The sequence below is a fragment of the Sinohyriopsis cumingii genome, unplaced genomic scaffold, assembly GCF_028554795.1.
Source record: "Sinohyriopsis cumingii isolate HCF-2022 unplaced genomic scaffold, ASM2855479v2 utg000305l, whole genome shotgun sequence".
Classification (NCBI taxonomy): Eukaryota; Metazoa; Mollusca; class Bivalvia; order Unionida; family Unionidae; genus Sinohyriopsis; species Sinohyriopsis cumingii.
This window is the reverse complement of record NW_028315886.1, coordinates 771,688-843,776: the sequence shown is the minus strand read 5'-3', so window position 1 is coordinate 843,776 and position 72,089 is coordinate 771,688.

Genomic DNA, 72,089 nt, shown 5'->3' with positions numbered 1-72,089 from the left:
ACGTCCAAAGGCGTGATTCGCTGTCGTGACTTGGCTGGAGTCACCGACGCAGATGTCATTGAAGGAATGAAAAGTGAAGGTATCACTGCAGTCCGTCGAATACGTATCAAAAGTAATAATAACCTGCAGGACACAACACCATTGTACTCACCTTCAACAAACCAACTGTACCCAAAGTGGTCAAAGTTGGCTTCTTGCAAGCGAAGGCTGAGATCTACATTCCAAACCCCCTTCGATGCTAAAAGTGTCAAAAATACGGCCATCACGAAGATCGGTGCTCAAAAAGCCAAATATGTGGCCGATGCGAAGACAATTCTCATAAGGAATCTGATTGTAGAGCAACTCCGCATTGTGTCAACGTTGGAGAAGAGCACCACCCCAGTTCCAAGGATTGCGATACCTCGAAACAGGAGAAGGAAATACAGAGGGTAAAATACACAAATAATATTCCCTATCCAGAAGCCAGAAAACTTGTACAGGCGAAAACAGCCCATCCTGGCCCATCCTTCTCCACTGTAGTGAAGAGCAATCCCAAAACAACGAAGGACGCTCAAACACAAACAGAAGCACCCGATTCAACACCAAGCTCAAACACCCCTCATTATCAATCACAGAAAAACACGGCATCTTCACAAACTACTTTCAGCAATAACCAACAACCGAAATCACCAAAAACAAAAACAAATATCATGGAAACTGGCGAAAAAAGGGGTCAGATGACCCCATAAAATTCTATAACATGTTTGGAGACTTAGACGACATGGATGCAGAAGAATCTGCTCCATGTCCTCAAAGGAGCTCCAAACCAATCAACAAAAAATACACCCCCGTACTTCCTCCAGATAAATAACCAAGCAGATTGCCTCCGCGAAATGTCTAAACTAGCTCCAGAAGATTCAATATAAAGTTGTAATGAAGAACACCATTTTACAATGGAAATGTAGAGGACTTAAAGCCAACTACCACTATATTCTTCTGCTTTTAAATGAACATGATGCTGCAGTACTATGTCTTCAGGAAACATTTTTGAAAAATACAGATAACATCACACTTAAAAACTACTCCCTGCTTAACAACTACTCTCAAAATGTTGACAGGGCCTCAGGAGAAGTCTCTGTTATTGTGAACAACAGAGCCCCTCATAGCGTCATCCCTTTAAAGACAAATTTACAAACCATTGCTGTAAGCGTCACTCTTCATCGAGTGATTACATTTTTCTCTATTTACTTACCACCAAACACTAACCTAGTTCCAAAGGAATTAGACACCCTTGTTCAACAGCGTCCCGCGCCATTTATTTTACTCGGGGATTTTAATGCCCATAACATTTTATGGGGATCAAATCATATAAGTGACAGAGGTCACAAAGTTGAAGACTTTATTTCTAGACACGATCTGTGTCTATATAACACCAAAACACCGACATATTTACACCCAGGCACGGGTACATACACATGCATCGATTTGACAATTTGTTCTCCTTCGCTGCTTTTGGACTATGAATGGAAGGTCGCTGATGACCTTCACAGCAGCGATCACTTCCCAATATCCCTGGTAAATCTTAACTCTACAATTGATGAAGTAATTCCACAATGGAATTTAAAGAAGGCCGACTGGGCCAAGTTTGAAACACTCTGTAAAACTAGGCTGAATGAGGATACAGTTTTCAATGTTAACGATCCCAGTCAGCATTTTACATCTACTTTAACCGACTTTGCAGAAGAATCTATCCCCATGTCCTCAACAAACTGAAAAAGAACCCTAAAACCTTGGCTCACTAAGTAATGTAAGGAAGCCATACGGCAACGCCAAGAAGCCTTGAAAAAAATGTAACAATCACCCGACGCCCGAGAATTTAAGTAAATATCGTATTCTCCGGGCCAAAGCTCGCCGCACAATCAAAGAGAGTAAACGAGCATCATGGAAGAAATATGTTTTCTCTTTAAACTCTCGTTCCTCAATTAAGAAAGTTTGGGACACGATCCGCAAAATAAACGGAAAAAGAAAACACAATTCTTTCCGACATCTGAAACTGAACAATAACAATTTTAGATCAAAACGTGACATAGCATATGTTCTTGCTGATTCATTCTCTAAAAATTCCTCATCATCTAATTATTCCGAAGCTTTCAAAAATTGAAAACTCAAAAAGAAAAGTCACGTTTAAAATTCACATCCATCAACTCGGAAAGTTACAACCAACTGTTTTCACTATTAGAACTTATGGAGGCTTTAAACAAGGCCCATGATACTTCCCCTGGGGCTGACGAAATACATTACCAGTTTTTAAAACATCTTCCAGAATCATCTTTAACATCTCTTTTGAAACTCTTCAATGATTGATGGATTACTGGTAATCTACCTAAGATATGGAAAGAAGCAACAGTAATACCAGTCCCCAAACCCGGTAAAGATAGCGAAGATCCTACGAACTATCGACCTATTGCACTCACAAGCTGGATGTGCAAAACAATGGAACGAATGATCAATTATCGGCTTGTATGGTACCTGGAACCAGACAATTTAATATCTCCTTTCCAAAGTGGCTTTCGTTTTGGACGCAGGACCAACGATCATCTGGTTAGACTAGAAACATTCATTCGCGATGCATTTATCAAGAACGAACATTTAGTAGCGGTTTTCTTTGATTTAGAAAAAGCCTATGACACAATATGGAAGTGTGGGATACTAAAAGACCTGCACGATCTAGGTCTAAAAGGCCGTCTGCCCTCTTTCATATCCAACTTCCTCTCAGACAGAGAATTCAAGGTAGGAGTGGGCTCTACTCTCTCAGATTTGCACGAGCAAGAGATGGGTGTGCCCCAGGGCAGTATTTTATCTGTGACACTTTTCAATATCAAAACTAATAATATCACCAAGTGTTTGACACCTGGTGTGGATTGCTCACTAGATGTTGATGATTTTCTCATATGTTATCGATCAAAGCACATGCATACAATTGAAAGACAACTACAGCAAAATATAAATAAGATTCAACATTGGGCTAGTACGAACGGCTTCAAATTCTCAAAATCAAAAACGGTATGCATGCATTTCTGTCAGCTACGACGACACCACGAAGAACCTCACCTCACGCTGGACGGAACACCTATTCCAGTTGTTGAGGAAACAAAATTTTGGGGTATTATCTTTGACAGAAAACTGACTTGTATTCCACACCTAAAGAACTTGAAAGGTAAATGCTTAAAAGCACTTGACCTACGTAAAGTAGTAGCGCACACTGACTGGGGTGCTGATAGAAAAACCATACTCAGTTTATATACGACATTTATACGGTCCAAACTGGACTATGGTTGCGTTGTGTATGGTTCAGCCAGAAAATCATATCTGAAAATGCTTGACCCAATTCATCATCAGGGAATAAGCCTGGCTCTGGGAGCATTTAAAACATCCACTTGTGAAAGCCTACTGGCTGAAGCGAATGAACCACCGTTATCGCATCGTAAAAAATGCTTTCCCCACAGTATGCTCTCAAATTAAAATCAAACCCTCTGAATCCTGCTTTTTCGGCTGTCTTTCAACCCAAATACAAAACCTTATACGAAAATAAACCAAACGCCATTAGAATATCATCCAGCCTTGACAGTACAAAAATTGATCTTTCAACAATTTATAAAACGTTCATCTCCGAAACACCACCCTGGCAACTTAAACAACCAAAAGTACTTTTTTCGCTACACGATGGAAAAAATCTGAGAAAACCCTTCCGTCTTCCACAACTGTTATCAAGAACTCCTCAGCGAATTTAAAAACTACACAAGAATTTATACCGACGGATCAAAGGATGAGGAAAAGGCTGCTGCAGCCTTCGTTTGTGGAAATAACACAACGCAAGTTCGCTTACCAAATGGAACATCATTTTTTTCAGCCGAAATCAGAGCAATATAACTTGTCTGCAACATATTAAAAGCAAACGTATTTTAAAAAGTATTATCTTCTCTGACTCACAATCAGTACTTCAGTCACTGCACAATAGAAAACTGTAGAATCCATTATTGAAAAACATACTCGTCAAAAATACCGAGTTTAGTGTCTCCCACGAGATAATATATTGCTGGTTACCTAGCCATATTGGTATTAAAGGTAACGAAAAAGCTGATCGCGCTGCTAAAATGGCCCTTACTTTAGTACCATCTGATTTTAAAATACCGTATACTGATTTTAAACCTTGTATCAGAAAGTTCTTACGCCAGAAGTGGCAGGCATCATGGAATGATGCTTTAAATAACAAACTTCATGCAATCAAGCCAACTCTAGGAGAATGGACTCCTTCCTACAGAACCATTCGTAGGGAGGAGATAGTCATTGCAAGAATCCGAATTGGTCATACTCATATCACCCACTCCCACATACTAAAAGGTGAAGACCCACCAGAGTGCGTTTCTTGTAATGAACCATTTACTGTCAAGCACTTTATGATAGAGTGCTTTGACCTGCAACCTACGCGCGATCGTTATTACATTGTGCATGACATGAAAGAACTTTTTGATACTATAAACATCACTCGTATTGAAGAGTTCCTGAAAGCCGTAAATATTTACTCTAAACTCTAACTTTTATGCTATCACCTTGTGCAGTTTTATGCAATATATATACCGTCCCGTTTTAATACCTTTTCATTTTTTTTTAATTAACATAGAACATTTACATCTCCCGTTGATCGAGAAGATTTATTTTGCACCGTTACCATGTTACCGTTTTTAATTTCAACCATTTGTTCTTTTATATCGCTGGTCGAAATAGGATATTTTATAATTTTTCAAAAGATTATACAAATAACATTTTGTTTGGGCTATATAGCCTAACAGTGCTGAAGCGCCGTTAAAAATAAAATCAATCAATCAATCAAATCGTTGCGCCCGTATTCTATTCTTTATCTTTCGCTTTTCCAAGTATTAGAAGACTTCCTAGAAGGCGGTGGCTTAACGGGTCAATCAAAGGTAATTTATCAACTGAGTATGGCATCTATGTATCCCTGTCATTTGAAAAGTGTCCCCTAGTTGGGCTCCTTGGCGGGCAGGGAGCTCGGGTGCTGAATTTACAATCTAGCCAAAATGGATATTTCCAAAAAAATCAAAATAAACGTACGAAAACTTTATCTGACTCGGATGAAGAACCATGTAGTTTGGAGTCATTTCCACGCTTCATGGTAATACAATCTAAAGATGCCGCAAAATCCCTTGCTTCACTCTCTCCGTTTGTGATAGAGAAAACAATTACAGGATTGATTGGTACGCCAAAGAGCATCAAAGAATGAAATCGGGTTGCCTTCTCGTGGAATGTGAGCGACGAGGTCAGACAGACAATATCAAGAAACTTAAAACTTTCTTTGATATTCCAGTGACCTCATTCGCTCACACCACACTGAATACGTCCAAAGGCGTGATTCGCTGTCGTGACTTGGCTGGAGTCACCGACGCAGATGTCATTGAAGGAATGAAAAGTGAAGGTATCACTGCAGTCCGTCGAATACGTATCAAAAGTAATAATAACCTGCAGGACACAACACCATTGTACTCACCTTCAACAAACCAACTGTACCCAAAGTGGTCAAAGTTGGCTTCTTGCAAGCGAAGGCTGAGATCTACATTCCAAACCCCCTTCGATGCTAAAAGTGTCAAAAATACGGCCATCACGAAGATCGGTGCTCAAAAAGCCAAATATGTGGCCGATGCGAAGACAATTCTCATAAGGAATCTGATTGTAGAGCAACTCCGCATTGTGTCAACGTTGGAGAAGAGCACCACCCCAGTTCCAAGGATTGCGATACCTCGAAACAGGAGAAGGAAATACAGAGGGTAAAATACACAAATAATATTCCCTATCCAGAAGCCAGAAAACTTGTACAGGCGAAAACAGCCCATCCTGGCCCATCCTTCTCCACTGTAGTGAAGAGCAATCCCAAAACAACGAAGGACGCTCAAACACAAACAGAAGCACCCGATTCAACACCAAGCTCAAACACCCCTCATTATCAATCACAGAAAAACACGGCATCTTCACAAACTACTTTCAGCAATAACCAACAACCGAAATCACCAAAAACAAAAACAAATATCATGGAAACTGGCGAAAAAAGGGGTCAGATGACCCCATAAAATTCTATAACATGTTTGGAGACTTAGACGACATGGATGCAGAAGAATCTGCTCCATGTCCTCAAAGGAGCTCCAAACCAATCAACAAAAAATACACCCCCGTACTTCCTCCAGATAAATAACCAAGCAGATTGCCTCCGCGAAATGTCTAAACTAGCTCCAGAACCTTCAATATAAAGTTGTAATGAAGAACACCATTTTACAATGGAAATGTAGAGGACTTAAAGCCAACTACCACTATATTCTTCTGCTTTTAAATGAACATGATGCTGCAGTACTATGTCTTCAGGAAACATTTTTGAAAAATACAGATAACATCACACTTAAAAACTACTCCCTGCTTAACAACTACTCTCAAAATGTTGACAGGGCCTCAGGAGAAGTCTCTGTTATTGTGAACAACAGAGCCCCTCATAGCGTCATCCCTTTAAAGACAAATTTACAAACCATTGCTGTAAGCGTCACTCTTCATCGAGTGATTACATTTTTCTCTATTTACTTACCACCAAACACTAACCTAGTTCCAAAGGAATTAGACACCCTTGTTCAACAGCGTCCCGCGCCATTTATTTTACTCGGGGATTTTAATGCCCATAACATTTTATGGGGATCAAATCATATAAGTGACAGAGGTCACAAAGTTGAAGACTTTATTTCTAGACACGATCTGTGTCTATATAACACCAAAACACCGACATATTTACACCCAGGCACGGGTACATACACATGCATCGATTTGACAATTTGTTCTCCTTCGCTGCTTTTGGACTATGAATGGAAGGTCGCTGATGACCTTCACAGCAGCGATCACTTCCCAATATCCCTGGTAAATCTTAACTCTACAATTGATGAAGTAATTCCACAATGGAATTTAAAGAAGGCCGACTGGGCCAAGTTTGAAACACTCTGTAAAACTAGGCTGAATGAGGATACAGTTTTCAATGTTAACGATCCCAGTCAGCATTTTACATCTACTTTAACCGACTTTGCAGAAGAATCTATCCCCATGTCCTCAACAAACTGAAAAAGAACCCTAAAACCTTGGCTCACTAAGTAATGTAAGGAAGCCATACGGCAACGCCAAGAAGCCTTGAAAAAATGTAACAATCACCCGACGCCCGAGAATTTAAGTAAATATCGTATTCTCCGGGCCAAAGCTCGCCGCACAATCAAAGAGAGTAAACGAGCATCATGGAAGAAATATGTTTTCTCTTTAAACTCTCGTTCCTCAATTAAGAAAGTTTGGGACACGATCCGCAAAATAAACGGAAAAAGAAAACACAATTCTTTCCGACATCTGAAACTGAACAATAACAATTTTAGATCAAAACGTGACATAGCATATGTTCTTGCTGATTCATTCTCTAAAAATTCCTCATCATCTAATTATTCCGAAGCTTTCAAAAATTGAAAACTCAAAAAGAAAAGTCACGTTTAAAATTCACATCCATCAACTCGGAAAGTTACAACCAACTGTTTTCACTATTAGAACTTATGGAGGCTTTAAACAAGGCCCATGATACTTCCCCTGGGGCTGACGAAATACATTACCAGTTTTTAAAACATCTTCCAGAATCATCTTTAACATCTCTTTTGAAACTCTTCAATGATTGATGGATTACTGGTAATCTACCTAAGATATGGAAAGAAGCAACAGTAATACCAGTCCCCAAACCCGGTAAAGATAGCGAAGATCCTACGAACTATCGACCTATTGCACTCACAAGCTGGATGTGCAAAACAATGGAACGAATGATCAATTATCGGCTTGTATGGTACCTGGAACCAGACAATTTAATATCTCCTTTCCAAAGTGGCTTTCGTTTTGGACGCAGGACCAACGATCATCTGGTTAGACTAGAAACATTCATTCGCGATGCATTTATCAAGAACGAACATTTAGTAGCGGTTTTCTTTGATTTAGAAAAAGCCTATGACACAATATGGAAGTGTGGGATACTAAAAGACCTGCACGATCTAGGTCTAAAAGGCCGTCTGCCCTCTTTCATATCCAACTTCCTCTCAGACAGAGAATTCAAGGTAGGAGTGGGCTCTACTCTCTCAGATTTGCACGAGCAAGAGATGGGTGTGCCCCAGGGCAGTATTTTATCTGTGACACTTTTCAATATCAAAACTAATAATATCACCAAGTGTTTGACACCTGGTGTGGATTGCTCACTAGATGTTGATGATTTTCTCATATGTTATCGATCAAAGCACATGCATACAATTGAAAGACAACTACAGCAAAATATAAATAAGATTCAACATTGGGCTAGTACGAACGGCTTCAAATTCTCAAAATCAAAAACGGTATGCATGCATTTCTGTCAGCTACGACGACACCACGAAGAACCTCACCTCACGCTGGACGGAACACCTATTCCAGTTGTTGAGGAAACAAAATTTTGGGGTATTATCTTTGACAGAAAACTGACTTGTATTCCACACCTAAAGAACTTGAAAGGTAAATGCTTAAAAGCACTTGACCTACGTAAAGTAGTAGCGCACACTGACTGGGGTGCTGATAGAAAAACCATACTCAGTTTATATACGACATTTATACGGTCCAAACTGGACTATGGTTGCGTTGTGTATGGTTCAGCCAGAAAATCATATCTGAAAATGCTTGACCCAATTCATCATCAGGGAATAAGCCTGGCTCTGGGAGCATTTAAAACATCCACTTGTGAAAGCCTACTGGCTGAAGCGAATGAACCACCGTTATCGCATCGTAAAAAATGCTTTCCCCACAGTATGCTCTCAAATTAAAATCAAACCCTCTGAATCCTGCTTTTTCGGCTGTCTTTCAACCCAAATACAAAACCTTATACGAAAATAAACCAAACGCCATTAGAATATCATCCAGCCTTGACAGTACAAAAATTGATCTTTCAACAATTTATAAAACGTTCATCTCCGAAACACCACCCTGGCAACTTAAACAACCAAAAGTACTTTTTTCGCTACACGATGGAAAAAATCTGAGAAAACCCTTCCGTCTTCCACAACTGTTATCAAGAACTCCTCAGCGAATTTAAAAACTACACAAGAATTTATACCGACGGATCAAAGGATGAGGAAAAGGCTGCTGCAGCCTTCGTTTGTGGAAATAACACAACGCAAGTTCGCTTACCAAATGGAACATCATTTTTTTCAGCCGAAATCAGAGCAATATAACTTGTCTGCAACATATTAAAAGCAAACGTATTTTAAAAAGTATTATCTTCTCTGACTCACAATCAGTACTTCAGTCACTGCACAATAGAAAACTGTAGAATCCATTATTGAAAAACATACTCGTCAAAAATACCGAGTTTAGTGTCTCCCACGAGATAATATATTGCTGGTTACCTAGCCATATTGGTATTAAAGGTAACGAAAAAGCTGATCGCGCTGCTAAAATGGCCCTTACTTTAGTACCATCTGATTTTAAAATACCGTATACTGATTTTAAACCTTGTATCAGAAAGTTCTTACGCCAGAAGTGGCAGGCATCATGGAATGATGCTTTAAATAACAAACTTCATGCAATCAAGCCAACTCTAGGAGAATGGACTCCTTCCTACAGAACCATTCGTAGGGAGGAGATAGTCATTGCAAGAATCCGAATTGGTCATACTCATATCACCCACTCCCACATACTAAAAGGTGAAGACCCACCAGAGTGCGTTTCTTGTAATGAACCATTTACTGTCAAGCACTTTATGATAGAGTGCTTTGACCTGCAACCTACGCGCGATCGTTATTACATTGTGCATGACATGAAAGAACTTTTTGATACTATAAACATCACTCGTATTGAAGAGTTCCTGAAAGCCGTAAATATTTACTCTAAACTCTAACTTTTATGCTATCACCTTGTGCAGTTTTATGCAATATATATACCGTCCCGTTTTAATACCTTTTCATTTTTTTTTAATTAACATAGAACATTTACATCTCCCGTTGATCGAGAAGATTTATTTTGCACCGTTACCATGTTACCGTTTTTAATTTCAACCATTTGTTCTTTTATATCGCTGGTCGAAATAGGATATTTTATAATTTTTCAAAAGATTATACAAATAACATTTTGTTTGGGCTATATAGCCTAACAGTGCTGAAGCGCCGTTAAAAATAAAATCAATCAATCAATCAAATCGTTGCGCCCGTATTCTATTCTTTATCTTTCGCTTTTCCAAGTATTAGAAGACTTCCTAGAAGGCGGTGGCTTAACGGGTCAATCAAAGGTAATTTATCAACTGAGTATGGCATCTATGTATCCCTGTCATTTGAAAAGTGTCCCCTAGTTGGGCTCCTTGGCGGGCAGGGAGCTCGGGTGCTGAATTTACAATCTAGCCAAAATGGATATTTCCAAAAAAATCAAAATAAACGTACGAAAACTTTATCTGACTCGGATGAAGAACCATGTAGTGTGGAGTCATTTCCACGCTTCATGGTAATACAATCTAAAGATGCCGCAAAATCCCTTGCTTCACTCTCTCCGTTTGTGATAGAGAAAACAATTACAGGATTGATTGGTACGCCAAAGAGCATCAAAGAATGAAATCGGGTTGCCTTCTCGTGGAATGTGAGCGACGAGGTCAGACAGACAATATCAAGAAACTTAAAACTTTCTTTGATATTCCAGTGACCTCATTCGCTCACACCACACTGAATACGTCCAAAGGCGTGATTCGCTGTCGTGACTTGGCTGGAGTCACCGACGCAGATGTCATTGAAGGAATGAAAAGTGAAGGTATCACTGCAGTCCGTCGAATACGTATCAAAAGTAATAATAACCTGCAGGACACAACACCATTGTACTCACCTTCAACAAACCAACTGTACCCAAAGTGGTCAAAGTTGGCTTCTTGCAAGCGAAGGCTGAGATCTACATTCCAAACCCCCTTCGATGCTAAAAGTGTCAAAAATACGGCCATCACGAAGATCGGTGCTCAAAAAGCCAAATATGTGGCCGATGCGAAGACAATTCTCATAAGGAATCTGATTGTAGAGCAACTCCGCATTGTGTCAACGTTGGAGAAGAGCACCACCCCAGTTCCAAGGATTGCGATACCTCGAAACAGGAGAAGGAAATACAGAGGGTAAAATACACAAATAATATTCCCTATCCAGAAGCCAGAAAACTTGTACAGGCGAAAACAGCCCATCCTGGCCCATCCTTCTCCACTGTAGTGAAGAGCAATCCCAAAACAACGAAGGACGCTCAAACACAAACAGAAGCACCCGATTCAACACCAAGCTCAAACACCCCTCATTATCAATCACAGAAAAACACGGCATCTTCACAAACTACTTTCAGCAATAACCAACAACCGAAATCACCAAAAACAAAAACAAATATCATGGAAACTGGCGAAAAAAGGGGTCAGATGACCCCATAAAATTCTATAACATGTTTGGAGACTTAGACGACATGGATGCAGAAGAATCTGCTCCATGTCCTCAAAGGAGCTCCAAACCAATCAACAAAAAATACACCCCCGTACTTCCTCCAGATAAATAACCAAGCAGATTGCCTCCGCGAAATGTCTAAACTAGCTCCAGAACCTTCAATATAAAGTTGTAATGAAGAACACCATTTTACAATGGAAATGTAGAGGACTTAAAGCCAACTACCACTATATTCTTCTGCTTTTAAATGAACATGATGCTGCAGTACTATGTCTTCAGGAAACATTTTTGAAAAATACAGATAACATCACACTTAAAAACTACTCCCTGCTTAACAACTACTCTCAAAATGTTGACAGGGCCTCAGGAGAAGTCTCTGTTATTGTGAACAACAGAGCCCCTCATAGCGTCATCCCTTTAAAGACAAATTTACAAACCATTGCTGTAAGCGTCACTCTTCATCGAGTGATTACATTTTTCTCTATTTACTTACCACCAAACACTAACCTAGTTCCAAAGGAATTAGACACCCTTGTTCAACAGCGTCCCGCGCCATTTATTTTACTCGGGGATTTTAATGCCCATAACATTTTATGGGGATCAAATCATATAAGTGACAGAGGTCACAAAGTTGAAGACTTTATTTCTAGACACGATCTGTGTCTATATAACACCAAAACACCGACATATTTACACCCAGGCACGGGTACATACACATGCATCGATTTGACAATTTGTTCTCCTTCGCTGCTTTTGGACTATGAATGGAAGGTCGCTGATGACCTTCACAGCAGCGATCACTTCCCAATATCCCTGGTAAATCTTAACTCTACAATTGATGAAGTAATTCCACAATGGAATTTAAAGAAGGCCGACTGGGCCAAGTTTGAAACACTCTGTAAAACTAGGCTGAATGAGGATACAGTTTTCAATGTTAACGATCCCAGTCAGCATTTTACATCTACTTTAACCGACTTTGCAGAAGAATCTATCCCCATGTCCTCAACAAACTGAAAAAGAACCCTAAAACCTTGGCTCACTAAGTAATGTAAGGAAGCCATACGGCAACGCCAAGAAGCCTTGAAAAAATGTAACAATCACCCGACGCCCGAGAATTTAAGTAAATATCGTATTCTCCGGGCCAAAGCTCGCCGCACAATCAAAGAGAGTAAACGAGCATCATGGAAGAAATATGTTTTCTCTTTAAACTCTCGTTCCTCAATTAAGAAAGTTTGGGACACGATCCGCAAAATAAACGGAAAAAGAAAACACAATTCTTTCCGACATCTGAAACTGAACAATAACAATTTTAGATCAAAACGTGACATAGCATATGTTCTTGCTGATTCATTCTCTAAAAATTCCTCATCATCTAATTATTCCGAAGCTTTCAAAAATTGAAAACTCAAAAAGAAAAGTCACGTTTAAAATTCACATCCATCAACTCGGAAAGTTACAACCAACTGTTTTCACTATTAGAACTTATGGAGGCTTTAAACAAGGCCCATGATACTTCCCCTGGGGCTGACGAAATACATTACCAGTTTTTAAAACATCTTCCAGAATCATCTTTAACATCTCTTTTGAAACTCTTCAATGATTGATGGATTACTGGTAATCTACCTAAGATATGGAAAGAAGCAACAGTAATACCAGTCCCCAAACCCGGTAAAGATAGCGAAGATCCTACGAACTATCGACCTATTGCACTCACAAGCTGGATGTGCAAAACAATGGAACGAATGATCAATTATCGGCTTGTATGGTACCTGGAACCAGACAATTTAATATCTCCTTTCCAAAGTGGCTTTCGTTTTGGACGCAGGACCAACGATCATCTGGTTAGACTAGAAACATTCATTCGCGATGCATTTATCAAGAACGAACATTTAGTAGCGGTTTTCTTTGATTTAGAAAAAGCCTATGACACAATATGGAAGTGTGGGATACTAAAAGACCTGCACGATCTAGGTCTAAAAGGCCGTCTGCCCTCTTTCATATCCAACTTCCTCTCAGACAGAGAATTCAAGGTAGGAGTGGGCTCTACTCTCTCAGATTTGCACGAGCAAGAGATGGGTGTGCCCCAGGGCAGTATTTTATCTGTGACACTTTTCAATATCAAAACTAATAATATCACCAAGTGTTTGACACCTGGTGTGGATTGCTCACTAGATGTTGATGATTTTCTCATATGTTATCGATCAAAGCACATGCATACAATTGAAAGACAACTACAGCAAAATATAAATAAGATTCAACATTGGGCTAGTACGAACGGCTTCAAATTCTCAAAATCAAAAACGGTATGCATGCATTTCTGTCAGCTACGACGACACCACGAAGAACCTCACCTCACGCTGGACGGAACACCTATTCCAGTTGTTGAGGAAACAAAATTTTGGGGTATTATCTTTGACAGAAAACTGACTTGTATTCCACACCTAAAGAACTTGAAAGGTAAATGCTTAAAAGCACTTGACCTACGTAAAGTAGTAGCGCACACTGACTGGGGTGCTGATAGAAAAACCATACTCAGTTTATATACGACATTTATACGGTCCAAACTGGACTATGGTTGCGTTGTGTATGGTTCAGCCAGAAAATCATATCTGAAAATGCTTGACCCAATTCATCATCAGGGAATAAGCCTGGCTCTGGGAGCATTTAAAACATCCACTTGTGAAAGCCTACTGGCTGAAGCGAATGAACCACCGTTATCGCATCGTAAAAAATGCTTTCCCCACAGTATGCTCTCAAATTAAAATCAAACCCTCTGAATCCTGCTTTTTCGGCTGTCTTTCAACCCAAATACAAAACCTTATACGAAAATAAACCAAACGCCATTAGAATATCATCCAGCCTTGACAGTACAAAAATTGATCTTTCAACAATTTATAAAACGTTCATCTCCGAAACACCACCCTGGCAACTTAAACAACCAAAAGTACTTTTTTCGCTACACGATGGAAAAAATCTGAGAAAACCCTTCCGTCTTCCACAACTGTTATCAAGAACTCCTCAGCGAATTTAAAAACTACACAAGAATTTATACCGACGGATCAAAGGATGAGGAAAAGGCTGCTGCAGCCTTCGTTTGTGGAAATAACACAACGCAAGTTCGCTTACCAAATGGAACATCATTTTTTTCAGCCGAAATCAGAGCAATATAACTTGTCTGCAACATATTAAAAGCAAACGTATTTTAAAAAGTATTATCTTCTCTGACTCACAATCAGTACTTCAGTCACTGCACAATAGAAAACTGTAGAATCCATTATTGAAAAACATACTCGTCAAAAATACCGAGTTTAGTGTCTCCCACGAGATAATATATTGCTGGTTACCTAGCCATATTGGTATTAAAGGTAACGAAAAAGCTGATCGCGCTGCTAAAATGGCCCTTACTTTAGTACCATCTGATTTTAAAATACCGTATACTGATTTTAAACCTTGTATCAGAAAGTTCTTACGCCAGAAGTGGCAGGCATCATGGAATGATGCTTTAAATAACAAACTTCATGCAATCAAGCCAACTCTAGGAGAATGGACTCCTTCCTACAGAACCATTCGTAGGGAGGAGATAGTCATTGCAAGAATCCGAATTGGTCATACTCATATCACCCACTCCCACATACTAAAAGGTGAAGACCCACCAGAGTGCGTTTCTTGTAATGAACCATTTACTGTCAAGCACTTTATGATAGAGTGCTTTGACCTGCAACCTACGCGCGATCGTTATTACATTGTGCATGACATGAAAGAACTTTTTGATACTATAAACATCACTCGTATTGAAGAGTTCCTGAAAGCCGTAAATATTTACTCTAAACTCTAACTTTTATGCTATCACCTTGTGCAGTTTTATGCAATATATATACCGTCCCGTTTTAATACCTTTTCATTTTTTTTTAATTAACATAGAACATTTACATCTCCCGTTGATCGAGAAGATTTATTTTGCACCGTTACCATGTTACCGTTTTTAATTTCAACCATTTGTTCTTTTATATCGCTGGTCGAAATAGGATATTTTATAATTTTTCAAAAGATTATACAAATAACATTTTGTTTGGGCTATATAGCCTAACAGTGCTGAAGCGCCGTTAAAAATAAAATCAATCAATCAATCAAATCGTTGCGCCCGTATTCTATTCTTTATCTTTCGCTTTTCCAAGTATTAGAAGACTTCCTAGAAGGCGGTGGCTTAACGGGTCAATCAAAGGTAATTTATCAACTGAGTATGGCATCTATGTATCCCTGTCATTTGAAAAGTGTCCCCTAGTTGGGCTCCTTGGCGGGCAGGGAGCTCGGGTGCTGAATTTACAATCTAGCCAAAATGGATATTTCCAAAAAAATCAAAATAAACGTACGAAAACTTTATCTGACTCGGATGAAGAACCATGTAGTGTGGAGTCATTTCCACGCTTCATGGTAATACAATCTAAAGATGCCGCAAAATCCCTTGCTTCACTCTCTCCGTTTGTGATAGAGAAAACAATTACAGGATTGATTGGTACGCCAAAGAGCATCAAAGAATGAAATCGGGTTGCCTTCTCGTGGAATGTGAGCGACGAGGTCAGACAGACAATATCAAGAAACTTAAAACTTTCTTTGATATTCCAGTGACCTCATTCGCTCACACCACACTGAATACGTCCAAAGGCGTGATTCGCTGTCGTGACTTGGCTGGAGTCACCGACGCAGATGTCATTGAAGGAATGAAAAGTGAAGGTATCACTGCAGTCCGTCGAATACGTATCAAAAGTAATAATAACCTGCAGGACACAACACCATTGTACTCACCTTCAACAAACCAACTGTACCCAAAGTGGTCAAAGTTGGCTTCTTGCAAGCGAAGGCTGAGATCTACATTCCAAACCCCCTTCGATGCTAAAAGTGTCAAAAATACGGCCATCACGAAGATCGGTGCTCAAAAAGCCAAATATGTGGCCGATGCGAAGACAATTCTCATAAGGAATCTGATTGTAGAGCAACTCCGCATTGTGTCAACGTTGGAGAAGAGCACCACCCCAGTTCCAAGGATTGCGATACCTCGAAACAGGAGAAGGAAATACAGAGGGTAAAATACACAAATAATATTCCCTATCCAGAAGCCAGAAAACTTGTACAGGCGAAAACAGCCCATCCTGGCCCATCCTTCTCCACTGTAGTGAAGAGCAATCCCAAAACAACGAAGGACGCTCAAACACAAACAGAAGCACCCGATTCAACACCAAGCTCAAACACCCCTCATTATCAATCACAGAAAAACACGGCATCTTCACAAACTACTTTCAGCAATAACCAACAACCGAAATCACCAAAAACAAAAACAAATATCATGGAAACTGGCGAAAAAAGGGGTCAGATGACCCCATAAAATTCTATAACATGTTTGGAGACTTAGACGACATGGATGCAGAAGAATCTGCTCCATGTCCTCAAAGGAGCTCCAAACCAATCAACAAAAAATACACCCCCGTACTTCCTCCAGATAAATAACCAAGCAGATTGCCTCCGCGAAATGTCTAAACTAGCTCCAGAACCTTCAATATAAAGTTGTAATGAAGAACACCATTTTACAATGGAAATGTAGAGGACTTAAAGCCAACTACCACTATATTCTTCTGCTTTTAAATGAACATGATGCTGCAGTACTATGTCTTCAGGAAACATTTTTGAAAAATACAGATAACATCACACTTAAAAACTACTCCCTGCTTAACAACTACTCTCAAAATGTTGACAGGGCCTCAGGAGAAGTCTCTGTTATTGTGAACAACAGAGCCCATCATAGCGTCATCCCTTTAAAGACAAATTTACAAACCATTGCTGTAAGCGTCACTCTTCATCGAGTGATTACATTTTTCTCTATTTACTTACCACCAAACACTAACCTAGTTCCAAAGGAATTAGACACCCTTGTTCAACAGCGTCCCGCGCCATTTATTTTACTCGGGGATTTTAATGCCCATAACATTTTATGGGGATCAAATCATATAAGTGACAGAGGTCACAAAGTTGAAGACTTTATTTCTAGACACGATCTGTGTCTATATAACACCAAAACACCGACATATTTACACCCAGGCACGGGTACATACACATGCATCGATTTGACAATTTGTTCTCCTTCGCTGCTTTTGGACTATGAATGGAAGGTCGCTGATGACCTTCACAGCAGCGATCACTTCCCAATATCCCTGGTAAATCTTAACTCTACAATTGATGAAGTAATTCCACAATGGAATTTAAAGAAGGCCGACTGGGCCAAGTTTGAAACACTCTGTAAAACTAGGCTGAATGAGGATACAGTTTTCAATGTTAACGATCCCAGTCAGCATTTTACATCTACTTTAACCGACTTTGCAGAAGAATCTATCCCCATGTCCTCAACAAACTGAAAAAGAACCCTAAAACCTTGGCTCACTAAGTAATGTAAGGAAGCCATACGGCAACGCCAAGAAGCCTTGAAAAAATGTAACAATCACCCGACGCCCGAGAATTTAAGTAAATATCGTATTCTCCGGGCCAAAGCTCGCCGCACAATCAAAGAGAGTAAACGAGCATCATGGAAGAAATATGTTTTCTCTTTAAACTCTCGTTCCTCAATTAAGAAAGTTTGGGACACGATCCGCAAAATAAACGGAAAAAGAAAACACAATTCTTTCCGACATCTGAAACTGAACAATAACAATTTTAGATCAAAACGTGACATAGCATATGTTCTTGCTGATTCATTCTCTAAAAATTCCTCATCATCTAATTATTCCGAAGCTTTCAAAAATTGAAAACTCAAAAAGAAAAGTCACGTTTAAAATTCACATCCATCAACTCGGAAAGTTACAACCAACTGTTTTCACTATTAGAACTTATGGAGGCTTTAAACAAGGCCCATGATACTTCCCCTGGGGCTGACGAAATACATTACCAGTTTTTAAAACATCTTCCAGAATCATCTTTAACATCTCTTTTGAAACTCTTCAATGATTGATGGATTACTGGTAATCTACCTAAGATATGGAAAGAAGCAACAGTAATACCAGTCCCCAAACCCGGTAAAGATAGCGAAGATCCTACGAACTATCGACCTATTGCACTCACAAGCTGGATGTGCAAAACAATGGAACGAATGATCAATTATCGGCTTGTATGGTACCTGGAACCAGACAATTTAATATCTCCTTTCCAAAGTGGCTTTCGTTTTGGACGCAGGACCAACGATCATCTGGTTAGACTAGAAACATTCATTCGCGATGCATTTATCAAGAACGAACATTTAGTAGCGGTTTTCTTTGATTTAGAAAAAGCCTATGACACAATATGGAAGTGTGGGATACTAAAAGACCTGCACGATCTAGGTCTAAAAGGCCGTCTGCCCTCTTTCATATCCAACTTCCTCTCAGACAGAGAATTCAAGGTAGGAGTGGGCTCTACTCTCTCAGATTTGCACGAGCAAGAGATGGGTGTGCCCCAGGGCAGTATTTTATCTGTGACACTTTTCAATATCAAAACTAATAATATCACCAAGTGTTTGACACCTGGTGTGGATTGCTCACTAGATGTTGATGATTTTCTCATATGTTATCGATCAAAGCACATGCATACAATTGAAAGACAACTACAGCAAAATATAAATAAGATTCAACATTGGGCTAGTACGAACGGCTTCAAATTCTCAAAATCAAAAACGGTATGCATGCATTTCTGTCAGCTACGACGACACCACGAAGAACCTCACCTCACGCTGGACGGAACACCTATTCCAGTTGTTGAGGAAACAAAATTTTGGGGTATTATCTTTGACAGAAAACTGACTTGTATTCCACACCTAAAGAACTTGAAAGGTAAATGCTTAAAAGCACTTGACCTACGTAAAGTAGTAGCGCACACTGACTGGGGTGCTGATAGAAAAACCATACTCAGTTTATATACGACATTTATACGGTCCAAACTGGACTATGGTTGCGTTGTGTATGGTTCAGCCAGAAAATCATATCTGAAAATGCTTGACCCAATTCATCATCAGGGAATAAGCCTGGCTCTGGGAGCATTTAAAACATCCACTTGTGAAAGCCTACTGGCTGAAGCGAATGAACCACCGTTATCGCATCGTAAAAAATGCTTTCCCCACAGTATGCTCTCAAATTAAAATCAAACCCTCTGAATCCTGCTTTTTCGGCTGTCTTTCAACCCAAATACAAAACCTTATACGAAAATAAACCAAACGCCATTAGAATATCATCCAGCCTTGACAGTACAAAAATTGATCTTTCAACAATTTATAAAACGTTCATCTCCGAAACACCACCCTGGCAACTTAAACAACCAAAAGTACTTTTTTCGCTACACGATGGAAAAAATCTGAGAAAACCCTTCCGTCTTCCACAACTGTTATCAAGAACTCCTCAGCGAATTTAAAAACTACACAAGAATTTATACCGACGGATCAAAGGATGAGGAAAAGGCTGCTGCAGCCTTCGTTTGTGGAAATAACACAACGCAAGTTCGCTTACCAAATGGAACATCATTTTTTTCAGCCGAAATCAGAGCAATATAACTTGTCTGCAACATATTAAAAGCAAACGTATTTTAAAAAGTATTATCTTCTCTGACTCACAATCAGTACTTCAGTCACTGCACAATAGAAAACTGTAGAATCCATTATTGAAAAACATACTCGTCAAAAATACCGAGTTTAGTGTCTCCCACGAGATAATATATTGCTGGTTACCTAGCCATATTGGTATTAAAGGTAACGAAAAAGCTGATCGCGCTGCTAAAATGGCCCTTACTTTAGTACCATCTGATTTTAAAATACCGTATACTGATTTTAAACCTTGTATCAGAAAGTTCTTACGCCAGAAGTGGCAGGCATCATGGAATGATGCTTTAAATAACAAACTTCATGCAATCAAGCCAACTCTAGGAGAATGGACTCCTTCCTACAGAACCATTCGTAGGGAGGAGATAGTCATTGCAAGAATCCGAATTGGTCATACTCATATCACCCACTCCCACATACTAAAAGGTGAAGACCCACCAGAGTGCGTTTCTTGTAATGAACCATTTACTGTCAAGCACTTTATGATAGAGTGCTTTGACCTGCAACCTACGCGCGATCGTTATTACATTGTGCATGACATGAAAGAACTTTTTGATACTATAAACATCACTCGTATTGAAGAGTTCCTGAAAGCCGTAAATATTTACTCTAAACTCTAACTTTTATGCTATCACCTTGTGCAGTTTTATGCAATATATATACCGTCCCGTTTTAATACCTTTTCATTTTTTTTTAATTAACATAGAACATTTACATCTCCCGTTGATCGAGAAGATTTATTTTGCACCGTTACCATGTTACCGTTTTTAATTTCAACCATTTGTTCTTTTATATCGCTGGTCGAAATAGGATATTTTATAATTTTTCAAAAGATTATACAAATAACATTTTGTTTGGGCTATATAGCCTAACAGTGCTGAAGCGCCGTTAAAAATAAAATCAATCAATCAATCAAATCGTTGCGCCCGTATTCTATTCTTTATCTTTCGCTTTTCCAAGTATTAGAAGACTTCCTAGAAGGCGGTGGCTTAACGGGTCAATCAAAGGTAATTTATCAACTGAGTATGGCATCTATGTATCCCTGTCATTTGAAAAGTGTCCCCTAGTTGGGCTCCTTGGCGGGCAGGGAGCTCGGGTGCTGAATTTACAATCTAGCCAAAATGGATATTTCCAAAAAAATCAAAATAAACGTACGAAAACTTTATCTGACTCGGATGAAGAACCATGTAGTGTGGAGTCATTTCCACGCTTCATGGTAATACAATCTAAAGATGCCGCAAAATCCCTTGCTTCACTCTCTCCGTTTGTGATAGAGAAAACAATTACAGGATTGATTGGTACGCCAAAGAGCATCAAAGAATGAAATCGGGTTGCCTTCTCGTGGAATGTGAGCGACGAGGTCAGACAGACAATATCAAGAAACTTAAAACTTTCTTTGATATTCCAGTGACCTCATTCGCTCACACCACACTGAATACGTCCAAAGGCGTGATTCGCTGTCGTGACTTGGCTGGAGTCACCGACGCAGATGTCATTGAAGGAATGAAAAGTGAAGGTATCACTGCAGTCCGTCGAATACGTATCAAAAGTAATAATAACCTGCAGGACACAACACCATTGTACTCACCTTCAACAAACCAACTGTACCCAAAGTGGTCAAAGTTGGCTTCTTGCAAGCGAAGGCTGAGATCTACATTCCAAACCCCCTTCGATGCTAAAAGTGTCAAAAATACGGCCATCACGAAGATCGGTGCTCAAAAAGCCAAATATGTGGCCGATGCGAAGACAATTCTCATAAGGAATCTGATTGTAGAGCAACTCCGCATTGTGTCAACGTTGGAGAAGAGCACCACCCCAGTTCCAAGGATTGCGATACCTCGAAACAGGAGAAGGAAATACAGAGGGTAAAATACACAAATAATATTCCCTATCCAGAAGCCAGAAAACTTGTACAGGCGAAAACAGCCCATCCTGGCCCATCCTTCTCCACTGTAGTGAAGAGCAATCCCAAAACAACGAAGGACGCTCAAACACAAACAGAAGCACCCGATTCAACACCAAGCTCAAACACCCCTCATTATCAATCACAGAAAAACACGGCATCTTCACAAACTACTTTCAGCAATAACCAACAACCGAAATCACCAAAAACAAAAACAAATATCATGGAAACTGGCGAAAAAAGGGGTCAGATGACCCCATAAAATTCTATAACATGTTTGGAGACTTAGACGACATGGATGCAGAAGAATCTGCTCCATGTCCTCAAAGGAGCTCCAAACCAATCAACAAAAAATACACCCCCGTACTTCCTCCAGATAAATAGCCAAGCAGATTGCCTCCGCGAAATGTCTAAACTAGCTCCAGAACCTTCAATATAAAGTTGTAATGAAGAACACCATTTTACAATGGAAATGTAGAGGACTTAAAGCCAACTACCACTATATTCTTCTGCTTTTAAATGAACATGATGCTGCAGTACTATGTCTTCAGGAAACATTTTTGAAAAATACAGATAACATCACACTTAAAAACTACTCCCTGCTTAACAACTACTCTCAAAATGTTGACAGGGCCTCAGGAGAAGTCTCTGTTATTGTGAACAACAGAGCCCATCATAGCGTCATCCCTTTAAAGACAAATTTACAAACCATTGCTGTAAGCGTCACTCTTCATCGAGTGATTACATTTTTCTCTATTTACTTACCACCAAACACTAACCTAGTTCCAAAGGAATTAGACACCCTTGTTCAACAGCGTCCCGCGCCATTTATTTTACTCGGGGATTTTAATGCCCATAACATTTTATGGGGATCAAATCATATAAGTGACAGAGGTCACAAAGTTGAAGACTTTATTTCTAGACACGATCTGTGTCTATATAACACCAAAACACCGACATATTTACACCCAGGCACGGGTACATACACATGCATCGATTTGACAATTTGTTCTCCTTCGCTGCTTTTGGACTATGAATGGAAGGTCGCTGATGACCTTCACAGCAGCGATCACTTCCCAATATCCCTGGTAAATCTTAACTCTACAATTGATGAAGTAATTCCACAATGGAATTTAAAGAAGGCCGACTGGGCCAAGTTTGAAACACTCTGTAAAACTAGGCTGAATGAGGATACAGTTTTCAATGTTAACGATCCCAGTCAGCATTTTACATCTACTTTAACCGACTTTGCAGAAGAATCTATCCCCATGTCCTCAACAAACTGAAAAAGAACCCTAAAACCTTGGCTCACTAAGTAATGTAAGGAAGCCATACGGCAACGCCAAGAAGCCTTGAAAAAATGTAACAATCACCCGACGCCCGAGAATTTAAGCAAATATCGTATTCTCCGGGCCAAAGCTCGCCGCACAATCAAAGAGAGTAAACGAGCATCATGGAAGAAATATGTTTTCTCTTTAAACTCTCGTTCCTCAATTAAGAAAGTTTGGGACACGATCCGCAAAATAAACGGAAAAAGAAAACACAATTCTTTCCGACATCTGAAACTGAACAATAACAATTTTAGATCAAAACGTGACATAGCATATGTTCTTGCTGATTCATTCTCTAAAAATTCCTCATCATCTAATTATTCCGAAGCTTTCAAAAATTGAAAACTCAAAAAGAAAAGTCACGTTTAAAATTCACATCCATCAACTCGGAAAGTTACAACCAACTGTTTTCACTATTAGAACTTATGGAGGCTTTAAACAAGGCCCATGATACTTCCCCTGGGGCTGACGAAATACATTACCAGTTTTTAAAACATCTTCCAGAATCATCTTTAACATCTCTTTTGAAACTCTTCAATGATTGATGGATTACTGGTAATCTACCTAAGATATGGAAAGAAGCAACAGTAATACCAGTCCCCAAACCCGGTAAAGATAGCGAAGATCCTACGAACTATCGACCTATTGCACTCACAAGCTGGATGTGCAAAACAATGGAACGAATGATCAATTATCGGCTTGTATGGTACCTGGAACCAGACAATTTAATATCTCCTTTCCAAAGTGGCTTTCGTTTTGGACGCAGGACCAACGATCATCTGGTTAGACTAGAAACATTCATTCGCGATGCATTTATCAAGAACGAACATTTAGTAGCGGTTTTCTTTGATTTAGAAAAAGCCTATGACACAATATGGAAGTGTGGGATACTAAAAGACCTGCACGATCTAGGTCTAAAAGGCCGTCTGCCCTCTTTCATATCCAACTTCCTCTCAGACAGAGAATTCAAGGTAGGAGTGGGCTCTGCTCTCTCAGATTTGCACGAGCAAGAGATGGGTGTGCCCCAGGGCAGTATTTTATCTGTGACACTTTTCAATATCAAAACTAATAATATCACCAAGTGTTTGACACCTGGTGTGGATTGCTCACTAGATGTTGATGATTTTCTCATATGTTATCGATCAAAGCACATGCATACAATTGAAAGACAACTACAGCAAAATATAAATAAGATTCAACATTGGGCTAGTACGAACGGCTTCAAATTCTCAAAATCAAAAACGGTATGCATGCATTTCTGTCAGCTACGACGACACCACGAAGAACCTCACCTCACGCTGGACGGAACACCTATTCCAGTTGTTGAGGAAACAAAATTTTGGGGTATTATCTTTGACAGAAAACTGACTTGTATTCCACACCTAAAGAACTTGAAAGGTAAATGCTTAAAAGCACTTGACCTACGTAAAGTAGTAGCGCACACTGACTGGGGTGCTGATAGAAAAACCATACTCAGTTTATATACGACATTTATACGGTCCAAACTGGACTATGGTTGCGTTGTGTATGGTTCAGCCAGAAAATCATATCTGAAAATGCTTGACCCAATTCATCATCAGGGAATAAGCCTGGCTCTGGGAGCATTTAAAACATCCACTTGTGAAAGCCTACTGGCTGAAGCGAATGAACCACCGTTATCGCATCGTAAAAAATGCTTTCCCCACAGTATGCTCTCAAATTAAAATCAAACCCTCTGAATCCTGCTTTTTCGGCTGTCTTTCAACCCAAATACAAAACCTTATACGAAAATAAACCAAACGCCATTAGAATATCATCCAGCCTTGACAGTACAAAAATTGATCTTTCAACAATTTATAAAACGTTCATCTCCGAAACACCACCCTGGCAACTTAAACAACCAAAAGTACTTTTTTCGCTACACGATGGAAAAAATCTGAGAAAACCCTTCCGTCTTCCACAACTGTTATCAAGAACTCCTCAGCGAATTTAAAAACTACACAAGAATTTATACCGACGGATCAAAGGATGAGGAAAAGGCTGCTGCAGCCTTCGTTTGTGGAAATAACACAACGCAAGTTCGCTTACCAAATGGAACATCATTTTTTTCAGCCGAAATCAGAGCAATATAACTTGTCTGCAACATATTAAAAGCAAACGTATTTTAAAAAGTATTATCTTCTCTGACTCACAATCAGTACTTCAGTCACTGCACAATAGAAAACTGTAGAATCCATTATTGAAAAACATACTCGTCAAAAATACCGAGTTTAGTGTCTCCCACGAGATAATATATTGCTGGTTACCTAGCCATATTGGTATTAAAGGTAACGAAAAAGCTGATCGCGCTGCTAAAATGGCCCTTACTTTAGTACCATCTGATTTTAAAATACCGTATACTGATTTTAAACTTTGTATCAGAAAGTTCTTACGCCAGAAGTGGCAGGCATCATGGAATGATGCTTTAAATAACAAACTTCATGCAATCAAGCCAACTCTAGGAGAATGGACTCCTTCCTACAGAACCATTCGTAGGGAGGAGATAGTCATTGCAAGAATCCGAATTGGTCATACTCATATCACCCACTCCCACATACTAAAAGGTGAAGACCCACCAGAGTGCGTTTCTTGTAATGAACCATTTACTGTCAAGCACTTTATGATAGAGTGCTTTGACCTGCAACCTACGCGCGATCGTTATTACATTGTGCATGACATGAAAGAACTTTTTGATACTATAAACATCACTCGTATTGAAGAGTTCCTGAAAGCCGTAAATATTTACTCTAAACTCTAACTTTTATGCTATCACCTTGTGCAGTTTTATGCAATATATATACCGTCCCGTTTTAATACCTTTTCATTTTTTTTTAATTAACATAGAACATTTACATCTCCCGTTGATCGAGAAGATTTATTTTGCACCGTTACCATGTTACCGTTTTTAATTTCAACCATTTGTTCTTTTATATCGCTGGTCGAAATAGGATATTTTATAATTTTTCAAAAGATTATACAAATAACATTTTGTTTGGGCTATATAGCCTAACAGTGCTGAAGCGCCGTTAAAAATAAAATCAATCAATCAATCAAATCGTTGCGCCCGTATTCTATTCTTTATCTTTCGCTTTTCCAAGTATTAGAAGACTTCCTAGAAGGCGGTGGCTTAACGGGTCAATCAAAGGTAATTTATCAACTGAGTATGGCATCTATGTATCCCTGTCATTTGAAAAGTGTCCCCTAGTTGGGCTCCTTGGCGGGCAGGGAGCTCGGGTGCTGAATTTACAATCTAGCCAAAATGGATATTTCCAAAAAAATCAAAATAAACGTACGAAAACTTTATCTGACTCGGATGAAGAACCATGTAGTGTGGAGTCATTTCCACGCTTCATGGTAATACAATCTAAAGATGCCGCAAAATCCCTTGCTTCACTCTCTCCGTTTGTGATAGAGAAAACAATTACAGGATTGATTGGTACGCCAAAGAGCATCAAAGAATGAAATCGGGTTGCCTTCTCGTGGAATGTGAGCGACGAGGTCAGACAGACAATATCAAGAAACTTAAAACTTTCTTTGATATTCCAGTGACCTCATTCGCTCACACCACACTGAATACGTCCAAAGGCGTGATTCGCTGTCGTGACTTGGCTGGAGTCACCGACGCAGATGTCATTGAAGGAATGAAAAGTGAAGGTATCACTGCAGTCCGTCGAATACGTATCAAAAGTAATAATAACCTGCAGGACACAACACCATTGTACTCACCTTCAACAAACCAACTGTACCCAAAGTGGTCAAAGTTGGCTTCTTGCAAGCGAAGGCTGAGATCTACATTCCAAACCCACTTCGATGCTAAAAGTGTCAAAAATACGGCCATCACGAAGATCGGTGCTCAAAAAGCCAAATATGTGGCCGATGCGAAGACAATTCTCATAAGGAATCTGATTGTAGAGCAACTCCGCATTGTGTCAACGTTGGAGAAGAGCACCACCCCAGTTCCAAGGATTGCGATACCTCGAAACAGGAGAAGGAAATACAGAGGGTAAAATACACAAATAATATTCCCTATCCAGAAGCCAGAAAACTTGTACAGGCGAAAACAGCCCATCCTGGCCCATCCTTCTCCACTGTAGTGAAGAGCAATCCCAAAACAACGAAGGACGCTCAAACACAAACAGAAGCACCCGATTCAACACCAAGCTCAAACACCCCTCATTATCAATCACAGAAAAACACGGCATCTTCACAAACTACTTTCAGCAATAACCAACAACCGAAATCACCAAAAACAAAAACAAATATCATGGAAACTGACGAAAAAAGGGGTCAGATGACCCCATAAAATTCTATAACATGTTTGGAGACTTAGACGACATGAATGCAGAAGAATCTGCTCCATGTCCTCAAAGGAGCTCCAAACCAATCAACAAAAAATACACCCCCGTACTTCCTCCAGATAAATAACCAAGCAGATTGCCTCCGCGAAATGTCTAAACTAGCTCCAGAACCTTCAATATAAAGTTGTAATGAAGAACACCATTTTACAATGGAAATGTAGAGGACTTAAAGCCAACTACCACTATATTCTTCTGCTTTTAAATGAACATGATGCTGCAGTACTATGTCTTCAGGAAACATTTTTGAAAAATACAGATAACATCACACTTAAAAACTACTCCCTGCTTAACAACTACTCTCAAAATGTTGACAGGGCCTCAGGAGAAGTCTCTGTTATTGTGAACAACAGAGCCCCTCATAGCGTCATCCCTTTAAAGACAAATTTACAAACCATTGCTGTAAGCGTCACTCTTCATCGAGTGATTACATTTTTCTCTATTTACTTACCACCAAACACTAACCTAGTTCCAAAGGAATTAGACACCCTTGTTCAACAGCGTCCCGCGCCATTTATTTTACTCGGGGATTTTAATGCCCATAACATTTTATGGGGATCAAATCATATAAGTGACAGAGGTCACACAGTTGAAGACTTTATTTCTAGACACGATCTGTGTCTATATAACACCAAAACACCGACATATTTACACCCAGGCACGGGTACATACACATGCATCGATTTGACAATTTGTTCTCCTTCGCTGCTTTTGGACTATGAATGGAAGGTCGCTGATGACCTTCACAGCAGCGATCACTTCCCAATATCCCTGGTAAATCTTAACTCTACAATTGATGAAGTAATTCCACAATGGAATTTAAAGAAGGCCGACTGGGCCAAGTTTGAAACACTCTGTAAAACTAGGCTGAATGAGGATACAGTTTTCAATGTTAACGATCCCAGTCAGCATTTTACATCTACTTTAACCGACTTTGCAGAAGAATCTATCCCCATGTCCTCAACAAACTGTAAAAGAACCCTAAAACCTTGGCTCACTAAGTAATGTAAGGAAGCCATACGGCAACGCCAAGAAGCCTTGAAAAAATGTAACAATCACCCGACGCCCGAGAATTTAAGTAAATATCGTATTCTCCGGGCCAAAGCTCGCCGCACAATCAAAGAGAGTAAACGAGCATCATGGAAGAAATATGTTTTCTCTTTAAACTCTCGTTCCTCAATTAAGAAAGTTTGGGACACGATCCGCAAAATAAACGGAAAAAGAAAACACAATTCTTTCCGACATCTGAAACTGAACAATAACAATTTTAGATCAAAACGTGACATAGCATATGTTCTTGCTGATTCATTCTCTAAAAATTCCTCATCATCTAATTATTCCGAAGCTTTCAAAAATTGAAAACTCAAAAAGAAAAGTCACGTTTAAAATTCACATCCATCAACTCGGAAAGTTACAACCAACTGTTTTCACTATTAGAACTTATGGAGGCTTTAAACAAGGCCCATGATACTTCCCCTGGGGCTGACGAAATACATTACCAGTTTTTAAAACATCTTCCAGAATCATCTTTAACATCTCTTTTGAAACTCTTCAATGATTGATGGATTACTGGTAATCTACCTAAGATATGGAAAGAAGCAACAGTAATACCAGTCCCCAAACCCGGTAAAGATAGCGAAGATCCTACGAACTATCGACCTATTGCACTCACAAGCTGGATGTGCAAAACAATGGAACGAATGATCAATTATCGGCTTGTATGGTACCTGGAACCAGACAATTTAATATCTCCTTTCCAAAGTGGCTTTCGTTTTGGACGCAGGACCAACGATCATCTGGTTAGACTAGAAACATTCATTCGCGATGCATTTATCAAGAACGAACATTTAGTAGCGGTTTTCTTTGATTTAGAAAAAGCCTATGACACAATATGGAAGTGTGGGATACTAAAAGACCTGCACGATCTAGGTCTAAAAGGCCGTCTGTCCTCTTTCATATCCAACTTCCTCTCAGACAGAGAATTCAAGGTAGGAGTGGGCTCTACTCTCTCAGATTTGCACGAGGAAGGGATGGGTGTGCCCCAGGGCAGTATTTTATCTGTGACACGTTTCAATATCAAAACTAATAATATCACCAAGTGTTTGACACCTGGTGTGGATTGCTCACTAGATGTTGATGATTTTCTCATATGTTATCGATCAAAGCACATGCATACAATTGAAAGACAACTACAGCAAAATATAAATAAGATTCAAAATCGGGCTAGTACGAACGGCTTCAAATTCTCAAAATCAAAAACGGTATGCATGCATTTCTGTCAGCTACGACGACACCACGAAGAACCTCACCTCACGCTGGACGGAACACCTATTCCAGTTGTTGAGGAAACACAATTTTGGGGTATTATCTTTGACAGAAAACTGACTTGTATTCCACACCTAAAGAACTTGAAAGGTAAATGCTTAAAAGCACTTGACCTACGTAAAGTAGTAGCGCACACTGACTGGGGTGCTGATAGAAAAACCATACTCAGTTTATATACGACATTTATACGGTCCAAACTGGACTATGGTTGCGTTGTGTATGGTTCAGCCAGAAAATCATATCTGAAAATGCTTGACCCAATTCATCATCAGGGAATAAGCCTGGCTCTGGGAGCATTTAAAACATCCACTTGTGAAAGCCTACTGGCTGAAGCGAATGAACCACCGTTATCGCATCGTAAAAAAATGCTTTCCCCACAGTATGCTCTCAAATTAAAATCAAACCCTCTGAATCCTGCTTTTTCGGCTGTCTTTCAACCCAAATACAAAACCTTATACGAAAATAAACCAAACGCCATTAGAATATCATCCAGCCTTGACAGTACAAAAATTGATCTTTCAACAATTTATAAAACGTTCATCTCCGAAACACCACCCTGGCAACTTAAACAACCAAAAGTACTTTTTTCGCTACACGATGGAAAAAATCTGAGAAAACCCTTCCGTCTTCCACAACTGTTATCAAGAACTCCTCAGCGAATTTAAAAACTACACAAGAATTTATACCGACGGATCAAAGGATGAGGAAAAGGCTGCTGCAGCCTTCGTTTGTGGAAATAACACAACGCAAGTTCGCTTACCAAATGGAACATCATTTTTTTCAGCCGAAATCAGAGCAATATAATTTGTCTGCAACATATTAAAAGCAAACGTATTTTAAAAAGTATTATCTTCTCTGACTCACAATCAGTACTTCAGTCACTGCACAATAGAAAACTGTAGAATCCATTATTGAAAAACATACTCGTCAAAAATACCGAGTTTAGTGTCTCCCACGAGATAATATATTGCTGGTTACCTAGCCATATTGGTATTAAAAGTAACGAAAAAGCTGATCGCGCTGCTAAAATGGCCCTTACTTTAGTACCATCTGATTTTAAAATACCGTATACTGATTTTAAACCTTGTATCAGAAAGTTCTTACGCCAGAAGTGGCAGGCATCATGGAATGATGCTTTAAATAACAAACTTCATGCAATCAAGCCAACTCTAGGAGAATGGACTCCTTCCTACAGAACCATTCGAAGGGAGGAGATAGTCATTGCAAGAATCCGAATTGGTCATACTCATATCACCCACTCCCACATACTAAAAGGTGAAGACCCACCAGAGTGCGTTTCTTGTAATGAACCATTTACTGTCAAGCACTTTATGATAGAGTGCTTTGACCTGCAACCTACGCGCGATCGTTATTACATTGTGCATGACATGAAAGAACTTTTTGATACTATAAACATCACTCGTATTGAAGAGTTCCTGAAAGCCGTAAATATTTACTCTAAACTCTAACTTTTATGCTATCACCTTGTGCAGTTTTATGCAATATATATACCGTCCCGTTTTAATACCTTTTCATTTTTTTTAATTAACATAGAACATTTACATCTCCCGTTGATCGAGAAGATTTATTTTGCACCGTTACCATGTTACCGTTTTTAATTTCAACCATTTGTTCTTTTATATCGCTGGTCGAAATAGGATATTTTATAATTTTTCAAAAGATTATACAAATAACATTTTGTTTGGGCTATATAGCCTAACAGTGCTGAAACGCCGTTAAAAATAAAATCAATCAATCAATCAAATCGTTGCGCCCGTATTCTATTCTTTATCTTTCGCTTTTCCAAGTATTAGAAGACTTCCTAGAAGGCGGTGGCTTAACGGGTCAATCAAAGGTAATTTTATCAACTGAGTATGGCATCTATGTATCCCTGTCATTTGAAAAGTGTCCCCTAGTTGGGCTCCTTGGCGGGCAGGGAGCTCGGGTGCTGAATTTACAATCTAGCCAAAATGGATATTTCCAAAAAAATCAAAATAAACGTACGAAAACTTTATCTGACTCGGATGAAGAACCATGTAGTGTGGAGTCATTTCCACGCTTCATGGTAATACAATCTAAAGATGCCGCAAAATCCTTTGCTTCACTCTCTCCGTTTGTGATAGAGAAAACAATTACAGGATTGATTGGTACGCCAAAGAGCATCAAAGAATGAAATCGGGTTGCCTTCTCGTGGAATGTGAGCGACGAGGTCAGACAGACAATATCAAGAAACTTAAAACTTTCTTTGATATTCCAGTGACCTCATTCGCTCACACCACACTGAATACGTCCAAAGGCGTGATTCGCTGTCGTGACTTGGCTGGAGTCACCGACGCAGATGTCATTGAAGGAATGAAAAGTGAAGGTATCACTGCAGTCCGTCGAATACGTATCAAAAGTAATAATAACCTGCAGGACACAACACCATTGTACTCACCTTCAACAAACCAACTGTACCCAAAGTGGTCAAAGTTGGCTTCTTGCAAGCGAAGGCTGAGATCTACATTCCAAACCCCCTTCGATGCTAAAAGTGTCAAAAATACGGCCATCACGAAGATCGGTGCTCAAAAAGCCAAATATGTGGCCGATGCGAAGACAATTCTCATAAGGAATCTGATTGTAGAGCAACTCCGCATTGTGTCAACGTTGGAGAAGAGCACCACCCCAGTTCCAAGGATTGCGATACCTCGAAACAGGAGAAGGAAATACAGAGGGTAAAATACACAAATAATATTCCCTATCCAGAAGCCAGAAAACTTGTACAGGCGAAAACAGCCCATCCTGGCCCATCCTTCTCCACTGTAGTGAAGAGCAATCACAAAACAACGAAGGACGCTCAAACACAAACAGAAGCACCCGATTCAACACCAAGCTCAAACACCCCTCATTATACTGGTCAACAGTGAAATCATTACTGACTTGAAAAGGCCCTAATCTGTAGTATTTTGGTGTGCCGAACACGAATATAACCGTGAAAAATTTGTATTGGCTCTCGTTTTGAAGATATTCATATACCTCATTTTCTATGTTTCACTGTGTAAATTTCTCCAGTAGGACTGCAGCAACATCCAGAATAATGATGTAACATTGCATAATACCATCATGCTCACATCATCCACAGTTGATTGCATCATTTTCTGATGCAATGCAATACTAATGCCATGCGGCTGCTGAAGTAAGTTGACGTCAGCAGTGTACTATACATGTGTAGGCCTATTATACTAATGCCAGGCGGCTGCTGAAGCTGACGTAAGCAGTGTACTATATAAAGCCCAATCAGATAGGTTCAGCATTTAAAATATTTTAGACGTTGTGCGAGACAGTTCAAGCTACTGTTACATAAAACTTATTATTTTATCCATTTACGTACAATAAAGAACAGTAATGCCTCGAAAGTGTGTTAATACCGCGGACAATTTTTGCTATATTTGTGGGGAAGTGACATTTGCCAACCAGAAGAAAAGTATCAATTCTCAAGTGAAGAAGGCATATCATCTTTACTTCGGATGCAAGGTTGGTGACCAAGACAAGCCTTGGGCTCCGCATATATGCTGTGCTACATGTACAACACAGCTTTCACAGTGGTTGAATTGCAAAAGGTCATCAATGCCGTTTGCAGTCCCAATGGTGTGGAGAGAGCCAAGCAACCACCTAAATGACTGTTACTTCTGCTTGGTTCCTCCTCTTTCCGGCGGAATAACGAAGCGAAAGAAGTCGAGAATAGTCTACCCAAACATTCCGTCTGCATTGAGACCAGTTCCACATGGTGAGGGACTTCCTATTCCAGAACCTCCAGCAGAATATTCTCTTGATTCATCTGACGAAGACAAAGGTGAGTCGACCTGTTCTTCTCCTGGTCCATCAGCATGCAGTGATCCAGATTTTCACTGTGGTGCATCATCAACCCCACACAGAATAACACAGGAAGAACTAAATGACCCGATTCGTGATTTGGACTTATCAAAGAACAAGGCAGAATTGCTAGGATCAAGACTCCAACAATGGAATCTTCTAGAAGAAGATGTCACAATTACTGCATATCGAAAGCGCCACCAGCAATTGGAGCCTTTCTTCAGAAAGGAAAGTAATCTGATATTCTGTTCCGATATTGAGGGCCCCATGAATGCTTTAAAAATCACTCATGACCCACAAGAATGGAGACTATTTGTGGACTCTTCGAAACTGAGTCTCAAGGCTGTGCTTTTGCACAATGGAAACATTCTTCCATCTATTCCAGTAGCGTATGCTGTCCACATGAAAGAGACATACGATAACTTAAGGCAGCTACTGAATTCCATTGAGTATAACAAGTACAGCTGGCACCTCTGTGGTGATTTGAAGGTAGTTGCCCTTTTAATGGGACTGCAGCAAGGATATACAAATACATGTGTTTCTTATGCGAGTGGGATAGCCGAGCAAGGGAAATGCACTACATGAGGAAGGAATGGACTCACAGGCAGAATGTAGCCATTGGAGAGAAGAATATCCAACACCCAGCTCTGGTTGAGGCTCAGAAAATCTTGCTACCACCCCTTCACATCAAACTAGGTTTGATGAAGAACTTCGTGAAAGCCATTGACCGGACTTTGCCAGCATTCCGATACCTGCATGAAAAATTCCCTCGACTCAGCGAAGCAAAGATTAAAGAGGGAGTTTTTGTGGGTCCTCAGATTCGAGAGCTTTTCAAAGATGACCGGTTCAACAACTTGCTGGAAGGTGACGCGAAACAAGCATGGAATGCTTTTCGCCTAGTTTCTACAAACTTCCTCGGAAATGTTAGGGCAGAAAACTATAAGGAACTAGTAGAAGACATGTTGATGAAGTATAAGAAACTTGGCTGCAATATGTCTCTAAAGATTCACTTCCTTCATTCCCATTTGGATTTCTTTCCTAGCAACTGTGGTATTGTTAGTGATGAACACGGCGAACGTTTTCATCAAGATATCGCAACAATGGAACAAAGATACCAGGGAAAATGGTCCACTACAATGCTGGCTGACTACTGCTGGACACTCCTCAGAGATGCTCCGGAACAGCTGTACAAGAGACAGGCGAAGAAATCTAAGATGTAGTCAATGACTTGATTTTTTATAGGTAGGCTATTACAGTTGACCTTTTACTATTGGAATGCATTTCGTTATGTAAACATTAATTTCTTGCAGATTACAAAAAAACTAGAGCCACTTTTGCAATTTGACTGTCATATTCGTGTTCAGCACATAAAAATTGATAAGAATTGACTAATTTTATTTCAGTAACATGACTTTTGTAAAAATTTGTTGTCCAGTGTTATCAATCACAGAAAAACACGGCATCTTCACAAACTACTTTCAGCAATAACCAACAACCGAAATCACCAAAAACAAAAACAAATATCATGGAAACTGACGAAAAAAGGGGTCAGATGACCCCATAAAATTCTATAACATGTTTGGAGACTTAGACGACATGGATGCAGAAGAATCTGCTCCATGTCCTCAAAGGAGCTCCAAACCAATCAACAAAAAATACACCCCCGTACTTCCTCCAGATAAATAACCAAGCAGATTGCCTCCGCGAAATGTCTAAACTAGCTCCAGAACCTTCAATATAAAGTTGTAATGAAGAACACCATTTTACAATGGAAATGTAGAGGACTTAAAGCCAACTACCACTATATTCTTCTGCTTTTAAATGAACATGATGCTGCAGTACTATGTCTTCAGGAAACATTTTTGAAAAATACAGATAACATCACACTTAAAAACTACTCCCTGCTTAACAACTACTCTCAAAATGTTGACAGGGCCTCAGGAGAAGTCTCTGTTATTGTGAACAACAGAGCCCCTCATAGCGTCATCCCTTTAAAGACAAATTTACAAACCATTGCTGTAAGCGTCACTCTTCATCGAGTGATTACATTTTTCTCTATTTACTTACCACCAAACACTAACCTAGTTCCAAAGGAATTAGACACCCTTGTTCAACAGCGTCCCGCGCCATTTATTTTACTCGGGGATTTTAATGCCCATAACATTTTATGGGGATCAAATCATATAAGTGACAGAGGTCACACAGTTGAAGACTTTATTTCTAGACACGATCTGTGTCTATATAACACCAAAACACCGACATATTTACACCCAGGCACGGGTACATACACATGCATCGATTTGACAATTTGTTCTCCTTCGCTGCTTTTGGACTATGAATGGAAGGTCGCTGATGACCTTCACAGCAGCGATCACTTCCCAATATCCCTGGTAAATCTTAACTCTACAATTGATGAAGTAATTCCACAATGGAATTTAAAGAAGGCCGACTGGGCCAAGTTTGAAACACTCTGTGAAACTAGGCTGAATGAGGATACAGTTTTCAATGTTAACGATCCCAGTCAGCATTTTACATCTACTTTAACCGACTTTGCAGAAGAATCTATCCCCATGTCCTCAACAAACTGTAAAAGAACCCTAAAACCTTGGCTCACTAAGTAATGTAAGGAAGCCATACGGCAACGCCAAGAAGCCTTGAAAAAATGTAACAATCACCCGACGCCCGAGAATTTAAGTAAATATCGTATTCTCCGGGCGGGCCAAAGCTCGCCGCACAATCAAAGAGAGTAAACGAGCATCATGGAAGAAATATGTTTTCTCTTTAAACTCTCGTTCCTCAATTAAGAAAGTTTGGGACACGATCCGCAAAATAAACGGAAAAAGAAAACACAATTCTTTCCGACATCTGAAACTGAACAATAACAATTTTAGATCAAAACGTGACATAGCATATGTTCTTGCTGATTCATTCTCTAAAAATTCCTCATCATCTAATTATTCCGAAGCTTTCAAAAATTGAAAACTCAAAAAGAAAAGTCACGTTTAAAATTCACATCCATCAACTCGGAAAGTTACAACCAACTGTTTTCACTATTAGAACTTATGGAGGCTTTAAACAAGGCCCATGATACTTCCCCTGGGGCTGATGAAATACATTACCAGTTTTTAAAACATCTTCCAGAATCATCTTTAACATCTCTTTTGAAACTCTTCAATGATTGATGGATTACTGGTAATCTACCTAAGATATGGAAAGAAGCAACAGTAATACCAGTCCCCAAACCCGGTAAAGATAGCGAAGATCCTACGAACTATCGACCTATTGCACTCACAAGCTGTATGTGCAAAACAATGGAACGAATGATCAATTATCGGCTTGTATGGTACCTGGAACCAGACAATTTAATATCTCCTTTCCAAAGTGGCTTTCGTTTTGGACGCAGGACCAACGATCATCTGGTTAGACTAGAAACATTCATTCGCGATGCATTTATCAAGAACGAACATTTAGTAGCGGTTTTCTTTGATTTAGAAAAAGCCTATGACACAATATGGAAGTGTGGGATACTAAAAGACCTGCACGATCTAGGTCTAAAAGGCCGTCTGCCCTCTTTCATATCCAACTTCCTCTCAGACAGAGAATTCAAGGTAGGAGTGGGCTCTACTCTCTCAGATTTGCACGAGGAAGGGATGGGTGTGCCCCAGGGCAGTATTTTATCTGTGACACTTTTCAATATCAAAACTAATAATATCACCAAGTGTTTGGCACCTGGTGTGGATTGCTCACTAGATGTTGATGATTTTCTCATATGTTATCGATCAAAGCACATGCATACAATTGAAAGACAACTACAGCAAAATATAAATAAGATTCAAAATTGGGCTAGTACGAACGGCTTCAAATTCTCAAAATCAAAAACGGTATGCATGCATTTCTGTCAGCTACGACGACACCACGAAGAACCTCACCTCACGCTGGACGGAACACCTATTCCAGTTGTTGAGGAAACAAAATTTTGGGGTATTATCTTTGACAGAAAACTGACTTTTATTCCACACCTAAAGAACTTGAAAGGTAAATGCCTAAAAGCACTTGACCTACGTAAAGTAGTAGCGCACACTGACTGGGGTGCTGATAGAAAAACCATACTCAGTTTATATACGACATTTATACGGTCCAAACTGAACTATGGTTGCGTTGTGTATGGTTCAGCCAGAAAATCATATCTGAAAATGCTTGACCCAATTCATCATCAGGGAATAAGCCTGGCTCTGGGAGCATTTAAAACATCCACTTGTGAAAGCCTACTGGCTGAAGCGAATGAACCACCGTTATCGCATCGTTAAAAAATGCTTTCCCCACAGTATGCTCTCAAATTAAAATCAAACCCTCTGAATCCTGCTTTTTCGGCTGTCTTTCAACCCAAATACAAAACCTTATACGAAAATAAACCAAACGCCATTAGAATATCATCCAGCCTTGACAGTACAAAAATTGATCTTTCAACAATTTATAAAACGTTCATCTCCGAAACACCACCCTGGCAACTTAAACAACCAAAAGTACTTTTTTCGCTACACGATGGAAAAAATCTGAGAAAACCCTTCCGTCTTCCACAACTGTTATCAAGAACTCCTCAGCGAATTTAAAAACTACACAAGAATTTATACCGACGGATCAAAGGATGAGGAAAAGGCTGCTGCAGCCTTCGTTTGTGGAAACAACACAACGCAAGTTCGCTTACCAAATGGAACATCATTTTTTTTCAGCCGAAATCAGAGCAATATAATTTGTCTGCAACATATTAAAAGCAAACGTATTTTAAAAAGTATTATCTTCTCTGACTCACAATCAGTACTTCAGTCACTGCACAATAGAAAACTGTAGAATCCATTATTGAAAAACATACTCGTCAAAAATACCGAGTTTAGTGTCTCCCACGAGATAATATATTGCTGGTTACCTAGCCATATTGGTATTAAAAGTAACGAAAAAGCTGATCGCGCTGCTAAAATGGCCCTTACTTTAGTACCATCTGATTTTAAAATACCGTATACTGATTTTAAACCTTGTATCAGAAAGTTCTTACGCCAGAAGTGGCAGGCATCATGGAATGATGCTTTAAATAACAAACTTCATGCAATCAAGCCAACTCTAGGAGAATGGACTCCTTCCTACAGAACCATTCGTAAGGAGGAGATAGTCATTGCAAGAATCCGAATTGGTCATACTCATATCACCCACTCCCACATACTAAAAGGTGAAGACCCACCAGAGTGCGTTTCTTGTAATGAACCATTTACTGTCAAGCACTTTATGATAGAGTGCTTTGACCTGCAACCTACGCGCGATCGTTATTACATTGTGCATGACATGAAAGAACTTTTTGATACTATAAACATCACTCGTATTGAAGAGTTCCTGAAAGCCGTAAATATTTACTCTAAACTCTAACTTTTATGCTATCACCTTGTGCAGTTTTATGCAATATATATACCGTCCCGTTTTAATACCTTTTCATTTTTTTTTAATTAACATAGAACATTTACATCTCCCGTTGATCGAGAAGATTTATTTTGCACCGTTACCATGTTACCGTTTTTAATTTCAACCATTTGTTCTTTTATATCGCTGGTCGAAATAGGATATTTTATAATTTTTCAAAAGATTATACAAATAACATTTTGTTTGGGCTATATAGCCTAACAGTGCTGAAGCGCCGTTAAAAATAAAATCAATCAATCAATCAAATCGTTGCGCCCGTATTCTATTCTTTATCTTTCGCTTTTCCAAGTATTAGAAGACTTCCTAGAAGGCGGTGGCTTAACGGGTCAATCAAAGGTAATTTTATCAACTGAGTATGGCATCTATGTATCCCTGTCATTTGAAAAGTGTCCCCTAGTTGGGCTCCTTGGCGGGCAGGGAGCTCGGGTGCTGAATTTACAATCTAGCCAAAATGGATATTTCCAAAAAAATCAAAATAAACGTACGAAAACTTTATCTGACTCGGATGAAGAACCATGTAGTGTGGAGTCATTTCCACGCTTCATGGTAATACAATCTAAAGATGCCGCAAAATCCCTTGCTTCACTCTCTCCGTTTGTGATAGAGAAAACAATTACAGGATTGATTGGTACGCCAAAGAGCATCAAAGAATGAAATCGGGTTGCCTTCTCGTGGAATGTGAGCGACGAGGTCAGACAGACAATATCAAGAAACTTAAAACTTTCTTTGATATTCCAGTGACCTCATTCGCTCACACCACACTGAATACGTCCAAAGGCGTGATTCGCTGTCGTGACTTGGCTGGAGTCACCGACGCAGATGTCATTGAAGGAATGAAAAGTGAAGGTATCACTGCAGTCCGTCGAATACGTATCAAAAGTAATAATAACCTGCAGGACACAACACCATTGTACTCACCTTCAACAAACCAACTGTACCCAAAGTGGTCAAAGTTGGCTTCTTGCAAGCGAAGGCTGAGATCTACATTCCAAACCCCCTTCGATGCTAAAAGTGTCAAAAATACGGCCATCACGAAGATCGGTGCTCAAAAAGCCAAATATGTGGCCGATGCGAAGACAATTCTCATAAGGAATCTGATTGTAGAGCAACTCCGCATTGTGTCAACGTTGGAGAAGAGCACCACCCCAGTTCCAAGGATTGCGATACCTCGAAACAGGAGAAGGAAATACAGAGGGTAAAATACACAAATAATATTCCCTATCCAGAAGCCAGAAAACTTGTACAGGCGAAAACAGCCCATCCTGGCCCATCCTTCTCCACTGTAGTGAAGAGCAATCCCAAAACAACGAAGGACGCTCAAACACAAACAGAAGCACCCGATTCAACACCAAGCTCAAACACCCCTCAATATCAATCACAGAAAAACACGGCATCTTCACAAACTACTTTCAGCAATAACCAACAACCGAAATCACCAAAAACAAAAACAAATATCATGGAAACTGACGAAAAAAGGGGTCAGATGACCCCATAAAATTCTATAACATGTTTGGAGACTTAGACGACATGGATGCAGAAGAATCTGCTCCATGTCCTCAAAGGAGCTCCAAACCAATCAACAAAAAATACACCCCCGTACTTCCTCCAGATAAATAACCAAGCAGATTGCCTCCGCGAAATGTCTAAACTAGCTCCAGAACCTTCAATATAAAGTTGTAATGAAGAACACCATTTTACAATGGAAATGTAGAGGACTTAAAGCCAACTACCACTATATTCTTCTGCTTTTAAATGAACACGATGCTGCAGTACTATGTCTTCAGGAAACATGTTTGAAAAATACAGATAACATCACACTTAAAAACTACTCCCTGCTTAACAACTACTCTCACAATGTTGACAGGGCCTCAGGAGAAGTCTCTGTTATTGTGAACAACAGAGCCCCTCATAGCGTCATCCCTTTAAAGACAAATTTACAAACCATTGCTGTAAGCGTCACTCTTCATCGAGTGATTACATTTTTCTCTATTTACTTACCACCAAACACTAACCTAGTTCCAAAGGAATTAGACACCCTTGTTCAACAGCGTCCCGCGCCATTTATTTTACTCGGGGATTTTAATGCCCATAACATTTTATGGGGATCAAATCATATAAGTGACAGAGGTCACAAAGTTGAAGACTTTATTTCTAGACACGATCTGTGTCTATATAACACCAAAACACCGACATATTTACACCCAGGCACGGGTACATACACATGCATCGATTTGACAATTTGTTCTCCTTCGCTGCTTTTGGACTATGAATGGAAGGTCGCTGATGACCTTCACAGCAGCGATCACTTCCCAATATCCCTGGTAAATCTTAACTCTACAATTGATGAAGTAATTCCACAATGGAATTTAAAGAAGGCCGACTGGGCCAAGTTTGAAACACTCTGTAAAACTAGGCTGAATGAGGATACAGTTTTCAATGTTAACGATCCCAGTCAGCATTTTACATCTACTTTAACCGACTTTGCAGAAGAATCTATCCCCATGTCCTCAACAAACTGTAAAAGAACCCTAAAACCTTGGCTCACTAAGTAATGTAAGGAAGCCATACGGCAACGCCAAGAAGCCTTGAAAAAATGTAACAATCACCCGACGCCCGAGAATTTAAGTAAATATCGTATTCTCCGGGCGGGCCAAAGCTCGCCGCACAATCAAAGAGAGTAAACGAGCATCATGGAAGAAATATGTTTTCTCTTTAAACTCCCGTTCCTCAATTAAGAAAGTTTGGGACACGATCCGCAAAATAAACGGAAAAAGAAAACACAATTCTTTCCGACATCTGAAACTGAACAATAACAATTTTAGATCAAAACGTGACATAGCATATGTTCTTGCTGATTCATTCTCTAAAAATTCCTCATCATCTAATTATTCCGAAGCTTTCAAAAATTGAAAACTCAAAAAGAAAAGTCACGTTTAAAATTCACATCCATCAACTCGGAAAGTTACAACCAACTGTTTTCACTATTAGAACTTATGGAGGCTTTAAACAAGGCCCATGATACTTCCCCTGGGGCTGATGAAATACATTACCAGTTTTTAAAACATCTTCCAGAATCATCTTTAACATCTCTTTTGAAACTCTTCAATGATTGATGGATTACTGGTAATCTACCTAAGATATGGAAAGAAGCAACAGTAATACCAGTCCCCAAACCCGGTAAAGATAGCGAAGATCCTACGAACTATCGACCTATTGCACTCACAAGCTGTATGTGCAAAACAATGGAACGAATGATCAATTATCGGCTTGTATGGTACCTGGAACCAGACAATTTAATATCTCCTTTCCAAAGTGGCTTTCGTTTTGGACGCAGGACCAACGATCATCTGGTTAGACTAGAAACATTCATTCGCGATGCATTTATCAAGAACGAACATTTAGTAGCGGTTTTCTTTGATTTAGAAAAAGCCTATGACATAATATGGAAGTGTGGGATACTAAAAGACCTGCACGATCTAGGTCTAAAAGGCCGTCTGTCCTCTTTCATATCCAACTTCCTCTCAGACAGAGAATTCAAGGTAGGAGTGGGCTCTACTCTCTCAGATTTGCACGAGCAAGAGATGGGTGTGCCCCAGGGCAGTATTTTATCTGTGACACTTTTCAATATCAAAACTAATAATATCACCAAGTGTTTGACACCTGGTGTGGATTGCTCACTAGATGTTGATGATTTTCTCATATGTTATCGATCAAAGCACATGCATACAATTGAAAGACAACTACAGCAAAATATAAATAAGATTCAACATTGGGCTAGTACGAACGGCTTCAAATTCTCAAAATCAAAAACGGTATGCATGCATTTCTGTCAGCTACGACGACACCACGAAGAACCTCACCTCACGCTGGACGGAACACCTATTCCAGTTGTTGAGGAAACAAAATTTTGGGGTATTATCTTTGACAGAAAACTGACTTTTATTCCACACCTAAAGAACTTGAAAGGTAAATGCTTAAAAGCACTTGACCTACGTAAAGTAGTAGCGCACACTGACTGGGGTGCTGATAGAAAAACCATACTCAGTTTATATACGACATTTATACGGTCCAAACTGGACTATGGTTGCGTTGTGTATGGTTCAGCCAGAAAATCATATCTGAAAATGCTTGACCCAATTCATCATCAGGGAATAAGCCTGGCTCTGGGAGCATTTAAAACATCCACTTGTGAAAGCCTACTGGCTGAAGCGAATGAACCACCGTTATCGCATCGTTAAAAAATGCTTTCCCCACAGTATGCTCTCAAATTAAAATCAAACCCTCTGAATCCTGCTTTTTCGGCTGTCTTTCAACCCAAATACAAAACCTTATACGAAAATAAACCAAACGCCATTAGAATATCATCCAGCTTTGACAGTACAAAAATTGATCTTTCAACAATTTATAAAACGTTCATCTCCGAAACACCACCCTGGCAACTTAAACAACCAAAAGTACTTTTTTCGCTACACGATGGAAAAAATCTGAGAAAACCCTTCCGTCTTCCACAACTGTTATCAAGAACTCCTCAGCGAATTTAAAAACTACACAAGAATTTATACCGACGGATCAAAGGATGAGGAAAAGGCTGCTGCAGCCTTCGTTTGTGGAAATAACACAACGCAAGTTCGCTTACCAAATGGAACATCATTTTTTTCAGCCGAAATCAGAGCAATATAACTTGTCTGCAACATATTAAAAGCAAAAGTATTTTAAAAAGTATTATCTTCTCTGACTCACAATCAGTACTTCAGTCACTGCACAATAGAAAACTGTAGAATCCATTATTGAAAAACATACTCGTCAAAAATACCGAGTTTAGTGTCTCCCACGAGATAATATATTGCTGGTTACCTAGCCATATTGGTATTAAAGGTAACAAAAAGCTGATCGCGCTGCTAAAATGGCCCTTACTTTAGTACCATCTGATTTTAAAATACCGTATACTGATTTTAAACCTTGTATCAGAAAGTTCTTACGCCAGAAGTGGCAGGCATCATGGAATGATGCTTTAAATAACAAACTTCATGCAATCAAGCCAACTCTAGGAGAATGGACTCCTTCCTACAGAACCATTCGTAGGGAGGAGATAGTCATTGCAAGAATCCGAATTGGTCATACTCATATCACCCACTCCCACATACTAAAAGGTGAAGACCCACCAGAGTGCGTTTCTTGTAATGAACCATTTACTGTCAAGCACTTTATGATAGAGTGCTTTGACCTGCAACCTACGCGCGATCGTTATTACATTGTGCATGACATGAAAGAACTTTTTGATACTATAAACATCACTCGTATTGAAGAGTTCCTGAAAGCCGTAAATATTTACTCTAAACTCTAACTTTTATGCTATCACCTTGTGCAGTTTTATGCAATATATATACCGTCCCGTTTTAATACCTTTTCATTTTTTTTTAATTAACATAGAACATTTACATCTCCCGTTGATCGAGACGATTTATTTTGCACCGTTACCATGTTACCGTTTTTAATTTCAACCATTTGTTCTTTTATATCGCTGGACGAAATAGGATATTTTATAATTTTTCAAAAGATTATACAAATAACATTTTGTTTGGGCTATATAGCCTAACAGTGCTGAAGCGCCGTTAAAAATAAAATCAATCAATCAATCAAATCGTTGCGCCCGTATTCTATTCTTTATCTTTCGCTTTTCCAAGTATTAGAAGACTTCCTAGAAGGCGGTGGCTTAACGGGTCAATCAAAGGTAATTTATCAACTGAGTATGGCATCTATGTATCCCTGTCATTTGAAAAGTGTCCCCTAGTTGGGCTCCTTGGCGGGCAGGGAGCTCGGGTGCTGAATTTACAATCTAGCCAAAATGGATATTTCCAAAAAAATCAAAATAAACGTACGAAAACTTTATCTGACTCGGATGAAGAACCATGTAGTGTGGAGTCATTTCCACGCTTCATGGTAATACAATCTAAAGATGCCGCAAAATCCCTTGCTTCACTCTCTCCGTTTGTGATAGAGAAAACAATTACAGGATTGATTGGTACGCCAAAGAGCATCAAAGAATGAAATCGGGTTGCCTTCTCGTGGAATGTGAGCGACGAGGTCAGACAGACAATATCAAGAAACTTAAAACTTTCTTTGATATTCCAGTGACCTCATTCGCTCACACCACACTGAATACGTCCAAAGGCGTGATTCGCTGTCGTGACTTGGCTGGAGTCACCGACGCAGATGTCATTGAAGGAATGAAAAGTGAAGGTATCACTGCAGTCCGTCGAATACGTATCAAAAGTAATAATAACCTGCAGGACACAACACCATTGTACTCACCTTCAACAAACCAACTGTACCCAAAGTGGTCAAAGTTGGCTTCTTGCAAGCGAAGGCTGAGATCTACATTCCAAACCCCCTTCGATGCTAAAAGTGTCAAAAATACGGCCATCACGAAGATCGGTGCTCAAAAAGCCAAATATGTGGCCGATGCGAAGACAATTCTCATAAGGAATCTGATTGGAGAGCAACTCCGCATTGTGTCAACGTTGGAGAAGAGCACCATCCCAGTTCCAAGGATTGCGATACCTCGAAACAGGAGAAGGAAATACAGAGGGTAAAATACACAAATAATATTCCCTGTCCAGAAGCCAGAAAACTTGTACAGGCGAAAACAGCCCATCCTGGCCCATCCTTCTCCACTGTAGTGAAGAGCAATCCTAAAACAACGAAGGACGCTCAAACACAAACAGAAGCACCCGATTCAACACCAAGCTCAAACACTCCTCATTATCAATCACAGAAAAACACGGCATCTTCACAAACTACTTTCAGCAATAAACAACAACCGAAATCACCAAAAACAAAAACAAATATCATGGAAACTGACGAAAAAAGGGGTCAGATGACCCCATAAAATTTTATAACATGTTTGGAGACTTAGACGACATGGATGCAGAAGAATCTGCTCCATGTCCTCAAAGGAGCTCCAAACCAATCAACAAAAAATACACCCCCGTACTTCCTCCAGATAAATAACCAAGCAGATTGCCTCCGCGAAATGTCTAAACTAGCTCCAGAACCTTCAATATCAAGTTGTAATGAAGAACACCATTTTACAACGGAAATGTAGAGGACTTAAAGCCAACTACCACTATATTCTTCTGCTTTTAAATGAACACGATGCTGCAGTACTATGTCTTCAGGAAACATTTTTGAAAAATACAGATAACATCACACTTAAAAACTACTCCCTGCTTAACAACTACTCTCACAATGTTGACAGGGCCTCAGGAGAAGTCTCTGTTATTGTGAACAACAGAGCCCCTCATAGCGTCATCCCTTTAAAGACAAATTTACAAACCATTGCTGTAAGCGTCACTCTTCATCGAGTGATTACATTTTTCTCTATTTACTTACCACCAAACACTAACCTAGTTCCAAAGGAATTAGACACCCTTGTTCAACAGCGTCCCGCGCCATTTATTTTACTCGGGGATTTTAATGCCCATAACATTTTATGGGGATCAAATCATATAAGTGACAGAGGTCACAAAGTTGAAGACTTTATTTCTAGACACGATCTGTGTCTATATAACACCAAAACACCGACATATTTACACCCAGGCACGGGTACATACACATGCATCGATTTGACAATTTGTTCTCCTTCGCTGCTTTTGGACTATGAATGGAAGGTCGCTGATGACCTTCACAGCAGCGATCACTTCCCAATATCCCTGGTAAATCTTAACTCTACAATTGATGAAGTAATTCCACAATGGAATTTAAAGAAGGCCGACTGGGCCAAGTTTGAAACACTCTGTAAAACTAGGCTGAATGAGGATACAGTTTTCAATGTTAACGATCCCAGTCAGCATTTTACATCTACTTTAACCGACTTTGCAGAAGAATCTATCCCCATGTCCTCAACAAACTGTAAAAGAACCCTAAAACCTTGGCTCACTAAGTAATGTAAGGAAGCCATACGGCAACGCCAAGAAGCCTTGAAAAAATGTAACAATCACCCGACGCCCGAGAATTTAAGTAAATATCGTATTCTCCGGGCGGGCCAAAGCTCGCCGCACAATCAAAGAGAGTAAACGAGCATCATGGAAGAAATATGTTTTCTCTTTAAACTCTCGTTCCTCAATTAAGAAAGTTTGGGACACGAGCCGCAAAATAAACGGAAAAAGAAAACACAATTCTTTCCGACATCTGAAACTGAACAATAACAATTTTAGATCAAAACGTGACATAGCATATGTTCTTGCTGATTCATTCTCTAAAAATTCCTCATCATCTAATTATTCCGAAGCTTTCAAAAATTGAAAACTCAAAAAGAAAAGTCACGTTTAAAATTCACATCCATCAACTCGGAAAGTTACAACCAACTGTTTTCACTATTAGAACTTATGGAGGCTTTAAACAAGGCCCATGATACTTCCCCTGGGGCTGATGAAATACATTACCAGTTTTTAAAACATCTTCCAGAATCATCTTTAACATCTCTTTTGAAACTCTTCAATGATTGATGGATTACTGGTAATCTACCTAAGATATGGAAAGAAGCAACAGTAATACCAGTCCCCAAACCCGGTAAAGATAGCGAAGATCCTACGAACTATCGACCTATTGCACTCACAAGCTGTATGTGCAAAACAATGGAACGAATGATCAATTATCGGCTTGTATGGTACCTGGAACCAGACAATTTAATATCTCCTTTCCAAAGTGGCTTTCGTTTTGGACGCAGGACCAACGATCATCTGGTTAGACTAGAAACATTCATTCGCGATGCATTTATCAAGAACGAACATTTAGTAGCGGTTTTCTTTGATTTAGAAAAAGCCTATGACATAATATGGAAGTGTGGGATACTAAAAGACCTGCACGATCTAGGTCTAAAAGGCCGTCTGTCCTCTTTCATATCCAACTTCCTCTCAGACAGAGAATTCAAGGTAGGAGTGGGCTCTACTCTCTCAGATTTGCACGAGCAAGAGATGGGTGTGCCCCAGGGCAGTATTTTATCTGTGACACTTTTCAATATCAAAACTAATAATATCACCAAGTGTTTGACACCTGGTGTGGATTGCTCACTAGATGTTGATGATTTTCTCATATGTTATCGATCAAAGCACATGCATACAATTGAAAGACAACTACAGCAAAATATAAATAAGATTCAACATTGGGCTAGTACGAACGGCTTCAAATTCTCAAAATCAAAAACGGTATGCATGCATTTCTGTCAGCTACGACGACACCACGAAGAACCTCACCTCACGCTGGACGGAACACCTATTCCAGTTGTTGAGGAAACAAAATTTTGGGGTATTATCTTTGACAGAAAACTGACTTTTATTCCACACCTAAAGAACTTGAAAGGTAAATGCTTAAAAGCACTTGACCTACGTAAAGTAGTAGCGCACACTGACTGGGGTGCTGATAGAAAAACCATACTCAGTTTATATACGACATTTATACGGTCCAAACTGGACTATGGTTGCGTTGTGTATGGTTCAGCCAGAAAATCATATCTGAAAATGCTTGACCCAATTCATCATCAGGGAATAAGCCTGGCTCTGGGAGCATTTAAAACATCCACTTGTGAAAGCCTACTGGCTGAAGCGAATGAACCACCGTTATCGCATCGTTAAAAAATGCTTTCCCCACAGTATGCTCTCAAATTAAAATCAAACCCTCTGAATCCTGCTTTTTCGGCTGTCTTTCAACCCAAATACAAAACCTTATACGAAAATAAACCAAACGCCATTAGAATATCATCCAGCTTTGACAGTACAAAAATTGATCTTTCAACAATTTATAAAACGTTCATCTCCGAAACACCACCCTGGCAACTTAAACAACCAAAAGTACTTTTTTCGCTACACGATGGAAAAAATCTGAGAAAACCCTTCCGTCTTCCACAACTGTTATCAAGAACTCCTCAGCGAATTTAAAAACTACACAAGAATTTATACCGACGGATCAAAGGATGAGGAAAAGGCTGCTGCAGCCTTCGTTTGTGGAAATAACACAACGCAAGTTCGCTTACCAAATGGAACATCATTTTTTTCAGCCGAAATCAGAGCAATATAACTTGTCTGCAACATATTAAAAGCAAAAGTATTTTAAAAAGTATTATCTTCTCTGACTCACAATCAGTACTTCAGTCACTGCACAATAGAAAACTGTAGAATCCATTATTGAAAAACATACTCGTCAAAAATACCGAGTTTAGTGTCTCCCACGAGATAATATATTGCTGGTTACCTAGCCATATTGGTATTAAAGGTAACGAAAAAGCTGATCGCGCTGCTAAAATGGCCCTTACTTTAGTACCATCTGATTTTAAAATACCGTATACTGATTTTAAACCTTGTATCAGAAAGTTCTTACGCCAGAAGCGGCAGGCATCATGGAATGATGCTGTAAATAACAAACTTCATGCAATCAAGCCAACTCTAGGAGAATGGACTCCTTCCTACAGAACCATTCGTATGGAGGAGATAGTCATTGCAAGAATCCGAATTGGTCATACTCATATCACCCACTCCCACATACTAAAAGGTGAAGACCCACCAGAGTGCGTTTCTTGTAATGAACCATTTACTGTCAAGCACTTTATGATAGAGTGCTTTGACCTGCAACCTACGCGCGATCGTTATTACATTGTGCATGACATGAAAGAACTTTTTGATACTATAAACATCACTCGTATTGAAGAGTTCCTGAAAGCCGTAAATATTTACTCTAAACTCTAACTTTTATGCTATCACCTTGTGCAGTTTTATGCAATATATATACCGTCCCGTTTTAATACCTTTTCATTTTTTTTTAATTAACATAGAACATTTACATCTCCCGTTGATCGAGAAGATTTATTTTGCACCGTTACCATGTTACCGTTTTTAATTTCAACCATTTGTTCTTTTATATCGCTGGTCGAAATAGGATATTTTATAATTTTTCAAAAGATTATACAAATAACATTTTGTTTGGGCTATATAGCCTAACAGTGCTGAAGCGCCGTTAAAAATAAAATCAATCAATCAATCAAATCGTTGCGCCCGTATTCTATTCTTTATCTTTCGCTTTTCCAAGTATTAGAAGACTTCCTAGAAGGCGGTGGCTTAACGGGTCAATCAAAGGTAATTTATCAACTGAGTATGGCATCTATGTATCCCTGTCATTTGAAAAGTGTCCCCTAGTTGGGCTCCTTGGCGGGCAGGGAGCTCGGATGCTGAATTTACAATCTAGCCAAAATGGATATTTCCAAAAAAAATCAAAATAAACGTACGAAAACTTTATCTGACTCGGATGAAGAACCATGTAGTGTGGAGTCATTTCCACGCTTCATGGTAATACAATCTAAAGATGCCGCAAAATCCCTTGCTTCACTCTCTCCGTTTGTGATAGAGAAAACAATTACAGGATTGATTGGTACGCCAAAGAGCATCAAAGAATGAAATCGGGTTGCCTTCTCGTGGAATGTGAGCGACGAGGTCAGACAGACAATATCAAGAAACTTAAAACTTTCTTTGATATTCCAGTGACCTCATTCGCTCACACCACACTGAATACGTCCAAAGGCGTGATTCGCTGTCGTGACTTGGCTGGAGTCACCGACGCAGATGTCATTGAAGGAATGAAAAGTGAAGGTATCACTGCAGTCCGTCGAATACGTATCAAAAGTAATAATAACCTGCAGGACACAACACCATTGTACTCACCTTCAACAAACCAACTGTACCCAAAGTGGTCAAAGTTGGCTTCTTGCAAGCGAAGGCTGAGATCTACATTCCAAACCCCCTTCGATGCTAAAAGTGTCAAAAATACGGCCATCACGAAGATCGGTGCTCAAAAAGCCAAATATGTGGCCGATGCGAAGACAATTCTCATAAGGAATCTGATTGTAGAGCAACTCCGCATTGTGTCAACGTTGGAGAAGAGCACCATCCCAGTTCCAAGGATTGCGATACCTCGAAACAGGAGAAGGAAATACAGAGGGTAAAATACACAAATAATATTCCCTGTCCAGAAGCCAGAAAACTTGTACAGGCGAAAACAGCCCATCCTGGCCCATCCTTCTCCACTGTAGTGAAGAGCAATCCTAAAACAACGAAGGACGCTCAAACACAAACAGAAGCACCCGATTCAACACCAAGCTCAAACACCCCTCATTATCAATCACAGAAAAACACGGCATCTTCACAAACTACTTTCAGCAATAACCAACAACCGAAATCACCAAAAACAAAAACAAAAATCATGGAAACTGACGAAAAAAGGGGTCAGATGACCCCATAAAATTTTATAACATGTTTGGAGACTTAGACGACATGGATGCAGAAGAATCTGCTCCATGTCCTCAAGGTAGTACCAAACCTAACAACAAAAAATACACCCCCGTACTTCCTCCAGATAAATAACCAAGCAGATTGCCTCCGCAAAAGGTCTAACCTAGCTCCAGAACCTTCAATATAAAGTTGTAATGAAAAACACCATTTTACAATGGAAATGTAGAGGACTTAAAGCCAACTACCACTATATTCTTCTGCTTTTAAATGAACATGATGCTGCAGTACTATGTCTTCAGGAAACATTTTTGAAAAATACAGATAACATCACACTTAAAAACTACTCCCTGTTTAACAACTACTTTCAAAATGTTGACAGGGCCTCAGGAGAAGTCTCTGTTATTGTGAACAACAGAGCCCCTCATAGCGTCATCCCTTTAAGGACAAATTTACAAACCATTGCTGTAAGCGTCACTCTTCATCGAGTGATTACATTTTTCTCTATTTACTTACCACCAAACACTAACCTAGTTCCAAAGGAATTAGACACCCTTGTTCAACAGCGTCCCGCGCCATTTATTTTACTCGGGGATTTTAATGCCCATAACATTTTATGGGGATCAAATCATATAAGTGACAGAGGTCACAAAGTTGAAGACTTTATTTCTAGACACGATCTGTGTCTATATAACACCAAAACACCGACATATTTACACCCAGGCACGGGTACATACACATGCATCGATTTGACAATTTGTTCTCCTTCGCTGCTTTTGGACTATGAATGGAAGGTCGCTGATGACCTTCACAGCAGCGATCACTTCCCAATATCCCTGGTAAATCTTAACTCTACAATTGATGAAGTAATTCCACAATGGAATTTAAAGAAGGCCGACTGGGCCAAGTTTGAAACACTCTGTAAAACTAGGCTGAATGAGGATACAGTTTTCAATGTTAACGATCCCAGTCAGCATTTTACATCTACTTTAACCGACTTTGCAGAAGAATCTATCCCCATGTCCTCAACAAACTGTAAAAGAACCCTAAAACCTTGGCTCACTAAGTAATGTAAGGAAGCCATACGGCAACGCCAAGAAGCCTTGAAAAAATGTAACAGTCACCCGACGCCCGAGAATTTAAGTAAATATCGTATTCTCCGGGCCAAAGCTCGCCGCACAATCAAAGAGAGTAAACGAGCATCATGGAAGAAATATGTTTTCTCTTTAAACTCTCGTTCCTCAATTAAGAAAGTTTGGGACACGATCCGCAAAATAAACGGAAAAAGAAAACACAATTCTTTCCGACATCTGAAACTGAACAATAACAATTTTAGATCAAAACGTGACATAGCATATGTTCTTGCTGATTCATTCTCTAAAAATTCCTCATCATCTAATTATTCCGAAGCTTTCAAAAATTGAAAACTCAAAAAGAAAAGTCACGTTTAAAATTCACATCCATCAACTCGGAAAGTTACAACCAACTGTTTTCACTATTAGAACTTATGGAGGCTTTAAACAAGGCCCATGATACTTGCGCTGGGGCTGACGAAATATATTACCAGTTTTTAAAACATCTTCCAGAATCATCTTTAACATCTCTTTTGAAACTCTTCAATGATTGATAGATTACTGGTAATCTACCTAAGATATGGAAAGAAGCAACAGTAATACCAGTCCCCAAACCCGGTAAAGATAGCGAAGATCCTACGAACTATCGACCTATTGCACTCACAAGCTGGATGTGCAAAACAATGGAACGAATGATCAATTATCGGCTTGTATGGTACCTGGAACCAGACAATTTAATATCTCCTTTCCAAAGTGGCTTTCGTTTTGGACGCAGGACCAACGATCATCTGGTTAGACTAGAAACATTCATTCGCGATGCATTTATCAAGAACGAACATTTAGTAGCGGTTTTCTTTGATTTAGAAAAAGCCTATGACACAATATGGAAGTGTGGGATACTAAAAGACCTGCACGATCTAGGTCTAAAAGGCCGTCTGCCCTCTTTCATATCCAACTTCCTCTCAGACAGAGAATTCAAGGTAGGAGTGGGCTCTACTCTCTCAGATTTGCACGAGCAAGAGATGGGTGTGCCCCAGGGCAGTATTTTATCTGTGACACTTTTCAATATCAAAACTAATAATATCACCAAGTGTTTGACACCTGGTGTGGATTGCTCACTAGATGTTGATGATTTTCTCATATGTTATCGATCAAAGCACATGCATACAATTGAAAGACAACTACAGCAAAATATAAATAAGATTCAAAATTGGGCTAGTACGAACGGCTTCAAATTCTCAAAATCAAAAACGGTATGCATGCATTTCTGTCAGCTACGACGACACCACGAAGAACCTCACCTCACGCTGGACGGAACACCTATTCCAGTTGTTGAGGAAACAAAATTTTGGGGTATTATCTTTGACAGAAAACTGACTTTTATTCCACACCTAAAGAACTTGAAAGGTAAATGCTTAAAAGCACTTGACCTACGTAAAGTAGTAGCGCACACTGACTGGGGTGCTGATAGAAAAACCATACTCAGTTTATATACGACATTTATACGGTCCAAACTGGACTATGGTTGCGTTGTGTATGGTTCAGCCAGAAAATCATATCTGAAAATGCTTGACCCAATTCATCATCAGGGAATAAGCCTGGCTCTGGGAGCATTTAAAACATCCCCTTGTGAAAGCCTACTGGCTGAAGCGAATGAACCACCGTTATCGCATCGTTAAAAAATGCTTTCCCCACAGTATGCTCTCAAATTAAAATCAAACCCTCTGAATCCTGCTTTTTCGGCTGTCTTTCAACCCAAATACAAAACCTTATACGAAAATAAAACAAACGCCATTAGAATATCATCCAGCCTTGACAGTACAAAAATTGATCTTTCAACAATTTATAAAACGTCCATCTCCGAAACACCACCCTGGCAACTTAAACAACCAAAAGTACTTTTTTCGCTACACGATGGAAAAAATCTGAGAAAACCCTTCCGTCTTCCACAACTGTTATCAAGAACTCCTCAGCGAATTTAAAAACTACACAAGAATTTATACCGACGGATCAAGGGATGAGAAAAAGGCTGCTGCAGCCTTCGTTTGTGGAAATAACACAACGCAAGTTCGCTTACCAAATGGAACATCAATTTTTTTCAGCCGAAATCAGAGCAATATAACTTGTCTGCAACATATTAAAAGCAAACGTATTTTAGAAAGTATTATCTTCTCTGACTCACAATCAGTACTTCAGTCACTGCACAATAGAAAACTGTAGAACCCATTATTGAAAAACATACTCGTCACAAATACCGAGTTTAGTGTCTCCCACGAGATAATATATTGCTGGTTACCTAGCCATATTGTTATTAAAGGTAACGAAAAAGCTGATCGCGCTGCTAAAATGACCCTTACTTTAGTACCATCTGATTTTAAAATACCGTATACTGATTTTAAACCTTGTATCAGAAAGTTCTTACGCCAGAAGTGGCAGGCATCATGGAATGATGCTGTAAATAACAAACTTCATGCAATCAAGCCAACTCTAGGAGAATGGACTCCTTCCTACAGAACCATTCGTAGGGAGGAGATAGTCATTGCAAGAATCCGAATTGGTCATACTCATATCACCCACTCCCACATACTAAAAGGTGAAGACCGACCAGAGTGCGTTTCTTGTATTGAACCATTTACTGTCAAGCAATTTATGATAGAGTGCTTTGACCTGCAACCTACGCGCAATCGTTGTTACATTGTGCATGACATGAAAGAACTTGTTGATACTATAAACATCACTCGTATTGTAGAGTTCCTGAAAGCCGTAAATATTTACTCTAAACTCTAACTTTTATGCTATCACTTTGTGCAGTTTTATGTAATATAGATACCGTCCCATTTTAATACCTTCTCATCATTTTTCATTAACTTAGAATAATTACATCCCCCGTTGATCGGAAAGCTTTATGTTGCACCGTTACCATCTTACAGTTTTAATTTCAGCTATGTTTTTTATATCGCTGGTCGATATGAGACTTTTTATAATTTTAAAAAGAATATACAAATAACGTTTTGTTTGGCGCTTAATAGCCTTACAGTGCTGATGCCCCGTTAAAAATAATCAATCCATCAATCAATCAATCAATCAAAGCATGGATTTATGATACAAATGGATTGAAAAATGTTATACATTATGGATTTGCATAAACATTGACAAAATTCAAGTTCTTTGTTTATTTGTGCATTGTTAACTCAATAATACTGATATATTTATTGTACATTGGTTTTGTCTTTATTTGTCATATTTCCCTGCCTATCTTTACCGTTTGACTAGTCTCCTTTCCCCAATGCAATTGCGATTTACTGACCACACGTTACCCCATGCAGGCGGGTTGACTTGCAACAAACACCTCGACGTACAGACTGGTCAAAGAAAAAACTCGCTCTTTGCAGCCCTAACAATGGGAGATTATAAATCAAATCGATTTATAACCGAATTGTACACGGTATAGCTTATTAAAAACGTGTCCGATCGAGTTGCATAACTCGAATTAGGACAATGGTCATCTCTTATCGTACAGTTTGTTCTGGTCATGAGCTAAACATTGAAACATAGCATATGTCAGCTAAGTTCGAAATGTAGAACACCGAGAATTCGTTTTATTTGATTCCATATATAACAGCATGTATAAAAGGCGCCGAGAACCTGAGTTAACTGAATGAACCAGAACTAATTGTTGCAATAAATATACATATACGTCGCTGTTGTTGTCGAGTTTAATTATAGTGGCGTGAACACAATTGTGCATGTTCCACATTTTTCTGACTGCACCATAGCCTGCTAGTTGTTCCTGGGGAAGGGAATGGTGCCACCTCCGCCAGACTTTCATGGGTTCAAGGAACCCTGATAGTTTGGCCTCAATCTGTGTGTCCATATATATCCCTTACAGTTGAATGGCTGGTCGTCATTAGTGGCAAGGAGAGCTCGGGAACGGTCCTGGTTGCTTCACATCGCTGTTTTTTTTTTGGGGGGGGGTTGCATTTGCCTGGTGTTTCTTGCAGTTTTTGTTTTCTTTGTCAAAATTTTCTAAAAATGGGGGTTGTTCTATGCTGTTCATAGAGGATGTTAGTATAAATCATGCATTAATAGAGATTTTCAAGGTTATTATGGCATTACTAGTCGAGGTGTTTAAGGTGTTCTTCGTACGTTATGTTATTTATAAGTTTTTAGATATTGTCTCTTTAATTTATTTATTTATTAATGTTTTTAGAGAGTGAATGTTATTTATACTTTATTTAGCAAGAGCCTGGAGTCCTAGCCGATTACACGATTTGTTAAGGACATCTAGGACCGGTGTCCTAGCTGATTACTCGGTTCGTTAAGCAAATCAAGGACATCCGATTTTGCGGTTTCCTAAGGTTTTGATAGGTGCTTCGTAAGTTAATTATTTACTAATATTTTTTATAAAATTGAATGATAAGTGATGGGTTTTTATGTGGGGGTTTCTAAATTTATTTAGCTAGTTACTTGGTCTCTTGGTTTTGTGGGCATATTAATTATATTTTGTTCCTAAGTCCTGCTGAGTCTATGAACTTATTTATATTTTTATATGCTGATTGTTTATTTTTATTAGAGTTCATAAGTAACTCTGGGTATGCGTGTGGTGATCCAATCTCTTTTTGGTTTTTGATAAGTATTTTCCTAGCGAGTTGATATTTTGGGCATATATTGAATACGTGGTGTAGATCTTCGGTGGAGTGGCAGTTAAAGCAGTTAATGGTTGCTGGTTTGGGTCCTATAAGCCTTCAAAAACTGCTTGCTAGTTTAGTTTTTCCAGTTATTATCCTGTTTATGGTTTTCTGTTCTAAATATGTACCCTTAGGTAGCTGTATGTTCCTATCTATGCATTTTTGGGTTTTATTGTGCTTTTTACGTCTTGTGGAGGAGTTCCAAAAATCTTGCCATTCTTGGTATATATATGTTGGTGCGAATCTTAGTGCTTCTGTAGAGCTATAGTAAATCTTGAACGAGTTTTGATCTCCTTGTTTGATTTGTGCAACGTTGTCTGCTGTTTCGTTGCCAGAAATTCCAATGTGCGACGGTATCCACATGAGCTCGTCTAACTGATGTGCTGTCGTTGTATCGTCGATTAATTGGCATTCTCTGCTGATGAATTGTTCCCTAGAGTGTTTATTGCAATTTTGGATCCATTTGATAACGCTTAGGGAATCGCTTATAATGACTGCTTTAGGTATTTGGTTGTCTTTGATCCACTGTAGTGATTTAAGTATAGCCCATAATTCAGTAGTATAAATGGAGCAATACCCAAGTAATCTGGATCCCGTGTGTGTATTGATTTCAGAGACGACTATTGCTGCTTCTGTTCTTGGTGGGTTGTTTACTTTTGATCCATCTATATATTTTAACATAGTCCGGGTATTTTTGGTTGATTTACTTTACCAGTACAGGTTTTAGTAAGTTTTCTTATCCTTCTTTATTGCCTAATTTTGTAGCTTCAATGTTAATCATTGGTGGTTTTTGTAACCATGGTGATTTGTTCTGGTCTGTATTGTTTGTTATGTTTTTTTAGTAGAGGTATATTTTCTCTTAGTTCAAAGATTACTTTGCCACCTGGTGTGGTGGGTATGATGTTTGGTTTGAAGACAACTTTACACTTGTTTATACCTATTTTGGTGGGATTGTTGTCTGGGTGGGTATCTAATCGAATTAAGTATCGGAGGAACAGGTCTTTCATACGTAATTTTAAGGGTAGTTCTCCTGTTAGTGTTTGTAGTTCTTCTAATGATTTTAAGGGAGTGTTCCTGTGCATAATAGTAAGGCTTTTTTCTCTGGATAGTGTCAAGTGTTAGTAGTACAGGTTACTTAGCCGAGTTATATGCTTGCCAACCATAATCCAGTTTTAATCTAATTAGGGTTTTATATATCGTGATAACGGTTTACTGGTTGGATCTCCAGTCAGTCCATGTGATGTTCCTAAGTAAATTGAGATCTTTGTTACAATTCTGGGTGAGTTGTTCGATGTGCTGTTTCCATGTGAGGTGGTTGTCAAAGAACATTCCTAGGAATTCTACTACTGTTACGTATCTGATTAATTGATTTTCCATATAGAGGTGTGGATAGACTAGGTTGTTATTTCCCTTGGGGACGAATATGATTGCCACAGTTTCTTCATGAGATATTTTGAAACACCATTTGTCCCCCTGCGGGTCCGGGGTTGTAGAATTGGCCCGACGTGCCTCGCTACGTGTCGTAAAAGGCGACTAAGTAGAGGCAACCTGTTTGCCGTGGGTTGCGTCCCGTGTCGGGGGAGGAAAGGATCCTGGTAGTTGTGCAGAGGCTTTCCATGCAATACACTACTTTGGCCTCTACTACTCTTAGACGGGAGGTCGGGATGGGCCCGGTTCCGACGAATCGGCTGGTCACGCCGAGCCATAGGAAGTCTTTATTTACTCTCTCACCTTCGTTATCTGTCTCCTTGTATCTATGTTGATACCACCGTTGCCCCTATATTATATTCCTTTATCACTCCCTTTTCCAAGTCTAAGAAGACTTGCTAGAAGGCGGTGGCTTAACGGGTCAATCCGGGGGTAATTTTACCGACCTTAGAAATTGGCGACTTCAGGGTCAATCAAAGGTAATTTTATCAACTGAGTATGGCATCTAAGTATCTCTGGCACTTGAAAAGTGTCCCCTTCTTCGGCTCCTTGGTGGGTGGGGAGCACGAGTGCTGAATTTCTTTTCAAGCCATCATGGACAATTCCAAAAAAAATCAATACAAAAGATCGAAACCCCTATCAGAGTCTGACGACGAACCATGTAGTGTGCAGTCATTTCCACGCTTCATGGCCATACAATCAAAAGATGCCACAAAACCACTTACATCACTCTCTCCGTTTGTGATCGAGAAAACAATTACAGGTTTGATTGGAACACCAAAGAGTGTCAAAAAAATGAATTCGGGTTGCCTTCTTGTGGAGTGTAAACGACGAGGTCGGACAGACAATATCAAGAAAATAAAAACTTTTTCGATAATCAAGCGACCTCATTCGCTCACACCACACTGAATACGTCCAAAGGCGCGATTCGCTGTCGTGACCTGGCTGGAGTCACCGATGCTGATATCATCGAAGGAATAAAAGCTGAAGGTGTCACTGCAGTCCGACGAATACGTATTAAACGTAATAACAATCTGCAGGACACCAACACTATTGTACTCACCTTCAACAGGCCAACTGTAGCCAAAGTGGTAAAAGTTGGCTTTTTCCAAGTAAAGGTAGAGATTTACATTCCCAATCGCCTTCGGTGTTACAAGTGTCAAATATACGGCCATCACGAAGACCGCTGCTCAAAAAGCCAAATATGTGGTCGATGCGGAGACAATGCTCATCAGGAATCTGATTGTAAAGCAACTCCGCATTGTGTCAACTGTGGAAAAGAGTACCACGCAAATTCAAGGATTGCGATACCTGGAAACAGGAGAAGAAATTCAGAGAGTAAAATACACAAATAATATTCCCTATCCAGAAGGCAGAAAACTTGTACAGGCGAAAACAGCCCAACCTGGCCCATCCTTCTCCACTGTAGTGAAGAGCAATCCTAAAACAACGAAGGACGCTCAAACACAAACTGAAGCACCTGATTCAACACCAAATTCAAACAACCCCCATTACCAAGCACATAAAAACACGGCATCTACTCAGACTACATTTAATAATATCCAAAAACCGAAATCACCAAAAAGTAAAAATCTCACGGAAGCAGACAGCAAAAAGGGGTAAGATGACCCCATCAAACTACATAACAGGTATGGAGACATTGAGAACATGGATGCAGAAGAATCTGCTCTTTGCGCTCAAGGTAGCTCCAGACCTAACAACAGAAAATTCACCCCCGTACTCCAGAGAAATAACCAGATTGCCTCCAGAAAAGGTCTAACTAGGTCCAGAATCTCCAATATGAAGTTATAATGAAGAACACCATCATACAATGGAACTGTAGAGGACTTAAAGCCAACTATCACGATATTCTTCTGCTTATAAACGAACATGATCCTGCAGTACTATGTCTTCAGGAGACATTTTTGAAAGATACGGAGAACATCACACTTAAAAACTACTCCTTGTTTAACACCTACTCACAGAATATTGACAGGGCATGAGGAGAAGTCTCTGTTATTGTGAACAACAGAGCCCCTCATAGCTTGATCCATTTAAACACCAATTTACAAGTCATTGCTGTAAGTGTCACTCTACATCGAGTGATTACATTTTGCACTATTTACTTACTATCAAACACTAACCTAGTACCAAATGAACACGACAATCTTGTTCAACAGCTTACCGCACCCTTTGTTTTACTCGGGGATTTTAATGCCCATAACATTTTATGGGGATCAAATCATATAAGCGACGGAGGTCACAAAGTTGAAGACTATATTTCTAGACACGATCTGTGTCTATATAACACCAAAACACCAACATATTTACAGCCAGGCACGGGTACATATACGTGCATCGATTTGACAATTTGTTCTCCTTCGCTGCTTTTGGACTACGAATGGAAGGTCGCTGATGACCCTCACAGCAGTGATCACTTTCCAATATTCCTTGAAAATATTAATTCTACAATTGATGACGTAATTCCACAATGGAATATAAAGAAGGCCGATTGGACTAAAATTGAAACACTCTGTAAAACTAGGCTGAATGCAGATAAGTTTTCCATATCAATGACCCTATTCAGCATTTTACATCTATTTTAATAGAGATGGCAGAAGAATCCGTTCCCAAGTCCTCGCCGTATTGTAAAAGAACCCCAAAACCTTGGGTCACCAAAGAAAGTAAGGAAGCCATTAGACTACGCCGAGAAGCATTAAAAAAATTTAATAATCATCCGACGCCCGAAAAACTTAAATATATATCGCATTGTCCGGGCCAAAGCTCGAAGCACAATCAAAGAAAGTAAAAGAGCATCATGGAAGAAATATGTTTCTTCTTTAAACTCTCGTTCCTCTGTTAAGACAGTTTGGGACACTATGCGCAAAATAAACGGAAAGAGAAAACAAAACCCTCTTCGACATCTGACACTGAACAATAACAACTTTAGTTCAAAACGTGACATTGTAAATACTCTTGCTGACAGAATCTCCAAAAATTAATCATCATCTAATTATTCAGAAGCCTTCCGAAAATTTAAAACTCAGAAAAGAAAAGTCACGTTTAAAATTCACATCCATCAACTCGGAAAGGTATAATCAATTGTTCTCACTATCGGAGCTTCGGGAGGCTTTAGATAAGGCCCATGATACATCCGCTGGGCCTGACGAAATACATTACCAGTTTTTGAAACACCTTCTAGAATCATCATTAACATCTCTTTTGAAACTCTACAATGATTTATGGATTACTGGTAATGTACCATAAATCTGGAAAGAAGCAACTGTAATACTAGTTCCCAAACCCGGTAAAGATAGCGAAGATCCCAAAAGCTATCTACCTATTGCACTCACCAGCTGTGTGTGCAAAACAATGGAACGAATGATCAATTCTCGGCTTGTCTGATACTTGGAAACCAACCATTTAATATCTCTTTTCCAAAGTGGCTTTCGATATGGCCGTATTACCAATGATCATCTGGTTAGACTGGAAACATTTATTCGTGATGCATTTATTAAGAAAGAACATTTAGTAGCGGTTTTCTTTGATTTAGAAAAGGCCTATGACACGACATGGAACTACGGGATACTAAATGACCTGCACGATCTAGGTCTAAAAGGCCGTCTGCCCTCTTTCATATCCAACTTTCTCTCCGGCAGAGGATTCAAAGTACGAGTGGGCTCTACCATCTCAGATCTGCACGAGCAAGAGATGCGTGTGCCCCAGGGCAGTATTTTATCTGTGACTGTCTTTAACATCAAAATTAATAGCATTGCCAAGTGTTTGGCTCCTGGTGTGGATTACTCATTATACGTTGATGATTTTCCAATATGTTATCGACCAAAACACATGCACACAATTGAAAGACAACTGTAGCAAAATATAAACAAGATTCAAAATTGGGCCAGTACAAACGGTTTCAAATTCTCGAAATCAAAAACGGTATGCATGCATATCTGTCAGTTACGAAGACATCACGATGAACCTCACCTCACGCTGGATGGAACACCTATTCCAGTTGTTGAGGAAACAATATGTTTAGGTATAATCTTTGACAGAAAACTGACCTTTATTCCACACCAAAAGAACTTGAAAGCTAAATGCTTAAAAACACTTAACCTACTTCAAGTAGTAGCGCACACTGACTGGGGTGCTGATAGAAAAGTCATCCTGAATTTATACAGAACGTTTATTCGCTGCAAACTGGACTATGGTTGCGTTGTGCATGCTTCAGCCAGAAAATCGTATCTTAAAATGCTTGATCCAATTCATCATCAGGGAATAAGACTGGCTCTGGGATCATTTAAAACATCCCCGTGAGAAAGCCTTCTAGCTGAGGCGAATGAACCACCGTTATCGCATCGTCGAGAAATTCTTTCCGCACAGTATGCTCTCAAATTAAAATCAAACCCTCTGAATCCTGCTCTTTCGGCTGTTTTTCAACCCAAATACAAAAACGTATACGAAAACAAACCAAACGCCATACCTTCCTTTGGCATTAGAATATCTTCCAGCCTTGACATTACAAAAATTGATATTTCTACAATTCAGAAAACGTCCATCTCGGAAACACCACACTGGCTTCTCAAACAACCAAAACTACTTTTTACGCTACACGATGGAAAAAAATCCGAAACAAACCCTTCTGTCCTCCACAACACTTACCATGAACTCATCACCGAATTTACAAACTTCACCAGAATTTACACTGATGGATCAAAGGATGAGGAAAAGGCTGCTGCAGCCTATGTTTGTGGAAATCACATAACGCACGTTCGCTTACTAAATGGAGCATCAAATTTTACAGTCGAAATCAGAGCAATAGACCTTGCTCACAACATATAGAAAAGAAACATATTTTAAACAGTATCATCTTCTCCGACTCGCTATCAGTACTCCGGTAACTACACAATAGAAAACTGGAGAACCCATTATTGAAAAACATACTCGTCAAAAATACCGAGATGAGTGGCTCCCACAATGTAATATACTATTGGTTACCTAGCTTCATTGGTATGAAAGGTAACGAAAAAGCAGATCGCGCTGCTAAAATGGCCCTTTCTCAAGAACCATCTGATTTTAAAATACCGTATAATGATTTTAAACCTTGTATCAGAAAGTTCTTTCGTCAGAAGTGGCAGGCATCATGGAATGATGCTGTAAATAACAAACTTCATGCAATCAAACCAACTCTAGGAGAATGGAATCCTTCCTACAGAACCAGTCGTAGGGAGGAGGTAGTCATTGCAAGAATCCGAATTGGTCATGCTTATATCACCCACACCCACATACTAAAAGGTGAAGACCCACCAGAATGCGTTTCTTGCAATGAACCATTCACTGTCAAGCACTTTATGATAGGAGTGCTTTGACCTGCAACCTACTCGCGATCGTTATCACATTGCGCATGGCATGAAAGAACTTTTTGACACTATAAACATCACTCGTATTATAGAGTTCCTGAAAGCTGTAAATATTTACTCTAAACTCTGACTTTTATGCTGTCACCTTGTGCAGTTTTATACAAATACATACCGTCCCATTTTAATACCTTTTCATCTTTTTTCATTAACATAGAACATTTACATCTCCCGTTGATTGGGAAGCTTTATTTTGCACCGTTACCATCTTACCGTTTTTAATTTCAACCATTTGTTCTTTTATATCGCTGGTTGATATAGGACCTTTTATATTTTTTAAAAAAGATTATACAAATAACATGGACATATATATTCATAGTAATATCCAAATACTTAAAGGGCAGCCATATTCACAATATATTATATTAGCAATGTGAAGTTGCATTTTTAGGAATTAGTACCATAGGATTTTTATCGGGCACGGGGAGGTCCACTTCTAAACCTGGTTATTGATTTGGAATTATTGTGCTGATAATGTAATCTGTAGAGCTTACCGTATATAACGTCATTACTTTTTATCGTATTTGCCATACCGTGCATAGTACACGGTGTTAGATGTATTTTCAGCTACTCAGAGTCTCAGCTGTAGAGCTGATCGGAGTGGACGTTGTACCAGCTGTGGAGCTAACTATAGAAGCTGACCATATCAGCTGTAAAGCTGAATCATAGCAGCCGTAGAGCTGAGTGAACAGTGATTGTTGGTCGAGGAGCAGGTGATCGGGCGTTGCTGACCGATTGGTGCTTGCTGACTGCTTGATTAACCAAGGAATTGAATGGTGGTCGTTGAGTACCTGGAATACTGACTACTTGATTAACCAGTGTGACTGGTAGATAAGTGTGCTGCTGACGGAGTGTGCAACTGAATACATGTACTCTTTTAGCCGTGGGCTAATGTTTGTGTTTGTAATACCCAGTGTTTTGGAATTGTAAAGATATTTTGTATGATATCTGTCCTTTTGTTTTCATCCTTTCACTATTTGAGTAAAATACCTTTGTCACTATTTGAATGAATTCTTTTTACTATTTGAGTAAAATCGTGTCTTTTTTATGTCGTGTGAAATTAGTGAATCATTGACCCTTGTCCTTGTACTATGTAAGTTCATTCATTTGTATTTTAATTTGCTGCATTATATATTTTTCTGAAAGTTTAAAAAATCAACATTTTATTTTGTAAAGGTACTTGCGGATGTATGCAAGTTAGAATTTTAATTTAGGGGGTGACAGTAATGGCGGCTGTAGGTGGAAGCTAGTAAAGTGGGATCTGTATATTTTGGCGGTTATAAGTGGTTATTTTTAGAGTGAAATTGTTCATACTTGTTGGTTGGGGTGATGTGTGAATGTTCAAGGAATGCAGGATATAGAACATTACTGGCAGATCATAATTAAGTTTGAAAAATAAATGTGTTTTTCCACTTAAAATTTAATTATGATGGAGTAGAGGTGGAAATTTTGTGGTGCAGTTTTGAGACATTCCCTACCTGATTTGTTTGACTCATTTACTTATTTTATTGTAGTTTCCTGTCCATCTGCTGCCTTCGATTGTAAGAATTGTTTGGCACATGGTGAGTAATAAATATCAGTGTCACAACTGAGTATTGAGGAAATAATAGTCCAAACAAGATGATATACATGCATGAGTGGAAAGAATGATCAAGGCAAGCAACAAATAGAAACCAGATTACGGGGTGGCGGCCTAATGGAGACATCTGACACAAGTATGAGTGAATCAAGCTTGAGTGCAATTCAGCTGGACTTGGATGAAATAAAGCAAAGTCTCAGAGGGAGCATTTAAAAAGCAAATTTCACATCTGCTATTGCTGACTTGGTGACAAAAGTTGACCTAACATAAATTGTCTCAAGTATTATGAGGAAATTGTTAGAGAATGTGAATTAAGATCTGGGAAAGGAGACAGTTGTAGAAAGTGAATGGGTAGTAAAGTAGAGGACAGGAGAGATGATGGATACGATGGATTCACTGGAATTCGAAAACCACCAAATGCGAGAAAAATTACAAGAGGCAAAGAAGGAAAATGATAAAATGAGGAGTGACGTGAAAGATTCTGACAGGAGATTGAAGCAAGCAAGTGCGGTTTCAAACCAAATGGAATAATATTCAAGGAAGCTGAACTTTAAATTTTAGGGCTGAAGCAGGAGGAAAATAAACGTCTGAGAGTGATAATTCTGAAATTGGTGAAGGAAGTCATAAATATTAATTTGGACAACAGGGACATAGTGGCTGTGCATAGGATCCTAGGCCGACAGAGACAACCAAGGCCAGTGATTGTCAAATTTTGGAGTCTGGATTGTAAACTTCTAATTGTCAAGAAGCGGAAAGATTTAAACAATACAATGGAATTAGAGTGGTAGAGGATGTGACCAGGATAATACTGCACTTATCAAAAAATTATCCAGGCATCAAGAAATTGACAGTGCATGGTACTTTAATGGATCTGTGTATGGTAAAACCAAATCAGGAAAAGGATAACATTTGATATAATGAAATTGATTAGAAAATTAGAATATAAGTGTAATATGCAACTCTGAGAACTTATGAAATTAGCCAAATAAGTATTTGAACTTTCGTTTTGATACTCCTTTGTCTACTCTAATTTGTTTTGATATTTTATTTTATGAGACACATCTTGCCCTCACCAGTTTTGTCCTTAATTAATATATTTGTTTATTCGCTCTTTCATATCTCTCCCTAATCAATTCACTCACTAGTTCATAAATAATCTTTCATTCATATACACTCATATACACATTTACTCAGTCGTTTACTCACCTTTTTCAATATTACTCTTCCACGTTAAATATTTTAGTCTCCCATTCTTGCTCATTCATTCAATCACCCACCACTTCCAAATGTGCGCTCATTCACACTTTCTTTTTCTTCCCTTTTATCCCTTCTTTCATTCGTTAATTTGTAATTTATACTCTTATTAATCTGTGCCTTTTGGTTTACCAAACTGTCTTAGCTCCGGAAAGGTTTATCAGAGGTGCATAAGAGTTATCGCAAACGGAGTTGCTTCACTTGTTTTCCATCGTATAGTGTATCAGTGTTAAATGCAGCCAAATCTACAGCATTTACTGTAACACCATGGATGATTTTATTATGGACGTTTTCATTCTGTGTAAGTGTGAGTGTGAAAGCCATATATATGATAAACTCAAGGTGATATATAATTCATACATTCCTGTACAAGAACATGTATATGTACAATATCTGCTGTTTTCATGGATATTAACATAAAATTGTATATATTAATGTTAGAGGCCTGCAAGGTTCAGTCTTTAAAGGAAGGGATATTTTCCACTGGGTAAAACAAAATGATGTATCTGTAGTATATTTGCAAGAAACTCATAGTACAAAGAACGATGAAATATATTGGGCATCTGAATGGGGATACAACTGTATATTTAGCCACTGCTCTAGGAATAGTGCTGGAGTTGCAATATGTTTTAGAAATACTTTTGAATTTTTAAGTCATAGAGAAAGATGTGACAGTCAAGGGAGATTTATTATTTTGTATATTACAATTAATGGCTACAGAATAACCCTCGTGAATTTGTTGTAATGATGATAATCCTAACGTTTTTAGAAAGTTAAAGGAGGAGATTTTATTTTTTGAGAACTCATCAATTATAATGTGTTGAGACAGGACTACTGTTCAAGACCTAGATTTGGATACTTTAATATTTTACACGGCAAACTTCAACATTCTATGGCAGCGATTCAAGACCTGAAAAACGAATTATAATTAATTGTTCCCTGGTGAAATTTCATTCAAGATTTAAAGATGTATACCTGGAGGCAAATATCTCCATTGAAACAAAGTAGATTAGATTACTTTCTTTTATCGGATGAATTCATATGAATACAGATAATGCGTGTATCTTGCCAGGGTATAATACTGATCATTCAGCTATTGGTTTGAGTGTGACGTTTTCAACGTTTCCAATGGGAAAAGGATATTCGATATTTAATGCCCAACCGCTGAGAAACATTGAGTATACTGATTTGGTCAAAAGTGTATAACTGACACTGTAAATGAATATTATGTAGGGGGAAATAAAGATGTCTCTGTCCATGTTTCTCTTTCCTGTAATGATCATAATTTTCTTTGAAAGTTTGAAAATTAAAATACGATCTGAAACTATATGTTATTCTATTAGTAAAACAAAAGAGAAACGGGAAAAAAATTAAGAAAATTGAGCAAGATACAATAGAAATTCAGGGGTGACTGCTGAATAGCATAGATGGGGAAGTTCTGGAAAATTTCGAGACAAAAAAAAACAGAATTAGAGGAATCTAAAAAAATGCATAGAAGGTGTTATATTAAGATCTAAAGCTAGATGGTTTGAATTTGGGAAAAAGGACAAAGTACTTTTTAAATCTTGAAAAAAGAAACTGTCAATAAGACAATAAAGGAATGATGGAACAAATATATCTGACCAAATAGATATTTTAGAAGCTCCAAAATAGTTTTATATGGAATTGTACAAAAGTAGAATTGCTCAGCTTGATAATGAGGCTACTCAAGAAACTCGAAATAGATTTTTTAATCACAATATTAAACTTAGTGAAGAGGAAAGAGAATCATGCGAGGGTCTACCTACAATCAATGGATTCGGTACGTCTCTAAAATGGATGGAAAATGGAAAAAGTCCTGGCTCGGATGGATTCACTGTTGAGTTCTATAAAACATGTTTGAAGTCTCTTGGGGGATTTATATATAGATCAATAAATTACGGATATACTGTAGGAAAACTTTCAGATTTTCAGACTCAAGGAGTCACACTTCAGATGGGGCAAGTCCAGCTCTTAGCAGACTGATATCTGATGGACTTGCTGCAGTGTTGCTCTATCGACAGTGGGTGATCCTGCTAAAGTGTTCCTTTCATCCTGCTTTTATTCCTTCCTTGTCTTTGATGGCTGTGTCGCAATTTTCAAACAGTAGAGGGGTGGATAACAGTCTGAATGGATAATAACAAGCTTTAATGGCACTAAATGACAGTTTAGAATTCTTCATATGAGATTATTTTTGTATGGACTCAGTCTTGTTTTCCCACAATAGTTCCTGCTTTTTACGGAATTCCCGTTGAGCCCTTGCCTGCAAGTGCAAGTACTTGTCTCTCCTGGAGATGAAGGTCTCGTCTTTCTGTCAATCATTGTACGCCTTGTTCTTTTCATCAATTAGGATCGTGATGTCCTCATCATTCTCCTTTAACCAATCCTGGAGACTCTTGTCATATGACCCAGTGCAGACTTGTCTGTTTCTGTCACCATCAAGTTGAACGGGGTCCGTTTTTCAGTTGGACCTCCAGTCATTGGTCCCTTGGCAAACAGCATGTTGTCGAGCTAGATTTGGAACGCTGCTTGTGCTCTGTATGCGGTAAATTGCTTGTGGTTCTCGTGGGGTGGTGAGGAATGATGATTAGGTTAAGCTGGGTTCTGATAGGGTGAACACTGCTGTCCTAAACGGCGCTGCTAAATCACTTTGGATGCTTCAGGACTCCTATACTGCCATGGGTACAGAAGAGAACGACCGTTTGTCCAAGGGCCGCTAAAGTGTAGGATTGTGACTGAAACTGCAAGTGGCCTAATCCACCTGTCTAATCGCCACTTTGCAAACGTCTCATGATATTTAAAAATAATAGTACGGTCAACTATCGGTTACACAACAAAACCTTTGCAGGAGAGCTTTAAAGTGAGAAAGTCGTAAGACACGGCCGATCCGACTCTCTCGGCTTCAGTAGCAGGGTCCCAGTACCACGAAAAATCGTTTCGGATGGAGACTCTGTTGGGTACAGTAAATGGCCATGACTTATTGATTGCCTCATCAATGACTATGGCGCGCCATGTCACCTTGCTGATGTATCATCGCGTCAGCTGCATCAGACTTTACTTGGAAGGGTAAACAACTACCTCCATTTAACCAATATATGGGACAGTAGTAAGTTTGACGCCAGGCTGTGTCCATACACTGGTGGGCCTGCACGCCACACCTCTGGGGAGCACTGCTTCTCCGATATCCGCTACAGTTCAGCATGGCATCAAATGATGCCCAGTTACCGTGTGTTGGCACGAGTAGGCACTGCTCCAGTGTTGGCGGTGGAGAGGCTATGCACTGGGAGGGCGAGGTTTACTCACTTGGCTCCCCTTTTCGCACTGCATGTCAGAGGCTAGCCAGCGGCAGCAGCTGGAAACAGAAAGTGCAAGCACTAAGTAGAACTACGCTACTGCACTGGACACATCACACAAACTCTGTGGCACAGCTACTAAACCAACAAACAACACACACGCATACGCACAGACTAGACGCATCACACACACAACACAGTCACTTCATATTCTGGTACGCTGATCAGTATTAAGAACATCTGCTACATTTTCCGAAAGTTGAGAATGAAATCTTCGCTGTAATCTATCGCCGATTAAAACTTCATTCTGAACTACTTTTGTTGACATGAACATTATGACGGTCAAAGGAGACACAACTACAATCGGAACATTACTGGCCTCTTCTGCCGTAACATATGGTATTTATCACTCAGGAGCAGAAGCACCAAACGCACTAAATTTATATGTGTTCCTAGAACAACTTCTGATGTTATGTTACGACTACAAGGAAATGGCATGGATATCAGGTCAAACTTCATTAGTGATTGTGTTTCTCAAAGCTGATAACTGCTATTTGAACATTTTGGAATTGGTGGCTACATGCATCATTAATTTACCTACTAAAGTAAAGAGCAAACCTTCCCAGATCCGAAACTGTAAATTTAACAACTGAAGTGCCTCAATAGTCCCTTCCGGAAAGGGTTGTTACCTCCCTTTAAAATTATTGTCTTTGGGCAGTCATTCAAGCAGTAAGGAGAATGTGCACCTGCTTCCGGTGTAGAGCAAATACTGTGTAAATGCACTTCGCCAATGGATTCATGCAACAAACATAACCCAGTATCTTGCATATGTATGGTCCATGACAATTAGACATTTTTCAAAAACATCCATATTATAATATATTGTAGCATTAATGATTAGCTATTTTGACACCGTCCCACTCCGAAAGTGTTTCCTAAAGGGTACGAGTATGCATATCAGCACACAAACCTTACTGTCTTATACACATTATCTAAGTATTAAATAATTGTTTTCCTCGAAATTATAATTAATACTTTTTTTTAAATTTATTAAAACTTCATCATATTACATTTGTAGAACTATACCTGATATCTTTAATTTGATCAACTTTATATTTTCATATCCAACTAAAATAAAAAAGATATTAAGTATAAAAACAAAGTTTTCTTTGAAAATAATTATCTTTCTGTTTCTACAAGTTCACATTTTATTAACTGTATCACTAAACCCTAACTTGTTTTCCAAAACTGGCACAGTAAAGCAAAACGTTTATACTTCAGGATGCAGCTTCGAAAACTAAAGATACGTACTCGCAACGTGTCTATTTTCTTCGAGATTCATGTTAAATTGAAATGACATTTTTGTGTCCATTGCTATCCATAACTGTAAATTTAATACAAATAATTCCAATTATTATGAGTTAAACGCATTTTTGCAATTTGATTGGATGTAAACTGTCACTTGATAGTGAACTGGAATTTTTTACACATCGACAAATTCTGCAGACTACTTTTCGTTCCTGTTTCCATGACATTTGATGTGAAGTTTTATCTATATCAACCCATTTCGGATAGGATTCAACACCTACGTTTAGATCGCAATCCAATATATCATATACACTATCCGCCACCAATGCCTTGACTATTTTACAATATCCTCCATACACTATCCAAAGGTGGTTTGTGCAGT